The following is a 72,089-nucleotide window of genomic DNA, read 5'->3' as shown; positions in this document are numbered from 1 at the left end:
GAATTTTATTTCCTTTGCGAACAGAATCCAGACTGTCACCGTGTTTTTTAATTGTCTATTGTTTTCCCTGTCTACTTCGTATGTATTTTTATTAGCGTCATCATCCCTGTGTTGTTGTTTTAAGTTCCACGATTTCTATTCGCCTTGTTACTCTCTAAGTCTCCGATTTTATCGCCTGTTGTTTTTCTTATTTGTTCTCTTGCTCTTTGTCACAAAATCTGTCGGCTGAAGAGCGGCGTACTAAGCTGCTGCCAGCCCGCCACCTTCGAGGGGAATTGAAATTCAATAAATGAAAAAAAAACTGGAGCGTCAGTCACCTCGGCTCACTCTGAAGATGACTGAACGGTATTCAGCCGAAATATTAGATGAAGAAGTCGAATTTATGCGGCTGCACCCCAGAAATTTTGCTTTCAGTCTACCTCCTGACGACTTACTGGAAGATGTCTGATGTGCTACGATACTAGTGTCCCGTCCCGCGTAAGTTTTGTGAAGTATTCCTGCAGCTGTCAGTCAGTGGTGAATGCAGACATACAGAAAGATCGTCACTGCTCTAGGGGCTACTCTCCTTTCCTACAAGTTCCCCATACCGTAGTTTGTAACATAACTTAAGACTGATTCTGCTACACATTTGTTGATAGCAAGTCAGTCAATAAGAATCTGTGAGTGGCTGTAATCCATGAGAGGAAAGAGATTGTTAATTTTTGTGCCACCTCCGATCGGGACTATGGTAAGTACCTGGTGTCATATTACGCTTCATAATCCTAAAATATTTATTTTCTCACTTCATATTAAAACAAGTGATATGATATGAGAGGAAGAAATGAATTATATGCTTATCATAGAAAGTATTTCCTTGTGTAATACTATCAAACGCAGGAAAGCTGCTTACTTCTTTTTGTGTACTGCGTAAATCTTGATGTCACTTTATCTTATGTGAAGGTTCTCTTTTTATCGGGGCCAAAAGGGAGAGGACACTATCACTAGCAAATTTTCTGATGACAAATAGCGAAGAGAGTTTCACTTCGCATACTCGAAGAACGTGCGGATCGTGATGTCGACACGCTACACTGAGAGGCACGATGATGTCTTTCTGTTAATATCTTAGCTTCTACTGCCTTGTACGTGGGACAGATAACTTCAACACATTATGCATTTTTGCTGCTGGACTTGTCGTGAGTCACTACCTTAACAGGGCACTATGTATGCTAAATATATTATTGATGTAATACATCCTCCAAGAATTTAATTAACGTTATAGGCAGGAATCAGGGTGAGTAAAAATTAATTTTAACACTTAATCCAATTTTCATTGTGCTTCTCTTATAAACACAAAACACACACAAACACAAACACACACACACACACACACACACACACACACACACACACACAGAGCCATTATAACCACTGATAGAGACGACTAATGTCTGTTCGACAATCTATGAACCAATCCTTTCCTCAGTTGCCGTCAATGGGACAGAATTCAGTTACCTAGGCAGTGCATGAACTCTGAGAAGGAGACTGGAAGATAATGGACATTTATTCCGAAGAGATGGTAAAATGCAACGCTTGACTTTTTATGAGAACATCACGAGTATGGGTTTTGTTGAAGAATATGCTTCTAGTAACGAACCCACCCAGCATCACAGTTTAGGATTTGCCGAAATCGTCGTGGCATTTATTCCGCTAAGTGCCTCGATGGTGTAGCGTTTTCTATATTCGTCCACAGGTCACTTGCGCTTCGGAGTCCACATGGCAATGACCTCGACACTTCCTCCTATATATTCTCTGTCGGTTTGAGGTCCGGTGATCGTGGAACAAACGCCAATAGTTTTATTCTGTCTTGGCCCTGAAATAAATCCTGACCAGCTCCGCTCTGGTGGATGGGGTTGTGATCTGTAAATAAATTCTTATTTAGTCATTTCATCTATTTATATTTAAATAACGTATTTGTAATTGGTATACTGTATTACGTTTTTTACAGCGTTTAAGAATTCATGTAAAGTAAAACTTGATAGGTTTAAACACGCTGGTCAGGAACGTGGTTTACTGGTTCATCATATGACGATAGTCGTTGCTGAGAACCACATTAAGACCGAGTGGCTGAATCAGATACAACGATGTAGTAATGAACTGAGATACAGAAAACGGTCAATCTGAACTTCTAACTGGCAACAATGTTGCCCGAATAAATATCCTCGATGAAGTAACAGTCAGCAGCCCCACAAGGAAATATGAAATATGAGAAAATGAAACTCTTTTCGCATATCGAGCGGAGCAAGTGGAGCCAGTATCATGCCACTAATCAGACAATTTACCAGTGATACTGTCCACTCCCTTCTGACCCCAAGGAAAAGGAACCTTCTCAATAAGTAAGACGAGGTGATATCAAAATTTACGCAGTACACAAAAAGAACTACAGAGCTTTTCTGCACTTGATAGTGGTACACACGGAAATACTTTTTATGAGAAGCATATAATTCATTTCTTCCTCTCATTTAATAGCACTAGTTTTAATATGAAATTAGAAAATAAACATCTTTGGCTAGTCCCGATCACAAGTCTCAATAAAAAAACATTTTATTTTTTTTCGCGCATTACCACCGCTTGAAGATTCTTATTGACTGACTTGGAGACACCAAGTTTGCAGCAGAATCAGCATTATGTTATGTTACTAATTACGGTATGAAGAAGATGTAGGAAAGGAGATTATCCCCCGTAGCAGTGAATGGTTCAGATGGCTCTGAGTACTATGGGACTTAACTTCTGTGGTCATCAGTCCCCTAGAGCTTAGAACTACTTAAACCTAACTAACCTAAGGACATCACACACATCCATGCCCGAAGCAGGATTCGAACCTGCGACCGTAGCGGTCACGCGGTTCCAGACTGAAGCGCCTTTAACCGCACGGCCACACCGGCCGGCGTAGCAGTGAATATCTTTGTGCATGTCAGTACTGTCACTGACTGACACTTGCCACAATCCTGTACAAAACTGACGCGGAAAGAAACACCATCATCAAAGCATTCCAGACATGTGTCAGTAAGCCGTTAGGAGAGGGACTGAAAGTTAAATTGACGTCGTTCTCCGAGTCACATTCAACAAATAATGGAGTATTACATAAGGTAAAAGCATGTTTTAGAAATTTCGCTGATAATTGCCACACGAATATTCCAATGGTCAAAAGAACCGGTTAGTGTGTGAAACAATCAGTCGTTAATTAAGATCAAGCTGCAAGATCTCGAGGGATACTGCAAATGTAAATTCTCATTTAAAGGGCGCTTGTTGAGTTTCTTGGCAGAGCATCAACAGCAGTTATATTTTAATCATAACGAGTAGATCACAGTAACAACTGTATGATGAGAATGATATGGACGCTCAGGGAATGTAATGCAGTATACAGTCCAGCTGATCTGAATGACAGTAGTGGTTGTGCACTTTGCCTAACTTTGCCTGCCTAAGTACAGATGGCATCATCGCTTATTATGACCAACAACACTCATTATGCTTCACCTATATTATCCTGCTCCACGAGTTAGCATATACTAAGCACTGACGTGTGACTACGAATATCTGATCTGATATGCTGCCCCATGTTATCCTAAAGAAGGAGCAATTAATGGAATCAAGAGCTCGTGACATGCAACTGAAATGACAGCCGCTACACAGGTTCTCTTTGTTACCGTTTCTTAAGTTATCATTGTTGCTGCAGTGTTGCTTCTACCTTTCTGAAATAAACTGGCCATTGGTTATTTGAATAAATAGGCGCTACATTCTGCGTCATATGTGTTTGACATGTTTTAGTGCCATCGCAAAACAATGACTAAGGAAAGGATGCCATTATAGCCTCATTACACAGATAGAAAAACAAATCGTGGCAAATCACTTGCATTTTCACAGGAATCAGTCACAGATAAAATTCCATCCGAAGAATGTTAACCACGCAGTGACATTCGACGGACTTCCAGGTCTGGAACTAAATTATCTTACTCAGTTCACTAGATATTTACTTGTAGTTTTGGTGACATTTTCTGCCCAATTCATGTGTCATATGTAACACTGGTTGGAAATTTTAAGTTTAGCACTGCAAGAAGGTATTTAACGGGAAAATTAGAATGCCTCTCGTCACTTACTTTGCGGGAAACCTGCTTGTTTCTTCCTTAATTGTTGCCACCAGGTATCAGTGGAGAACTTATCTGCAAATCAGTGTCAGATTAAGCAGTGCAGCAGTGTAATGTTACAACACAGCTCCTCCAGAATGCCCAAAAAGCAAATGAAGTTTGTTAAGCCTAATTCGTAAGTAAACAATTGACATATGAAAAGTGGTTCACATGATTTTCCAGCACGATAACCACTCCAAAACTATTCGATCCCATACAGTCTATCGTATCAACTACAACGCGACCCAGCTCCACACCAGCAGAAGGTACGACTTGACGTTGATTTCTGGCCATAACCCGACACTCCCTCACTGAAATACTCGAATAGCCACTCCAGCAGGGAACAATGAACATAACAGTTCTATAGTAAGTTAGAATAAGATAATTTATCTTTATGTAACAGTTTTCTGTGTACCTAAGCACTAGATGAAGAGCAAAAGGTGCTTGAAGTGCTTTGCAATATGTTAAATTAAACATAAAGTAATAATTAAATTGCTTCTTTCTGCGTTAGTCTGTACTACACAAAGCAGAGGATGTTCACATTCTTGATTTCTCAGCAGCTGAGTGCTACAAAACTATTGCCATAGCTCAAATCTCACTGGAATGATAGATTTCGAGTCCGAATTTTTCCTCCCTCTCTATCTTGATTTAAGTAACAGTTTCCTACGAAACGCTTCAGTTTGTACTGAAATGTTGTGTAGGTGAAAAAGTAGTTTTCCGCAATCATGAGATGACTGAGAGGTTTGCCAGGTTTCACTGATTATTATTTAATAATTCACAGGTGCTTCTTTGTCGCTCTCTTTGACAATTTTTTGATAATGGGCCTAGAAAAATGGAAAAATTGGATGATTCCCATATAGAAAATTCGTATTGGCGTTGCGTATTTCTCTTCAGAACAACGACAGAATACCCAGTCATAAAAACTGATAACAAACTTTTCATTAAGGTATAAATCTGCGTTCGGTGTCATAATTTAGGTGACATCCCTAGTGGGTGTCTCTGGTTGGGGTAGTGAGTAGGTGTGAAATATGGTGTGGTAGACCACAACAGTTGTTTGTTTGCTAGGTAAGATGCGAGCATAGAGCATTCTACAGTGATAAACTGGCATATACTGGAATTTTTTGTGTGTAGTGTGAGGGCTAATTGGTGTTCACGCTCTTCATTCACTATTGAGCAATTCTTTCATAGACAGAAATCAAGTATGGCCTCTAAATAGATGCATTGGTAGTTTGGCGTTATGATTTAACAGTTTATCGATAGCCTCTACAAATTCTAGAATCATCTGTCCATCTGTGCCGCCACAGTAGAATTTAATAATTCTCATATGACTACTGTGGTAGCCTACGGACATTGTTAATATTAAGACGTTAGGGGCTACATTAATAATAAATACTCTCTGTCTTAAGGATAATGCATGCTTAAAAGCTCTTCAGCATGGGCCATTTTCGCTTTTATTGACAAAGCATCAGCAACCGGTACATTTTAACCTAAGGGGAACAGATGATATACACATTTCTTTTAATACTTATGGACTGAATGACAGTTTTACTCGAGGGTGACTTATGCTAAATATTTCTTTCAGTGTTTCGTGTTCCTTGTTCCACTTTCTGATAACAACTGCTTCTTCTTTCGAGTTAGCCAATGCTGGAATCCAAGTTGCAGTGCTTTCATTAGTTAGTTTAATTTTCAGTGGATACAGAGCCTGCATTTTCTGTCATTTCTTATGGTTTCCTGCAAAGTAGCCTCTCTTGATATGAAACTTGGTGTTATCCGTAGTTTCTGAAGACTCCCTATGAATGTTGAGTTTTGCAGTAGATGCTATCTTCTTGTCTCTTCAGTTGTGTGCCTCTCTTTCGTGGATAGTGCCATTGACATCGATCTCAAGAAATATATTTTCCACGTCTGTTACTATAAAAAATATGTGTTACCTACTCATGAGGTTACTGTATAGCTACTGGAGATGCTCTAAAAATGTGAAAAATGTCAGACCATGAGCTTCTTGTTTCAGTAAAATTAAGACAGGAAACATATAAAATTTGACAGTTAATCATTTGTATTGTTTACTTATCAGTTGGGGAACATGAGTTATTAGTGATGTTGCTCTAGTCCTTACATCTAGTTACAGAAACACAAATAAATCTCATTGACACGTACATATCGTATTTCGGCGCTGAACTGTAATGTCTTTGATACACAAACTGTTGTCACTCCCTAGACCGCCCAAGGCTGGTATTCTTCTTGCTAGAAGTATAACTGAATCTTGGCAAGAACGCAGGACGTGTCTGGCTAACCTGTGACCGACTAGTTACTTCGTAGATGACAGAATCAGACTACAAAATTCACTTGATATATTTGTATCATTTCCATAAGTAAACTTTGTGACTTTCTTATAAGTTTTAAAAGAAAATTATCAAACTATATTTTTGAGTCCAGGAAAGTAATTCGATTTGGAAATTGCAATTAACCTCGTCTTTTATGTTGCGAGCTTATCTGTTCTAGCCAGCACAGGTGCAATAAAGGAGAATACAATGCTGCAGTATTATGATAGCTGTGATGTAACATAGTCGCCTGTAAAGCATCCGTTCCCAGTTCCACTTCCGCTGAAGGAAACATTTCTAACCGTTTCGTGACAGAGTTGCAAACAGGTCGAAGATCAATGTGGAATTTTTTTAATTTTATTTATGAGTTTCCACATTTCCATACTACTCCACTGTGATACAGGACAGCAAGTAAACACAGACCGTTGTGAAGTCCAGAATGAGTAATGTCTTACTAATATGTGCTGATGCATGTATGCTCCTGTTACAGATATTTTACGTTTCATTACAATAGACCTTCGTCATAAGAATATCGTGGTAATCCTAATTTCATTTGAATTAGTTCAGTGCCTATTTTTCAGTAGCGTTGTCCTTAATGTTATTGAACACAACAGTAGACATCAGAGATAAATTATTCATGAACAGTATATTCACTCGCATTATGTAAAACAGTCTGACAAGGCACAAGTAATTTACCGATGCTACCCCAGCAGAGGTCTACTAGATCTGAATTAAAGACGTCGTTTAAACCAGGTTGACGTCCTTTTTCGTCCACAGAGGAATTTTATTGGCTGTTTTTTGGTAAGGAGCTTGGATGATAAAACACTGAGGCCATGACATCAGAACAATAGGTGCGTGAGGGATGATCTTCCATATTCCTGGGTAGTTTTTTTAGCCAAACCAGCAGAGCAGTATCAGCACATGTTGAAGTTTTGTAAGTTGTTTTTCTTACACTATAACCGATTTGTGTCTTAGTTATTCGCAAAAACTAAGAGCTGCAGTATACTCTCTACTGGATAGGTCTTCGTAATGCACGACACCCTTTTTGAGCCACCAATGGCAAAATATAACATTCACTCTGCCCCCTGCCCCACTATATGTCTTTTTTAGGACACTGCCATCAATTCTTCTTTAGAAGTTAATATTTTCCTCATAACTTGTCACCAGAAAAAGTACTGCACTGGAATTCTCAATGAGTCATCTTATGACGATTAAGAAACAATTAATTAATATTCATGCCTTTTATCTTAGTTTTTTTATAGTAGAGCATGCAGTACTACTGCTCCAGATATCCGAATCTTGCCTATTGAATGCTCACGTCACGACATATTTAAATGGTCGCTCTCCATCACATATTTTATTTATTGAGGCATATTATTTATTGAGGCTTCAAAATCATTTGTACCAGAAAGATCTTTCTCGACGCAAACAAATTATTTTCTGACGTGTTTTGCCCACAACCTCTCGCCCCACACCCAATACAATGGTTCAGAACTGCGGCTGATTCTTTCCCCCTTTTTCTAAACCCATAGCAAACTCCAGATCGCAAACGTTATGACTTTTTCCACGTGTACGCCCGTCACGTGGCCTACATCATTTCAGAGTGTAGTGTGGTTTGTGTCAGTGTGAGTGGAGCAGTGGTACTCAAAGTGGAGCAGCGGGTGTTCGTTGTGGAAAGTTACGTGACAACAACATCATGGAAACGTTGTGGTCAGTTGCTTGCTGAGAAGCTTAATGGTGTCAAAGTGCGCCATGCAACGCTTAATCTGAAAATGGCGTCAGGCAGGATATGTTTTGACCAAGTCAAAAAACATTCCGAAAAGTTCCCACACACCAGAAAATATGGCGGCAATTCATCAGAAAATGCTCCAGAGTCCTACCAAATCAACCTGATGCCTGTCGTAAGAGACTGGCTTATCATGTCGATCATGTAGACGAGTACTCCACATGGACCTGCATGCCTACTGAGTGTCTGTTGTTCGTGCATTAAAACCATAAGATGCTCCTCAGCGTCTCCACTTATTTGAGTGGCTGTTCACTGAGATAACAGTGAATGGCTTAGAAATGGATCTGTTTTTATGTCTGATGAAATGTGGTTTCACCTGACTGGTTATGTCAGATCACAGAATCACATGTTCTGGGCTGCAGTGACTCTGCATGACCTCCACACAAGCCATCGCATGATCAGAGGATTGGGGTTTGGTGTTTTTGATCCCATCTTCTTTCATCAGACGCTGACTTTGGCGCGTGACATTGCCAACATTTTTCAACCATTTGTGGCATCATAACCTAAGGATGGAAAGACCTACAGTTACTTCAAACAGGATGGAGCAACTGCCCATACAGCTGGCTGAAGCTTGGTGCACATTTAGACAGTAGTTGACAGCAAAGGTCAGTCTGATCGCAGCTCTAGCTGGCCACCAAGGTCACCTGATCTGACAGTGTGCAATTAATTTGTGTGGAGAGCCCTCAAGTCTTACGTGTATCGCAACAGCCACCATAGTCTTATGTGACTGATACAATACAAATCGCTCCGGACCAAAACCCCAGTGATAGTCCACCGTTGCCAGACGTCCCAGTGACTGACTGCCGTCGTATAGTCTACTGATAATGTATCTTTTCGTCATTTAACTGCATTAAATTATTTTTATTTATGTTGATAGTGATATGCCAGTATGTAATCCAAGCACCTGACCACGTGCAAATTTCCTAGAACTTCGTAACAAATTTCCAGCCGTTTAATGTCCCCATTAACCATTACGTCGTCTGCAAACTACCTCAGACAATAACACATTCAATTTGCCAGGTCCTTTAAACAAGTTGTCTCAAATTTTTTGGGTCATATTGTATAGGTGGTAGAGAATTCTAGACGGATTATTTTAAGACAAGCAACCAATGGTCGGAATGATTATCCCAGCGGTGGGAGGTTTTGAATGAGTGTGAGTCTAATGGTTCCTAAATTGTTAAATGTTTCATAACAAACAACTGCTTGCCCCAGCGACATGATAGCGCAACGTTGAAAAACAGTAGATCATCAATGTGCTGTGCTCATCGGTCAGCTTATTATTCTTTATAAATCATGTCCGGTTGTACAATGTGTAATATTACTTGTTACAGTAATTTGCAGACGCAATTTAATGTATGACAGCCGGATGTAGTACTCGGAAAGTTGAACGAATGTTAAGACAAAAGTTTCGCAGCAGACGTGACTCTTATTGGAAGACGCTAATCCCACTGAACAGAAATTTATGAGAAACTTAGTCGATCACACACACTAAACTTGTTGACAACGAATTTCAAAAGGTGATATTACATCCTACGGGAGAAGATTCACCAATGAGAAATTTTCAACTTTGTCGTGAAGTTCGTATTTCGAAAAGAGAGTGTCGATGGCGCAGAAGTTACTGCCCTGCATTGTAATGCTGCAGTCAACATCACAATCGTCAAATCCAGTTAATTGGAAGTGTACCAAATAAGACTGAGTCTTCAAGTACTTACATGAGAACCAAGTATGAGGCACATAAAGATCACGGAAGATGCCTAATTGAAAGAGGAAACATGTTTCGCTAAAAATAATGCCAAAAATTTCGTTGTAAGAAACGAGTAATAATTATTAATTGCTGCAAGATAAACCACATTCATGTAGCACCTGAGGAAGAATGGCTGCGAATATTAACAATACAATTAACCTACTACACTTCGTTTCTACCTTCACATCCTATCACAGGCGATTTACTCACACAGCACACGTAGCACCGCAATCCCAGTGGCCCCGCAGTCACGCTATGAAGTTTAACCGTTAGCAGATTTGGAATGAAAATAATGACCGTGAAAGATTATGTGTGTGACTGTGAACCATTTTAAAGACACTGGAAATAATAGAACATTCTACTTTACAAAACTACACTTTGCATTTTGTAAAACGAAACAAAAGTTTTATTTAGCCTACATGTTCTGTTCCGCGCCGACCTATTGTGTGTATTTACGAATTTCACTCACAGTGATGTCGACAGATATTGTTTACTTCATGCTGTCAACAAAGCTGTACTGAAAATTTAGGCTTTCGAGCGGACTGTCACAGTATTCAAGAAGTCAGACAGATGGTCGTTTGAAATAAGATTAATAATAACGTATCACAGTTAGTAGAGATTTTGCGGACCTGCTTTTGTTCCTGTTACTTATTGTAATTTGAGCCATCGTGTTCGTTTACAGTATTATATTTACCAATATGTTCTTGTTTTCCAACATATCCCTGTGACGTTTCCATACAGGCTTTAGTGTTGAACAGTCTGCCGTTGAGGCCGTCGTCTTCATCTTCCACATAACGTAACTTGTCACAGTAATTGCATGGATGCTTGTTGAACATTAGTATTTAAAATTTTAAACGATTATTTCAGAATTCGACGGAGAGGTGGCAGAATACAGTACTGCATGGGTAAGGGGCCAGTTCCTTATTTGAGCGCTGAGATATATGACATTAGCTGCGGAACTGCACAATCCGACTTACTCATGTCTATTTTTTTGTCTGTTTCAATATGCTTTTCTGTGTGCTTTCTCGAAACAGGATAACTAATACGTAAATCTGCAGGTGAGCATACCATTGTTTAAATATGTCTACGTGTTAGTGTTCTAATGTAGTATTTTTTCGTATTATTGCTGTTTGTGTAAAGCGTAACTAAGGTGGTAAAGCTTATCCCGCCCACCACTGCCTAGATAATCACATTGACGCAGCCCACAAAACCGACTCGAAAAGACCTAGTGTCATAGTGGTATAACACCCGCCTTTATAATCTGACAGTCTTGACAGGCTATTGCGTAGCCACCCCAGTGCGTTACCAATTTTTTAATGGGAAGCGACACGTCTGAACGGTACTAATAACTGAACTGTGACGGGCAATTGTAGTTTTTTTACTATTGTATACGATGTTGATAGAAAAACAATTCAAAAATCAAGTTGTATAGCATCTGTAAGTGCTTAAATTAGTGAAACGAAGTTTTAAGCGACGCCTCTTCGTATATTATGTGGAAATAAAATAGTAAATAAAAAATATGAATACATAATTTTACGATGTCCCCACAATTAATTATTTTAAACTCTGTTTCTCATCAATGACATACTGAGTTGCATTTCTTACCGATATATTTGTGAGAATGCTGTGATGTTTCACGGCTAAGTGCAGGTAGTCTTTCCTTCGTACCTAAACCACTTTCGCTTCTGTTACCTCATTCATTTAATAGGACTACTGTAGAAGCAACCATTTTGTGCTGACACATAGTCAGTTGAAGGTACTACCGTTTGTCTGACAGCTTATCTCGTTACTACGGACGGCCTGTAGCGAATTTCTTAGTACACACGATGGCGACTATTTTAATCTAGGCTAGGCGAGTGCAAATGTCCTCGAATGTAGATCCGCTAATTAACGTGATGGCTGCAGAGGCTGTCTCTTTGTTCTAGGCTGCTTTGTGTGCTAGCACTCACACACACACACGGCCGTAAGTCTGCGCTGTGGGTCATTAAAGAATCCTTAATGTTTCTCCCCTGTCTCGCAACCAGCGAAGCCCTGTGTTCGCTGAATCACAGCCTCGCGCGCATTATTAATGAAGACTGTGTTTTTAGTTGTGTAGCGGCTGGGTCTACATCCCCCCGGATATAGCCGTTTATTACGATGATGAAACGGCGGCCTCCTTCTGTTCTCGTGACTGCATTTGCCGTTCGGCTCGGCCGCTTGCGCAAGGCGGCTGCACGCCGATATTTATGGCCGCTGTCCGGCCGGGCTCTCCGTACAACAGAGACACTACGTAAAGAGAGTACGTACTCCGACTTTGTTCTCTGCGTGTGATCACAGATGGTGATGGCGAGAATTCGGTGAGTAATTGTACCCTGCTGTGCTGTGAACAAGAATCGTACGCGTCTTCCGTCAGAATCTAATTGCGTTGAGGGAATGTGCCGCGAGATAAGCTCAGCTGTGAACGGCGCTTCGTCACGTAAGCTATACGCTTGTGTCGACAAGAAAGCGTTGCGTTAATGGATTAATCCCGCTGTTGTTGATAAATTATTGAGTAAATTACTAAACAGAGTAGTTACGTCTTAGTAATACGTCACGTGAACAGCTCAAGTTATGTTAATGCACGATGCATACAAATGTTCCGAAGACAGGATAAAATATTTTGTATGTAAAAAAAAAGTAGAATGTCAACGGACATGTAGTTGATGGTGGCTGTAGCAGAGGTAGCACACTGGCTTACAGTCTTTCGAGTTCCAGTTTATGCGCACTTATATCAATTCCGTGTAAGATTTTTAAAATCACATTTACTGAACGCCGAGCTGATTTATTTCACACATTCACGATATCATTTCGTTGCCACTCATTTCCAAGTACATACGCACTTATCATGAACATGGAGAGTCATAAATGGATAGTCAACTAACGCAATGCAAGAGGGAGAATGTAAAATATACCGGTCTCCAAAATTAAAGCAACAAACCGAAATTTTGCAGTGTCACTTTTATTTTGCCACAAAACAGCGTAATAAGGTGTCAGTAAAGTAGAAACAATATAAAGAAAACAGAACGTAAACAACTGCAACATACATAACGGCAGACAAAAATGTTTTTCGTTTTTTCCAACTTAACAGATTTACACACACATTCCGACAAGTGCTTAACGCGCTCAGTATGGGGTATGACGACCTGTGGCGACAATATAGGCCTGACAAACGACGGGGCATGCCGTGAATGATGTCATCAATCTCATGCTGAGGCAATAACGCCCATTCTTCCGGTAGCGCTGCTCGCAAGTCTTGGAGAGTGGCTGGTGGATGCTGACGTGATGCAACCCGTGTCCCGAATGCATCCCAGACGTGTTCTATGGGATTTAAATCGTGAGAGCGAGCAGACCACGACATGCTTTCAATAACTTCCGTTTCCAAGAAAATATCAACCACACGTGCTCTATGAATCGAGCATAATTGTCCAACAGTACGACGTCTGGGCCCACAGCACCTCTCAACAGCCGTGCATGAGGATCCAAGAACTCGTCACGATACCTGACAGCAATTAAACCTTGCCGATTTTACCGTACAATTTCATGAAGAGGTATTCGAGTGGTCAACACAATCCCTGTTCACACCATTAGGGAACATACTCGATATCAGTCTGTTTCCAGAATGGTGTTCGACGTTCCCTTCAGATGTGAATCCGTCGAGAATCACTCTCCAGGCAAAATCGGGACTCATCTGTGGAAAGAATATTGGCCCACTGTTCGACCGTCCAGGTGGCATGTTGAAGGCTCCGCTTTAGACCTTCCCTTCAGTGAAGAAACGTCATATTTACACATGCAGTAGGTCTCCGACAATAAAGGCAACCCTGCGGGAACCTTCTGCACACGTCACAACACGTCCAGTGGATGCTGTGAGGTTAGATGCCAGTTGCCGTGCAGTACTATAGCGGTACCGTGATGCCCTTACAGCCAAATAACGATTCTCTCTTTCCGATGTTAAACACGTGGTGAGTCCCGCCCAGGTCTTCGGGATAAAGTTTCGTTCTCTATAAACTGTCGTCTTATCCGAAAAACAACAGAATGATTCACATTAAGCCATCGGAACTGCACTGACAACCAAAAAACACGGATTGTCCAAAATACATATTATTACCGGAAATTTTTATTTACTTTATTTACAAAGCGTGCTAAATGTAAAATTCAGAAGCACACTGACTTACTTACCTGTTAATCGTCACAAGTTGACATCTTATTTACAAAAATACTCTTAAAACACAACATACTTCCCACCGCTTTCTTTTAGTTCACTGTCGGACAATAATCTTCCATTTTTTGCTATTCCTGTTTTTTTTCTTTGTTCCTGATGACGATCTTAATTCTACGGAGATTCAAAACATCAGTACAGTCAAACAAATTTTGTTCACTACCTTCGTATTACTTATCTGCTCAACTGCTGCTTAATAGTTGTCTCTATTTAACCACTCAGAAATTTGTATCATAAATGAAAACATTCCCTCCAACTTAAACGGAATACCCCAGGTCTTATCGTTTTTTTTCCTAAATGTCGCTGGGCTGTACACGGATAACCCACATCACGGATAATTTGTATCTTCCGTGGTTAAAACTGAGTATCAGAATAAGTTACATCAGCACCTGGTGCGTATCAAAAGCACTGCTCTGATTTGAATAGTCTCTATCCGCTTAAAAAATCCAATCCGCTAGGGGACACAGACTAACGAACAGTACTAAAGAATCGACCAAATAAATTCCTTGTCTAAAATTCTTCCATTGTGAAAGAATTATTTTTCATTGAGATTTTTAAAATTTATATGTCTGCCATTCCTGCAAATTGTTTTATGTGATTGGGACATTTTCAGTCATCCCGGGCTTAGTTCCATAGATATTTTAGTGTCATAATTGCCTTTACAGACAGATCACTACTGGTATAAGAAAGTAATAGTAAGTATTTACGAGAGCATCTTAAACATCCAGCGTTTAGTGTCACTTGCAAGTCGCTGCCTCAATCGTCGATCTTGTGCAAGCATTTCTGCATTTTGCTACACTATTCTAACGTTGCGTCTTCTCTATACACAAAGGTGTTTTGTAGGAGAATCCTCATGGCGCTTACGACCTATCCCAGATTTCCAACATACATCATTGTATTTGCTGAGACTCCTTCAACTGAGACTTCCCTAAGTTGGTCCAATGTTTTCTAAGCCCGTAGTTTATTCTCCAGGTGACAATGCGAAACGTTATGGAATGCCTTTCGAAAGTGAAATACCAAAACATCAACCTCGACGCTGCTTTCTGCTGCCTACACAAGCGTATGGACGGATGGAGAGCCTAGTTTCAGACGATCACCGCTTATCAAATAAACGTAGGTTCATCCAGTGTAGATTTGCGATTACCTAAAAGATTTCTCCATTGTTATACAGACTGACACCAGCGATATACACTATGTGATCAAAAGTGTCCAGACCCTCCACCCCCCCACCCCAAAAAAACATACGTCTTTCATATTAGGTGCATTGTGATGGCACCTACTGCCAGGTACTCCACGTCAGTGACCTCAGTAGTCATTAGACATCGCGAGAGAGCAGAATGGGGCGCTCCGCGGAACTTACGGACTTCGAACGTGGACAGGTGATTGAGTGTCACTTGTGTCATACGCCTGTACGCAAGATTTCCACACTCCTAAACATCCATAGGTCCACTGTTTCCGATGTGATAGTGAAGAGGAAACGTGAAGGGACATGAATAGCACAAAAGCGTACAGGCCGACCTCTTCTGTTGACTGAGAGAGACCGCTGACAGTTGAAGAGGGTCGTAATGTGTAATAGGCAGACATCTATCAAGATCATCACACAGGAATTCCAAACTGCATCAGGATCCACTGCAAGTACTATGACAGTTAAACGGGAGATGAGAAAACTTGGATTTTATGTTCGAGCGGTTGCTCGTAAGCCACACATCACGCCGGTAAATGCCAAAAGGCGCCTCGCTTGGTGTAAGGGTGTAAGGAGCGTAAACATTGGACGATTGAACAGAGGAAAAACGTTGAAAAACGTTGTGTAGAGTGACAAATCACGTCACACAATGTGGTGATCCTATGCCAGGGTGTACTATGGTGAATGCCCGGTGAACGTCATTTGCCAGCGTGTGTAGTGCCAACAGCAAAATTCGGAGGCGATGGTGTTCTGGTGTGGTCGTGTTTTCCATTGGGAGGGGAGGGGTTCTAGCACCCGTTGTTGATTTACGTGGCACTATCACAGCACAGGCCTACATTGATGTTTTAAGCACCTTCTTGCTTGTCACTATTGAAGAGCAATTCGTGGATGGTGACTGCATCTTTCAACAGGATCGAGCACCTATTCATGATGCACGGCCTGTGGTGGTATGGTTACACGACAATACCATCCCTGCAATGGACTGGCCTGCACAGAGTCCCTACCGGAATCCAATAGGACACCTCTGGGATGTTATGGAACGTTGGAACGCCGACTTCGTGCCAGGCCTCACAGACCGACATCGATACCTCTCCTCAGTGCAGCACGCCGTGAAGAATGGGCTGCCATTCCCCAAGAATCCTTCCAGCACCTGATTGAATGTATACCTGCGAGAGTGAAAGCTGTTATCAAGGCTAAGGGTGGGCCAACACCATATTGAATTCCAGCATTGGCGATGGAGGGCGCCGCGAACTTCTAGGTCCTTTTCAGCCAGGTGTCCAGATACTTTTGATTACATAGTGTAGATTTATTGTCAACGTGATGACTTACGTCTGTTTTCTAACGCCTGTAACTCTTTGCCGCTTAAACAATGAACGTTGAGCTGCTGCTAGGCGGTGAGCAAAATCTATATAGAGTAACACTGGTATAGCACCATATACTACGTATTTACAACTATTCAGCGATTTTAAATGATTTGCGAGTGCATTAAAATGATCTCTATACCGGTCATATCAGCGGTTGTGCAGTGAGTGCTTGGCAGGTGGAACTGCAGTACAATATTCCTCACTGTTTTTATTTCTAATTGCATATTTCAGTATTATGCCTTTTCTCTGCTTTATTTCAGTTTCGGGGTGATCAACAGGTTACTTGGTAAATGACTTTGACCCGTTGAGTGACTTTACGGACGACGAAAATTTCTTTGGTTTTTTCGACAGATGAGGTATTGCTGTCGAATTTATTGAACGATTCTTGTTGCTCTTCTACCGTTCATAGTGACACCTTATAGGGCGTGATGCGTATGTAGTGCAAAAATATATATGTATATATTCCGAGGGAAAACTTGTGATTAATCTAGTATGGCGGAACGGAGCATGAGGGATATAGCCTTAGACCACCTGAATGAATTCCCCACACATCACTGCATTACCGATCCAATTTATAAAACTCCCCTTCTCAAGCCCTAAAGGGTACCAGCATGTAAGAGGAACCCATATGCAGGGACGAACAGTTTTCCTGCTACAGGAGAAAACTTCTAAAACAATGTGTCCAAGTCCTCCACATCTGCTTGATGAAAAAACGGTAACAGTTTGTTGTGACTCTCGTAATTACTATTTCCGTCACCAACTAAGTCATTCGAAGGTGGTTCCCCGTACCACGAAACCTACAGAACATCATGTAACGTTAGGTATTCCGTGTGTGTTCTCAATTGGCGGTCTGTACCCCGTCCCAGTACAACAATTGTTAGCGTTGTTGGTTGTTGTTCGTCACTGTGGCGTAGAACGTACCGCAGGTGCAGCATGTTAACTGACCGTCTCTAGAGACAAATTTCTATTCAGACCCATAAATACCAAGCCCCTCTACACCTCATATGACTTGGTGAGGTGATTTTAGGAACAACTTTATGCAGCGAACAATATTTCCATCGGAATTCATTTTTATACCCCCGCTGCTTTAAAATCAAACAGAAAGGGAGTGATCTCAGGAGATTTATCAGTAGAGTCCTCTCGGTTCAAAATAACGCTCGTTATGGGAAGCCTCTTCCCGTATAAGGCAGTTTGTGAAGAGGTGTACGGATCATACTGAACAGTTGTAGTCGCCTAGATGCCTTAAGGAACAGTTTCTGATAGGCAGTCCATATACAATGCCGAAAAAAAATTGTGCACCTGGAAATACGACGTCGATTTTAGTCCGATGATGGCATTTTCCGTAACTTACTGATTATGATGTTTTACCCCGGTAGCTGAGTGGTCAGCGCGACAGAATGTCAGCTCTAAAGGCCCGGGTTCGATTCCCAGCTGCGTCGGAGATTTTTCTCCACTCAGGAACTGGGTGTTGAGTTGTCCTAATTATGATCATTTCATCCCCATCATCGCGCAAGTCGCCGAAGTGGTGTCAAATCGAAAGAATTGCACCCGGCGAACGGTCTACCCGACGGGAGGCCCTAGTCACACGACATTTAATGATTATGATTCCAACGCCGTCCGCCATTAGATACTGTGGTGACACAGCTACCAGAGCACCACCCGTGTCTACACTTTAATAGGGAATGCTCACAGCCATAAAGCTCGGTGTGGTGTAAACGTGCGAAGCAAGCAGGCAACCATGCCACGATGAAGCACTCGCGATTCCTACAGCCAACTGAATGACTTTGAAAGTGGTCACATTGTGGCGGTATGATTGTTTTGGAGAATTATTACACAATCTAGACTTGCTGCATTAGTTGTGTGACGATACCGGTATCAGTGGTCAAATGAACATTCACACAGCCGTAGGCGTGGTTATGGTTTTAAAGCGCAAAACTCATAGGCGTGGTTCTGGACGTCCACGCAGTGCAGACGCCCTCCAGGATTGTCGTATTGTGAAGGCGGCAGTGGCAGATCGTTCCGGTTATTAGCAGTGTGTCCACGAGCATGCACACCTCTAGCCAATGTTCCACTCTCCCCACAGCATCGTCCTGCACCGCTCGACTGGTGACGTTAGATATTCTCTTCAAAGTTGGAATTGTGATGTGTGGTCTTCAGTGATGAAAGTAGATTTTGCCTGCACGCAAGTGACGGTAGCTTACACGTACGACGTAGACCTCGTGAGCGTCTCCTCGTAGAGTGCATTCGTCCAAGACACACTGGCTCCGAAGTTGGTTCAAATGTATCTGAGCACTATGGGACTTAACATCCGAGGTCATCAGTCCCCTAGAACGTAGAACTACTTAAACCTAACTTAACCTAAGGACATCACACACATCCATGCCCGAGGCAGGATTCGAACCTGCGACCGTAGTGGTCGTGCGGTTCCAGACTGAAGCGCCTAGAACCGCTCAGCCACTGGCCCCACTCCAGGCCTTATGGTCTGGGGTGCGATAAGCAACAATTATCGTTCACATTTGGTATTTCTGGAGAGGGCGCTAACCATACTGCGGTACATGCAGAATGATGTCAGACCTGTTCTTTTGTCGTCATTGCAACAGGAAGGTGATGTGTTTTTCAATCAGGATAGCGCTCACCCACGCATTGCCATGAAACTCAACTTGCTGTCGTAGACGTGCAAGCAACTTCCCTGGCCACCACGATCTCCGGACATGTCTCCAATCGAGCATGTGTGGGATGTGATGGGGGGAGAAGTGACTCGTGCAATTCGTCAACCGACATTTCCTACAGAACTACGTCACTGATCGAGCAGGGGTTGCATAACGAATCCATGGACAGTATTCGCATCTGCACGATCGACTGCATGCCTAAGTCAGCACCTGCATTTCCGCCCGTGGAGGCTACACCCCATACAGATATACAGTACAGGGACACCGTCATCGGACGCTGCAATCATGGAAAAATATCTGCTGCACTTACCAATCACGGTGGACTTTGATTTAACAGACCTCAGTCCCATTAAGCAAATATGGGACTCAACGAACGTAATGTCTCCCTCTTACGTCCATCTCCCAGTCACTAAGTATGTATACATTTATTGAGTGGTCATGGTCAATATGACTCTCCAACGCGGTCGGTGAGTCGTGGAGCTCGTATTTACGACGTGTCACAACATGAAATGGGGCGCCGCACGCTTAAAGGTAGGTTCTTCTTACTGAATCGGTTGTAGAAATGTTGCAGCCTATTCTGCATCTCAAGTAAAAGTACGACGTTTAATTATAATTATTACTCATATTACTAGTATTATTGTATAAAAGATGACAATAAATAACTACGGTATACGTTAATCAAACAAAATCAAATTATCGTTGTAAGGTTTCGGGTCTGAACAACAACTGTATAAGCTGTAAATAGCTTTGGTTTAATCGTAACACGCATTTACACAATTTACAATGTGACAGTGTTACGACAGTGAAATAATCATAAACACAACAGTGGCAAAATTTAACTACAAGCTTCTTTACAAAATTATTCTTACGACTATGTCATGATGTTGGTCAGTACTACGATAAATCATCCGAATCCAGTTCAAAGATCGGTACTATTTAGCATGACAATCAAGTCTACAGAGGATGATTAGTTTTGTGACAAGTTGAGCAGAAGATTACCCAAGGTCGCTCGAGTTTACAGTGGACCCAACCTGGTGAACCAACAAGTTTACGCCTCTGCTTGCGGTATTTCCTTAGCTGCGATGAGCTGTCATCTGCATGGCTACTCACGTCATCTGAAATTCCTATAAAAACTAATTAAGCCTTTGTTGATTTTTCTAGCAGAAACTCTTCCTATGTTTCTCATTACATGAGGAATCACGCACTCATCCCTAGTCTTGGAATATGGCGATATGCACGTGCATGGCTGGAGCAACGTGCATGCTAAAATGCCCTCTCAGTCCTCGCAAGGACAATTAACTAACTGGCTGGTTCGTTTCTCCACAGTGGGAGCTCAACAACGCTTCAGCTAAATGTCAGCCGCAGTGGACGCAGTGTTCACTCAAATTTCTCCTCTGCGTCGTACAGAGCGTTATGCCACCCGTTCTGCACTTGACGCCACTTCAGAGAAGAGTCCCCCAAAATTTCGATATCGTCTTTCTCGTAGCCGAACTTGTAACACTACGCTACGGCGCACGATACTTATTAAAGCCTGTACTATGGTAAGTTGACGGGCTTCACCTTATAGGAAAGGATTTTGGTATATACACTCCTGGAAATTGAAATAAGAACACCGTGAATTCATTGTCCCAGGAAGGGGAAACTTTATTGACACATTCCTGGGGTCAGATACATCACGTGATCACACTGACAGAACCACAGGCACATAGACACAGGCAACAGAGCATGCACAATTTCGGCACTAGTACAGTGTATATCCACCTTTCGCAGCAATGCAGGCTGCCATTCTCCCATGGAGACGATCGTAGAGATGCTGGATGTAGTCATGTGGAACGGCTTGCCATGCCATTTCCACCTGGCGCCTCAGTTGGACCAGCGTTCGTGCTGGACGTGCAGACCGCGTGAGACGACGCTTCATCCAGTCCCAAACATGCTCAATGGGGGACAGTTCCGGAGATCTTGCTGGCCAGGGTAGTTGACTTACACCTTCTAGAGCACGTTGGGTGGCACGGGATACATGCGGACGTGCATTGTCCTGTTGGAACAGCAAGTTCCCTTGCCGGTCTAGGAATGGTAGAACGATGGGTTCGATGACGGTTTGGATGTACCGTGCACTATTCAGTGTCCCCTCGACGATCACCAGTGGTGTACGGCCAGTGTAGGAGATCGCTCCCCACACCATGATGCCGGGTGTTGGCCCTGTGTGCCTCGGTCGTATGCAGTCCTGATTGTGGCGCTCACCTGCACGGCGCCAAACACGCATACGACCATCATTGGCACCAAGGCAGAAGCGACTCTCATCGCTGAAGACGACACGTCTCCATTCGTCCCTCCATTCACGCCTGTCGCGACACCACTGGAGGCGGGCTGCACGATGTTGGGGCGTGAGCGGAAGACGGCCTAACGGTGTGCGGGACCGTAGCCCAGCTTCATGGAGACCGTTGCGAATGGTCCTCGCCGATACCCCAGGAGCAACAGTGTCCCTAATTTGCTGGGAAGTGGCGGTGCGGTCCCCTACGGCACTGCGTAGGATCCTACGGTCTTGGCGTGCATCCGTGCGTCGCTGCGGTCCGGTCCCAGGTCGACGGGCACGTGCACCTTCCGCCGACCACTGGCGACAACATCGATGTACTGTGGAGACCTCACGCCCCACGTGTTGAGCAATTCGGCGGTACGTCCACCCGGCCTCCCGCACGCCCACTATACGCCCTCGCTCAAAGTCCGTCAACTGCACATACGGTTCACGTCCACGCTGTCGCGGCATGCTACCAGTGTTAAAGACTGCGATGGAGCTCCGTATGCCACGGCAAACTGGCTGACACTGACGGCGGCGGTGCACAAATGCTGCGCAGCTTGCGCCATTCGACGGCCAACACCGCGGTTCCTGGTGTGTCCGCTGTGCCGTGCGTGTGATCATTGCTTGTACAGCCCTCTCGCAGTGTCCGGAGCAAGTATGGTGGGTCTGACACACCGGTGTCAATGTGTTCTTTTTTCCATTTCCAGGAGTGTATGTTGACCGCGTGTACCTGAATGGAGGCAAAATCAGACTTCCACCCACTCAGTAACAACAGTGATACGTCAAGCAAGTCTGATGTGCAACTACACGTTGGAACGGACAAGAAACGACACAGCAGATGCTACCAAATTGTTAATAATACGGTCGCCAGCCTAATTAGGCATTAACCGAGTTTCTTCCTAGTACAAATTGATGTACGTTCATACAAAACAACACGTAATAGCACTGCATAATATGGTAAATTTTAGAACCAGAAAATCTACTGAACTAATAATTTCACTTTCTGTACTAATATGGACAAGCCAAAAATACACAACAATACACTATAATGTTTACTACGAACTTCGTACTATCTATTGATCTGATTAAAATCGGGCATAGGTTACCCTAGAAATAGCACTTTCGAGACACACATACAATGTCAATTTTGAAAAAGATAAAACACTAATAAATTTTGGTTTTATATTGACTTTAACTTTGCTGGTCAAATCAGTTCAGTACACTTCAGAATACACTTCAGAATTTAAATGAATAGAAAAGAAAAAGGGGGGGGGGGACCCTGAAACTGTTATGATCACTGTACTGAGAATTTTGATTATTGAAATCGTTAAGCACTCAAGATTTCCAATATATGAGTTACTACTCTTTTTGTCTTATTTCTTGCTCCGTTAACTACCATTATTTTTGTCTCAAATTAAATAAACTTCATTACTAAACCAATTTCAACATTATCTTCCAACTTCGTCAGACCTATATTATCTACCTATATATTCATTAAAACACAGTTCTTTAAACATCATTCTAACATAGATAGGTCTACTGGTAATTATTATTAACATAAACTTTAAATCTTCATTTCGTGACACTCGGGTTGCACAACATGTGGAAAGGACCCTGTCTAGGTTAGTGATGAGGATAATTAAATGATAGTACAGTTCTGGTAAAAGTCAAGTTGTTATTGAACAGTAAGGAACAAAAGTAACACTGGTCCACACGACTATGGCTCTTGATGTATTGGCACTTTACTTCTTCATAGCGTCGCAATATTTTTCCATTTAGTGCCTATGGAATTTTGCCATGCTGTCTAGTCGTCGGAAACGGCACAACCGAGGCTCAATGAAACTACGTTTTCCAGGAGAGCCTCCTCGGTCCAGAACGTGTTGCTCAGATCAAAGCCCAGTTCCGACTACTACTGCTGAGCCCGTTATGCCGTGCCGTGCCCGTGTGAATTTTCCCGCGCTCGCCTGCCATCCACCTTTTACCGCTCCCCTACAGACAGGGTATTCACCAAAGGTTTTGCATTCTACATATCCTAATACATTGCCTACGTATGGACCAGACGCACAATTACAACTTTGACATCTTACAACAGTTTCAACATTTCTTACATTTCCATTTTGTTATAATATTGCTTGCAATTTGACATAAACATTAATATTCACATCGAAAATTGTTTACAGTTTCTTTAACATAATAACATGAAAAGAAAAAAGACATGAAATCAGAACATCGCTTACACTAATTTATCGAAAATCAGAAGAAAAAATTTATTATCTGTAAAATAGTATAGCGTTGGTGTTGTTACAAACTCTCTCCTGACCTTGGTTCTTTCGTTTTCCACATCACGGCTTTTTTCGACCAGTAGGAGCGTTCCTCTTATTTTGTAGGAACTCTCTCTGCCAATCGCAAGGTCCCTACCAGTGGACCGAGCGAGGTGGCGCAGTGGTTAGACACTGGACTCGCATTCGGGAGGACGACGGTTCAATCCCGCGTCCGGCCATCCTGATTTAGGTTTTCCGTGATTTCCCTAAATCGCTCCAGGCAAATGCCGGGATGGTTCCTTTGAAAGAGCACGGCCGACTTCCTTCCCCGTCCTTCCCTAATCCGATGAGACCGATGACCTCGATGTCTGGTCTCCTTCCCCAAAGAACCCAACCCAACCTACCAGTGGACTGCGTTGAAATCTCGGCACTTTACTCTTTCCTAGTTCGTTTCCGCCAATCTGACATTTCGTGCCTGCTCACATGTGTACCATTCGCTGTTCACGTGATCAACTGTGTTGCTGGTTTTGTTCGTACCCATTTGGAATTCCGAAATGTAGTTTTCTAAAGCTTGTTTCTGTCCTACTTCTGGTGGCCCATTACTTGCAATGTGTCACCTGTCCGGTCGCTGAATCCCGCCGCAGGACGCCCCCATAAAAGCTTTTCGTGGTGCCTTCTGCGGTGCAGCCTCTGCACACACAACGTTTCCTCTCGCTGCTTGTTTCACCTTCTGCTCATTGACATGCATTACATGGGAGCGGTTTGTTAATACCATCGATTGATTGTCATCCCTTTTGTATTACAGATGTATAGGCAAATCTGCTCATTACCGCTCAAGCAAGTACAATAAAACTCTTATGTAAGGTGTCAAATTGACCTTCACTTTTTGTGCCACCTTACACCGTATGCAGCACTATTCTATCGTTATTCTTCAGGACTGAAACAGAAGATGGATATTTACGAAAACAGTGCTGCTGCTCACACATTCAATTCATTGTGCAAAGATCAATGCAAAGACTGCCTAGGACACACCTGAGCAATTCATTAGATGATGTGTGCTATTAACTTTAAATCATTGCTATAAAGGTTCCATTATGACGGTTTTCGAGAAAGTGAATGCCCTCCATAAAAATCAACATGGCTTGCGCAAACCGAGTTCTTGAGAAATTCAGCTCGCTTTGAACCTCCATGAGAACCACAGCGCTGTAAATACAGGCGCTCAGGTTGATGCCATGTTCCTTGACTTCTAGAAGGCATCCGACACTATCCCGCACTGCTGTTTAGCGAGAAAAAAATGAGGTTACCGAGTATCAGATCATATTTGTACTGGGTTTCATACTTCCTTGCAGATGGGATTCAACACCTCGCCCTTAATGTAACACAATCGACAGATGTAAAGATAATTGCGGGAGTATCCCAAGAAAGTATGATGGGGCTGTTAAGGAAATGCTGTCTGGGTAAGAACCACTTACCTAGCAAAGGGGTGGGGGTGAGGATGAGAAATTAGTGTAGTCCATGACGCGCGTTTACTCAGACTTTATTCATTCAGTATTTGAGAATAAGAGCACTCAGTGACTTCTAACAAATTTTACTTATAGTTTCAAACCTTTTCAAAATGATGAAAGCAAAAAAAAAAAGTTTATCTCTTATTACAGTTTCACTGGTCATACAGTAAACTCCCACACCAGACATAACGTTTATTTTATTATTTCAACACTACTAACTGTATTCACGATAAAAATTGCAGACAGTATTCACATATACCGCTAAATGTACTTGCAAGATTTTGTCATTTTACGACAAGTAGTTCAGGACCTATGACGTCATAAACACTGTGATGTGTGGAAAACTGCCACATCATACATGACGATTTAATATGTTACTCCTTTACTACTAACTCTATTCGCAAGACGTTTCGCAGACAGTATCTACATGTACCACTGGATGTGTCTTCACTATTATATTATTATACGCCACATAGTTCAGATATATGACGTAATAAACGTAGAACCACGTGAAAAAAATACTGTAGGTGAAATTCGCTACATGTGAAATATGTCTATCGACATGCGTGAAATATGTTAAATATATGTGAGAAGTGCGTACATGGACAGACTCGTGGGTGAGAAGCTCCTCCAAAACACCTGGATCGAGTTCAACCCAATTTGATATACCTATTACTTACTATCGGGAAAGAAATACTGTAAGGTAAGAACCAGCGACCTCCTATTGGGATGGGGGTCATAATGTGGAGAGAAGGGGGATGATGAGATGGATGGACAAAGAGGGGCTAGCAGAAGATGGACACAGATAGGGGAGAAGGATAAATATATGGAGGAAGGAAATTGTGATGGACACAAGGAGGGGAGACAGGAGGTAGAAATATAGAAGGGGGAAGAGAAAATGGACAAGAAGAAGGAAGAGGAGCAGATGGAGTGAGAGAAGGGAAGGTGGAGGTGAACAGGGAGAGAGGGAGAAGGAGATGGACTAAGAGAGGAGGAAAAGATGGTCAGGTAAATGGGGATGAGGAAACGGACGTAGATACAGGAGAGGGGGAATGGACTAAGAGAGGGCGAGAAGGAGAAAGAGGGGCTGAGCAGAAGATAGAGTGGGTGGAGGAGATAAGAGGAGGAGAGGATATAAGAGGGGGAGGACGAGATAAGAGGAGGAACATGAGATGGACAGAAGATCAAGGAGCAGATGGACAGGTACAAGAAGGAGCAGATGGACAGAGAAATTCGGAGGCAGAGTTGAACAAAGGGAGGGGGAAGTAGTAGAAGTACTAACAAAAGACTCGGATAAATGCATAGCCGGATAACGCCAGGTACCGAGCTACTAAATACATAAATGTAGCTCTGCAAGGCAGTTCACATGTGACGCAGTTGTCTACAAAAAGTCGCAACGCCAAAAGACTGTAGCGATATGGAAAAGGACCTGCAGAGGATTGGTGAGTGGTAGAGAGACGGGGAGTTGACCCTGAACATAAATAAATGAAACAAATTGCACATTCACTGCAGAAGAAATACACTAACCTACATCTACACTATCGATGACAAATTGCTGCAAACAGTATCTACTGTAAAATATCTAGGAGTAAGTATCCGCCGGCCCGTGTGGCCGAGCGGTTCTAGGCGCTTCAGTCTGGAACCGCGCGACCGCTACGGTCGCAGGTTCGAATCCTGCCTCGGGCATGGATGTGTGTGGTGTCCTTAGGTTAGTTAGGTTTAAGTAGTTCTAAGTTCTAGGGGACTGATGACCTCAGAAGTTTAGTCCCATAGTGCTCAGAGCCATTTCAACCATTTGAGTAAGTGTCCAGAGCAACCGTAAACGGATAACCGCATAAAACAAGTAGCAGGAAAAGCAGACGCCAGACAGATTCATAGGAAGGATCTTAAGGAAATGTAAATCATCCACGAAATAAGTGGCTTACAAAACGCTTTTTCGACCGATTCTCAAATACTGCGTAATGCTTTGGGAGCCTTAGCAGGTGGGACTAATAGAAAATATAGAGAAGATCCAACGAAGAGCAGCGCGCATGTCACGACGTTTAGTAAACGCGAGAGTGTTACACAGATGCTCAACAAATTCCATAGACACACAATACGAGAAAAATGTTATGCTTCACAGAGAGGTTTTCTATTGTAATTTCAATGGAGTACGTTTCGGGAATAGTCGGACAACACATTACTTTATCCTCTATACGTCTCGCGAAATAACCACAACGGAAAAATTCGATAAATTATAGCTAATATAGTTTACGGACTATAATTCTTCCCACAGGCCATACGTGATTGGAACAGGTTTGGCGTAATTAGTCAGTGATACCAAAAGAACCCTCCTCGACATACTGTCAGGTGGCTTGCAGAGTATTGATGTGGATGTAGACGTACTGCTGGTGCTAGAGTTGAGTCGCCCGTAGCGTGTTCGACCCTCAATAGCTGCGGGTGTATGCTGAGAGGCAGTGAGGCAGAGAACAAATAACTTCTCCTTACGCTCGTGTGGTAAGATATTATCGACACAGGACTCGGTTACTTAAACACAAGGAAATGCTCGATTCAGTTAGTAGCGCATTCCTACATGCTATTCATTCCTAGCTTACGTTTATTGTGTTAAAACAGCTTGCTACATACTTGTACAGTTGCCATTCACACACGGTGCAAAAATGCGTTAGCTGATCGTCAGAAAACAGCTGTCTGTTCGCTTGCGTACGGTAATAGCAGCATTTGTGTATAGCAGGAGCAAATAAATGCTTAGTGGCAGTGTTCGTTGTTGGACATTCCGTTCATTTCTAACACTTTATTTTAAAATGTTACGTAACACAGTGAATAAATATGCTTGTAGAGCGCGCCGTGCTGATTTCACTCTTCATCTTGTCTATAATCAACTTCATATTACAGTTCTTCTTGGTTTTACAATCTTTGTAATAGGGCCTGACTCTGAGATTTCACTTTGCCTCAAGGTAAAGAATGAACATAAGCAACTGAGCACGCGAGACAAAACATTAGTGGCCCCTAGCATAAATGATGCTGATACCGACTAACACTGCTTCCAGCCGTGACAAAGGCCTCAATTCAGCGAGGAAGAGAGTCCACAAGTAGTTTTTCTGGCATGTCACATACATCTGAGGCCACTTATGATGATTAGATATCACAGAGAAAGCAAATTGTGAGGATGTTTTAGTTTGCTATGATTTTCCGTTGTTTCAAAGAGTTCCTTCCATTATCTGTGGAAATAGGAGTGCACGATTTAGCATGCCAGTTGCGTTCAGCCATGTGAATACTGCTGTTCTTATGCAGGAAGACAGGATTGTCCACAGCATACTTATCAGGAAATGTAGGAGAAAGGACAACGCTTAGTCGCAGAGAGTATTAAAATAAACATCCTCGTGCATGTTTATGGTAACCTGTACAAGTGAGCCGAACTCATAGGACGACAAAAAAACCAAAATATCAAAGAACTGTCTCTGACCTGAACTAGAACTTCCATGTAGTGTGGATTAAACGTCTCACTGGGAGGTTAGTGCACCCAGTGCTTCGGATTATTTGGAAAGAGACATAACCGTGTGAAGAAGAATGAGATTTTCACTCTGCAGCGGAGTGTGCGCTGATATGAAACTTCCTGGCAGATTAAAACTGTGTGCCGGACCGAGAGTCGAACTCGGGACCTTTGCCTTTCGCGGGCAAGTGCTCTACCAACTGAGCTACCCAAGCACGACTCACGCCCCATCCTCACAGCTTTACTTCCGCCAGTACCTCGCCTCCTACCTTCCAAACTTTACAGAAGCTTTCATAACTGTGTGACATCAGAAAAGGCTACAAACCTGCAGTCACCTACTGTCCACTAACTTTGTAGTTTTGACCCCTTGAAGACCTGCACGTTAATGTGATCTCTTGCGTGTTACCCAACCCCAAATGTCAATCGCATGAAGTTTTCATCCTAATCAAATATTATCCATTAAAGATGTGAGGTAACGGTTTTACGTTTTTGGAGTAACACTTGGTAACATTCGACCGTATTTCTGTCCCACGTACATCTACCAACGAGTTTCGAGAGCCAACGCTCTCATCATCAGGTTGCAAAATTATAAGGAACAGGATGGTGCAACCGGATTAAGTAATTTTGATAAATCAGTTGCTGCTAAACATGTGTAAGATGTAGGCCACGCCCTCATGTGGTTAAAGGAAGACTTCGACACCTTATACACAGAAAAAAAAAGAGAGAAAACTCGAACTGCTGAAAGAATAGGAGACAGTCATTCATGAAAAGAAATATTCAAGATTGTGAACACGCGAGCGAAAGACAACGGAACGACATTTCTTAGCGACTTTATAGAATTATTTTAAGATACATACATAACTATAAATAATCAATACCTCTTTCAAGAAGTACCTAGATGCTGACGGTCGTAATCTTAGAAAATGAGGAAAAGTAGGCGACTGATGAAACAGCATTATGGTTGAGCCAATAGCTGCGCTTGCACAGTAATAGCACTGACATGTCAGTACACAACAAGCCCCGGACCTATGTAGGAGCGAAAACTTGACATTCTTGGAGTCCACAGCAGATCAGTAGGACTCGACCTGCTGAAGTGTGCGGCGTGAGACTGGACAGCCACTGACGGAAGATGACGATTTAAATGTAAGACCAGGACTAAAAACCTAATGCATTTACATTCTGTTGTTTTTATTTTAGGAATACTGCAATTAAATTGGTAGATGTTTTAGTGTTTTAGCCCTAGAACACTAAAAGGGGGGAAAATAACACGTTGTTAGTAAATGATCGTACAAGAGACATTCAGTAAGTAATGTGGCATATTTTTATCTGAAAGCAGGCTGTTTTTATTCATAATTCCTCTACATCAGATTATTACCCACTCTTTTGGCTACACAACCCCATTTTTCAACGTAATCTCCGTTCAACGCGACAGCCCTACGCCAAGTTATTGGGAAGTTCTGTATGCCTGGAGGGGAGCACTCTACTAGTCGACGTCGGAGCCAATGTCTTGCTGCATCAACAACGTCTCCGTCATCCACGTACTGATCACGGAGTCTCGGGTTCGATTCCCGGCCGGGTTGGGGATTTTCTCTGCCAGGAGACTGGGTGTATTTGTTGTCCTCATCGTTTCATCTTCATTCGTGAAAGTGGCTAGATTGGACTGTGTTCAGTTTGGGACTTTGTACGGGCCCTGATTACCGTGCAATTGAGCGCCCCACAAACCAAACACCATCATCATCTTCCACGTACTGCTCCCCGCTGAATGCATCCTTCATTGAGCCAAAAAGACTGAAGTGGGAAGGGGCGAGAACCGGGCTGTAGGGTGGATGAGGAAGAACAGTCCAATAAAGTTTTGTAGTCCCCTCGCTGGTGCCTGGACTTGTGCGAGGCCTTGTGTTGTCGTGGAGAAGGAGAAATTAGTTTGCGTTTTTGTTGAAACGAACATGCTGAAGTCATTTCTTCAATTTCCTGAGGGTAACGCAATACACTTCAAAGTTTATAGTTCCACCACGAGGGAGGACGTCAGACTGAATAACCCCCTCATAGGTCAAGAACACACGACTTTATCGGCTAAAGGTGCGGCTTGAAACGTTTTCTTCGGAGGAGAGGTCGTGTGATCTTTTTGTTTCCGATTCAAAGTAATGAACCCATGTTTCATCACCTATGAAAATGGTCGCCAGTAAATTGTCACTATCATTCTCCTAGCTTGCAAGTAATTTCAGACAGATGGTTGATCTTCATGGTCCTGTGTTAGGTGGCGAGGCCCCAGGGCTCCACACTTTTGAGTACCGCAACAGGTGGAAGTGTGTATCAGCACTACCAAAAGAGACGTCGAATTGTGCAGCAAGGTGTTTGATTGTGATACGGTGATCACCTCGAATGACTGTGTCCATACGTTGCAACATTACAGGAGTCACATCAATCTGCGGTCGGTCGGCTCGCAGGAGAATGGACGGGTTTGTGCGACCTTCGGCGTTGATAAGACACCGCGCCAAACGACACAACGTGCTTTTGTTCACTGTAAGAGTCCGCCGACATTCTGCAAGCGCCTATGAATATCTGAGATGCTCTGGTTTTCCGTCAAAAGAAACTTAATGACAGCTCTCTGCTTTTAACGCACCTTTGTTGCAGAAACCATTCTGAAGATTATATATAGCACCGCCAATTATCGGAACTTCATGAAACTCTAGGTGAAGAAGCGGGAGTATTCCACGATATTCCACAACAAATTCGGCATTTTTTTCAACCGAAATTGACCGAAGAAAAACTGTTGCATTACTTAATGAACGCCCCTCGTAAATTTTAGTACTTCATATTTTATTGAAAGAAGTAATAATTTATAGTTTACGCTCTAGTTTATTACAATTATAAGATCTCCAACGGTACGCCACATACAAATAAGCAGTAAGTGTCCTGTTTTACACCACATACTCACCATATCATATTGGCGGGAACCACAAATTGGTACAAACTGCAGTATTAAATTTTACTAGGGTTTAGCAATCTAGGATTAATCTCACGGGATAACTTTTTAAAACCTGATGATGAGAGCACTGTCTCTCGAAACGCGTTTTTGAGCTGTGTGTATGACAGAAATTCGGTTGAATGCTGTTAATTATTACTGCTCCTTTGTAATGTTTGCTCGGAAACTGGTTGAGATAGACTTGTACTCGCCGACAGCAGTAATTCTAGGACATTTTGAAACGGATTGTCAGTGGCCAGATGTAACACTCGTGGTTCATGCCTGACGGTTCGGATCTTTTTATGACTACTGTTCATAAGCTGAGTTACATGGCTGCTATTGATACAACATTCCATGTAGACACAGTGGACATTTAGAACTGATGCATCAACAAATCGGGCAGTTCAAATGGTTCAAATGGCTCTAAGCACTATGGGACTTATCATCTGAGGTCATCAGTCCCCTAGACTTAGAGCTACTTAATCCTAACTAACCTAAGGACATCACACACATCCATACCCAAGGCAGGATTCGAACCTGTGACCGAATCGGGCAGTTTCAACCATGGAGTGGTCTTGGGGTGGCGGAAGTATGATAGCTCCTTTCTGCCATTCTGCCGCTTCCCAACGTCCGCTTATGTTAGTCTGCTAATTCCATGCAACCGGCTAACACAAAAACACCACTTCATTGCTGTGACTTACGTGTACGATGGAAAGGCACATGACAGTTTGGTAGCAGTTCTGCACAATCTGCAGCGCTCCGAAGCGCCTTATGCGCTCATTTAACGGGGTGATTTATGTTTTTTTCCCGGTGAGCCTTTCTTAAGCTTTACGGTCCAACAACTGCAGCGCTGTGGAAATACGATGTAGGTATAATTTTGAGTGCTTTTCTACGAAGAAAAGTTACAAGAAAAATCTTTAAATTATTTTCATTAAGTATTCCTCTGTCTTTTAGGTTGTATTCGAGCATGGGGCTAGTATTATTGTGAAAGGCCATTACTGCCAAACACTCTTATCGGTAAATATGTCCATTAGTTCTTCCTATTAACATTGAGTAGCCTACATCTGAACCTGTAACAAATACAGATCTTGGTCGTTTCTGGATGTGCTAAGATACTATTTCCCTAGGTACCGATATGTAAACACTTCGTCTCGTGCATAGGCACTAATTCCATTGTGTTCTTGAACCACTCTATCACACTCCTTTCCTTGTGACATCGCGCATTATCTTGCTGAAAAATGTCACTGGCTTCGGGAATCATGATCGTCATAAATAGGTGTATGCGGTCTGCAACAAGGGTACGATACTCCTTCACCATCATAGTGCCTAACACAAGCTCCACTCGACCCAAATTTTTAATGACGTGATTATTACGAATAATAGCCAGATACACTGCTATGTAAATTGTATGTATTTCATCTCATTCACGATGAGCGCATTTAGGCAAATTGCCATCGTCAGGTGCTCTTACATGTAACATCGTAGCTGTCATGTCCTCTCTGTTTTAGAACTATTACTTTCTTCCAGGTGTACACTGTAGATGTATACCGGATATTACAAGTTCAACGTATATACTACTTTTCTGACAAGTATTATCCGATAAGATATAGTCAAGGAGTCTAAATTTTTTTCCAGCATGACAAGGTAAACACATCAGCTGGCCACAGGCTACAGTTTTTACGACGTGTAACTTCAGCTCTCTTCTTGAGAAAATCAAGTTACGAGCATGAAAGCTAGCAGTGTTTGTAGTCTTTCTCTAGATACTCACCATTCAATACGACACGTTTTCCCAAAGATATGTGACTTGGCGAAGACACTGTTTGTAGAAGTCTTCGTTCTGTCGGTTTGAGAAGCATTCCACCTCAAAAATCACCTCGTTGTCGATCTGGAAATACCTATCACGTAATGTTTTCCTTATCCGTACAAAGAGGAAGAAGTCACTGAAAGCTATGTTAAGAAAGTACAGCGAATGAAACCAAATATGGTACTGCAAAGAAGCATAACGTGTAACCATGTTCTGTGCAGAGAGATCTTTGGTGTTGTTATGTGACAAAACACAATCGAGGACATCCTCCGCATTGATTCGTCTTAACAGACTCCCGTAGCCTTGTCAGCAGAGTTGAGTGGCATATTCCTGGGATGGTTTTCTCCTTCCGGGCATAATCTGTTAGCACCACACCATGGTAGTCCCACAGAACCCTCGGCATTAACTTCCCCAGAGATTGTTGGGTCTTCGCCTCTTTCGGCACGTGTAGGGGAATGTTGGGTAACATTGGGTGGCTAATACTCCAAGACCCTTTAGAACTAAATTGTTTAACGTAGAGATTGTCAGATTTCGTAAAAATATTCATTCTTTAATTAGGTACAATATATTATTCCTTGGAAATCATAGTTTCATTACTTTTTTAATGAGAAGTTCTTTTATAGAAAAAGTCAAATAACCCGATCTCATCCACATCGTGGGCTAAGGGCGGGTGCACATACTAACTTTACGAAAATATAGAAAAACAAGATATTCAGTGGAAAACAAGCACAGCTGAAGTACCCACAAAATTCTCATATAAGGTAACAGTCCTTATCATCTGCTTCACAGCATCTTCCGTGGGCCCATCAAAGATATTTTCAACATTGAATTCAAGTGTCTTTTTTGTGCTTGAAAATACGCCATCGAAATACAAACAGTTGACGTCTGATTTGTTTTTACCGTCTCCATCCGTAGAAACATTGTCGAAAGACTGAGAATTTTTTGATGATACTCCTTTTTATTTTGGTTCTTCACATGCGTCTCTTTTTGGAAGATTTTCTTGGACTATATCTTTTACTGATTTCTGAGTATCCTAGAAAACGTCTTTCTCTTCCAAGATACCATTCTCTCATATATTTTTTTTTATTTGAAATTCCATTTCAGTTTTATATAGTGAGGATATTAAAATGACAGTTTCCCCCATCTTTTACCGTTTTTTCTGTTTTCTTGCAACTCAAGGTAGTGGCGTTATATCTTTGAGTAATGTGGCCAACAGCGAGGACTTAGCCAAAGTGTCACTATCATGAGCTTGTGGTTCCCAACTTTTAGAGCAGCACAGCTCATTCGTAAACGATTCAGCAGTCTTGGTTTGTTAATGACACCGAGGCATACCTACAGTTTCAGATTCATACTTTGTTTGTCGTGCAGGATTTCTTGTTGCGGCTGGATCCTCTTCTGGAATGAGACTGGCCTATGGTGGTGGGTTCTCTTCCAGAACACGGTTTTCTTCTGGAAATAGCCTCTCGTCTGAAATGATAGTCACGTTTGGAGGATGTCTATTTGTGGTGATTGAAGGGGCAAACAAGTGATCAGGAAACATATTTCTGTTGAGTGGATAAATTCCTGTTTTCTTGAGGCCATATACTGCTTATTTCTTTCATATTGCTTTACGGAAAGAAGCATCATGCAATTTGGGTACCTGATGAATGGGCTCAGCCATTCCAGAATGTTTCGAGCCACTGACGAACCTCCTTTTTGTGATAGGTGCTCAAAGGAGTCAATACGACGAATTCAGCAGTTGCATTCTGTGGGTACAATGCGGTAGCAAGCACAACAAAGTAACATCGTTTTCACGGGACAAGTTGATCTGATTGAGGGTTCTTGTTTCTCTGGTATAGCCATCCAAAATCAAGAGAACTGGTTACCTGCAGAAGGCTCAGAAAACTCAGTAAACTTTCGAAATTAATGCACAAAAAGTTCAGCTTGGATCCACTCAGAAGGGTGATATTCAGCATAGGTACCTAGCGCCGCTTCATCGAGGAATTTTCTCTCTTGTTGGGAAAAATAAACGTCATTTGCACAAACTTGGCGGCTGTGATCAAACAAATATCAGTGACAACTAAAACACCAGCCTCAAATGATACCAGTGATCCAACCTGTTGTTTCCCTCGTAAAACAATAAATGCTGATGGTCTGTTAGGAACAGTGGTTCTCTCTGGTACAGTATTATATGGTGAGGCGAGATCGCGTACTGCTCACACTTAGTGTACCCGGTTTTATCCTGACTACAGAGGCTATAAAAGCTAAATAAAAGCACGATATTATTCGAAAGTGTATCAATATTTACTAATCATCTTAATATTTCTTACCAAATAGAGTTTTTATAAGTGTAATCACTACAAAATAATCAAGGTTGACAAACAGAAGAACATGAGTCAGTTGAATCTGTAAAACAAACTTACCTTCACAGGCGCAGCGACGTGAACAGTAGAAACGCGCCATATGGCCGATCTTTCTTCTTCATTAATGAAGCGTAATTCTGTATCTCTCCACCAGAAGGCATCAGAAACGCGGTAGCCAGTTTCACTCCATTATCCGGTCTTACATGACTCTCCCCTATCCACTGTTGTCTTTGCTCGTTTGCTAAAGCTGTCATCTTCAATCACCTGCATTGCTGGCTCGCTTTGGTGGCTTTCCGAATGAGTGAATGAGTGTGAGCAGTCGTGGAAAACAGTGAGCGGCGACATTTGATGTGTTCCAGAGGCCGTATAATACGTTGGAAATTGACCATGACGGATTTTCACTTTTTGCTCAATGTCCTGGATTGTGATACTCAATTTTAGAGCATCAGAACCTCAAGCTGAGGCGATTCTCTTCTTGACAGAGAGGTGGCCTGTCACTTCGTTGCCGGCCGGTGTGGCCGTGCGGTTCTAGGTGCTTCAGACTGAAACCGCGCGACCACTACGGTCGCAGGTTCGAATCCTGCCTCGGGAATGGATGCGTGTGATGTCCTTGGTTAGTTAGGTTTAAGTAGTTCTTAAGTTCTAGGGGACTGATGATCTTAGATGTTAAGTCCCATAGTGCTCAGAGCCATTTGAACCATTTGTCACTTCGTTCTTCGTTATTCCGGCTTGTTTGACCAAATTGGAACTTAAATGCTGTGTCATATGATGGTCCATTGTTGCCGTAGTTCACCAGATCAGCATGAATAATTGCAACGTTGTTCCCCTACAAATGCAGAATCGAACTATAGTACGATACACCACTTTATTAATGCTCTGCGTCATATTATTTTGGTTGCTGTATCGGCTTTCTACGATAATGTGTTGCGGAGAATTCAGAGTGTTCCAGAACTGCAGGCATGTGCAGCATATGTAATTATTAATTATTTAACTTTATTTCAGAGAAGTGATAGTTACAATTTTATCTATATTATTTTTCGAAGATAATGACATTTTTACAGATCTGTCGGTTTCTAGCTCAAAATGTTTCTATGGAGTTTATTGGAAGTATCGGTAAACCTGAAAAGTCTAGTAAATTTAAATATTTGTAGCAAAACGTCGAAGTTGACCTACCTCGAGGCGACGGCCCTTCGCCAACACAAAAGGGAAATTTAGCAGCAAAAGTGTGGCTACGTCCCGCGAGCAACCACAGTAGACTCGCCCCCCACGCTCCCAGCAGCCCGCCGTTCTGCGATGGTGAACAATTGTATTTCATGCTAAAGCATCTATGACAAGAATCTATTAAAACAGGAAAAACACAGTTGCTATGATTATAAATGTCCTCTTCCCAGGAAAATAGGTGCAGTCGATTTTCTTGTAGTTTATGAGCAAAATCTGTGCTTTTACGTTCAACTGCAGGATGTAATTCGCATCTCATTATTTTGCGACATCCAGCGAAGTGTAGAGCTGCTGATCACAGACGATCAGCAGAGACATGTCCACCTTGCATAAAATCAGGAAAGAAAACTCCGACTATGTTGCTGCGAAAACTACCAATTACCGTAGAATGTCATCATTATTTCGAAACCATCATCGGAGTAAAGAAAAAGCGAGAATTTAAACACTGAATAAAAAATCATCTACATTAAGCATTTTCTTTCAGCGTGATGAACAAATTACACGACTTGAAAGCGTTTCTTGCGTTCAATGTCTGTAAATATACTGTCATGCACATTTGTTTACAAAGATTTCAGACGTGTGAAATAACATGATAGAATGAAACCTATCACCTCATTGGCTCACATGTTGGAAAAAAATACTATCATTTTTGTTGGACAACAACAATCTATAATTCCAGAGAACGCAGCTGTTCTGCACACTATAGCAGGTCCCTTTTTAAAAATGGTGTGTTATATCATACTACCATTTACGAAACAAATCGTGACAGCTTGTCTCGCCCTGTGTAGGTGGGACATTGAAATGTCGTTAAAAGATATCGCTGCGACGAAAAAAATAAAAAAACCATTTGTCTAGAATCATTCCGTGGCGCCTTAGCCCTCGCCAAGCGTCATGTCATTGTTACCTCATTGATAAGCAAAGTAATGATGTAGATCATGTGAGTCACTTTGCATGGCGAATAATTTATATTGTTCTTCAGTCGGATTACACTCACCTGGTAGGACAAATGGGAATCCATGGAAGGAACACGATGTTGTTTTTGAGGAACACTATTGGGAAATGACATATGAAGCTGACCACAGTGGGGTTCTACAGCCGACAACATACGTTTCGCAAAGGACTGCGCTGTTATAAACATGATCAAAATGACTATGTTACCGTCACCCTGCATAAAAAGCGGTCTTGAGTCTACAGACACGCATGGATCGCTGACAGCGTTATGATTTCTGGAAGAACTTCTGTTCGCGATTTAGAATCAAGTCTATATTTGTATTGGATCCTGTAGAGATGTCTTTCAATGATTTCAGCCACTGGTGAATCATATTCGTGTCACTCTCATATGTCGAAATGAATCAAATATTTCGAACCTATCTTCTAAGGATCCCATACAGCAAAAACTCCAGCGCTGTTTTTTAGACAGTCCCCCTGCATCTAGTAACTTCACTTTTAAAAAGGTAAATACACTCCTGGAAATTGAAATAAGAACACCGTGAATTCATTGTCCCAGGAAGGGGAAACTTTATTGACACATTCCTGGGGTCAGATACATCACATGATCACACTGACAGAACCACAGGCACATAGACACAGGCAACAGAGCATGCACAATGTCGGCACTAGTACAGTGTATATCCACCTTTCGCAGCAATGCAGGCTGCTATTCTCCCATGGAGACGATCATAGAGATGCTGGATGTAGTCCTGTGGAACGGCTTGCCATGCCATTTCCACCTGGCGCCTCAGTTGGACCAGCGTTCGTGCTGGACGTGCAGACCGCGTGAGACGACGCTTCATCCAGTCCCAAACATGCTCAATGGGGGACAGATCCGGAGATCTTGCTGGCCAGGGTAGTTGACTTACACCTTCTAGAGCACGTTGGGTGGCACGGGATACATGCGGACGTGCATTGTCCTGTTGGAACAGCAAGTTCCCTTGCCGGTCTAGGAATGGTAGAACGATGGGTTCGATGACGGTTTGGATGTATCGTGCACTATTCAGTGTCCCCTCGACGATCACCAGTGGTGTACGGCCAGTGTAGGAGATCGCTCCCCACACCATGATGCCGGGTGTTGGCCCTGTGTGCCTCGGTCGTATGCAGTCCTGATTGTGGCGCTCACCTGCACGGCGCCAAACACGCATACGACCATCATTGGCACCAAGGCAGAAGCGACTCTCATCGCTGAAGACGACACGTCTCCATTCGTCCCTCCATTCACGCCTGTCGCGACACCACTGGAGGCGGGCTGCACGATGTTGGGGCGTGAGCGGAAGACGGCCTAACGGTGTGCGGGACCGTAGCCCAGCTTCATGGAGACGGTTGCGAATGGTCCTCGCCGATACCCCAGGAGCAACAGTGTCCCTAATTTGCTGGGAAGTGGCGGTGCGGTCCCCTACGGCACTGCGTAGGATCCTACGGTCTTGGCGTGCATCCGTGCGTCGCTGCGGTCCGGTCCCAGGTCGACGGGCACGTGCACCTTCCGCCGACCACTGGCGACAACACCGATGTACTGTGGAGACCTCACGCCCCACGTGTTGAGCAATTCGGCGGTACGTCCACCCGGCCTCCCGCATGCCCACTATACGCCCTCGCTCAAAGTCCGTCAACTGCACATACGGTTCACGTCCACGCTGTCGCGGCATGCTACCAGTGTTAAAGACTGCGATGGAGCTCCGTATGCCAGGGCAAACTGGCTGACACTGACGGCGGCGGTGCACAAATGCTGCGCAGCTAGCGCCATTCGACGGCCAACACCGCGGTTCCTGGTGTGTCCGCTGTGCCGTGCGTGTGATCATTGCTTGTACAGCCCTCTCGCAGTGTCCGGAGCAAGTATGGTGGGTCTGACACACCGGTGTCAATGTGTTCTTTTTTCCATTTCCAGGAGTGTAGATAGGTTAAAGTTATATGTGGTGGGAATTAGTGAAGTTCGGTGGCAGGAGGAACAAGATTTCTGGTCAGATGAACACAGGGTTATCAATACAAAATCAAATAGGGGTAATGCAGGAGTAGGTTTAATAATGAGTAAAAAAAGTAGGAACGTTGATAAGCTGCAATGAATAGCATAGTGAATGCATTATTGTAGCCAAGATAGACACGAAGCCCACACCCACCACATTAGTACAAGTTTATATGTCAACGAGCTCCGCAGATGAGGAGGAGATTTAGGAAATATATGATGAGATAAAAGAAATTATTCACATAGTTGAGGAGGACGAAAATTTAATAGTCTTGGGGGACTGGAATTCGATGGTAGGAATAGGAAGAGAAGGAAAAGTAGTAGTTGAATAGGGTCTGGGGGGAAAGGCATGACAGAGGAAGGTGCCTGGTAGAATTTTGCACAGAGCACAACTTAATCGTAGCTAACACTTGGTTTAAGAATCGTGAGATAAGGGTTTATACGTGGAAGAAATCTGGAGACACCGTACATTCAATCCGGTTACTGAACATCTCACACAGCTCTCAGCAATAACCAAACCACCACAATAACGACGGTGTTACCAGTGACAAATTCATTATCCGTAACGCCCCTGGCCTGATACGTAGAACAGCCGGCGTCAACAGGGGAAGACCGTACATGCTGGGCACGCTGCCTACATAAGTAACTGATGGCATTATTTATTGATGGTAGTTTGAGAGAACACCTGGCTTAGTGAACCTTATTTTCCTAAGAGACAGGTAATGGTAAAGAAGTGTACCTTGAAATACTGCATTTGACTGATCTACATTAGATAGCAAAAAGCAAGAGCAACAAGAAATATAAAACCACTACAAAACCAATACTCGATAGTGAAAACAACAACAGCAGCTGTGGTTATGGTATTGACATTGAGCATAAAGCAGTGAACAATTAAATCCCGCACTATAAACGTAATGACGATCCCAACGAGCTAACAGATCGGCTACGTCTGCTCAGCTGCTCCAGATAACGCAGGTACCATCGAATCAGTTCGAGAACCGCAGAAAACAGCACGCAAAACATACCCTTGTAGGTGGCTTATGGTTTGAGGTTTGGAATACTCATGGTAGGCTGATCTTGTAGATATGAGGGAATATTTGCGTGAGAATATTGGATTCAAAGATATTTTAATGCTTACTGATACAAATTCCAAATTAACCATTAAAATAAAAATGGGGAGAAATGTCTCGCTTGTCTTTGGGCGTTTGCTGCAGACAGGGGCACACCAATGTCTGGATAACCTCCAAACAGATCACGGTGGAGAGTTTGACAATACGTATTTCAAGAACGTGATGCAGTGGTGTGGAATAAATCACTACGCAACATTCAACCACCCGAAGTCGAGTATCCTGGAACGTCTGAACAGATCAATGAAGAGTCAAATGTGGATGCGTTTTAATCTTCACGGTTCATACAAATGGACAGATATACTCCCAGAAATAATTGCACAGTGTAATCGAACGAAAAATAGCAAACTAAAAATGAGAACAATCGATGTTCGTGATAATGAACTCCTGAATACGGTGTACTATCGAATTAAAATGAAGGATCCACGAAAGCAGAAACTAACGTAGGTGATCTGGTGCGTTTCTCAAAATATAAGGCAGCATTTGAGAAATTATACTTGTCAAACTGGACAACAGAGATATTTACATTTTCCAAAGAGCAGACAGCAAATTCTAGAGCTTATATCTTGAAGGATAATAAAAGGAATAAATTGCAGGTTGCTTCTACACCAAAGAGCAGCAGGAAAGCTCAGAACCGGGTGCGTTTCTCGTGGAGACAGCCATAAGACATCAAGAAAACAGAGCGTTAGTCGAATGGCTTAGTTTTCCTGCAGCACAAAACAGTTGTGTCGATGCTAACGATTTTCTGTATAGTGGGGTGTGCAGTCCACAACCACCGCAGTAGCATAACATTTATGCTAGGAGACGCGTAAGAGGAGTTGTCGGTATTATAGACAAACTCCCAGCGGAATTACACATTCCCGCATACGACTACTATGGACCTGGGACAAAGTTTCAAAAACGCTTGGCACAAGGTGATAAGAGGTTTAACCTGCGCGACGAAGCGTGTAAGGGGCACAACATTGCATACGCTGCAAATAAATATCTCCCAAGTTGTCACATTGCAGATCGATTTTAGTTGTTAAGGCTAGGGCGATAGGCAGCAGAAAGGATATCGGTATAGGTCAACGCATTGCAGCATTTGCAATAGATAAAACCATGCGTGGAAAAATTAAGTTGGCTTTAGGAGTGATGAATTTGAAGCGAGTTATGAACGCCACAAGTAGTAAACTGAAGAGGAATGGGAAGCACAGGTTTTCGAAGAACTGCATCCTGAAAGCGATGTATGCAGCCAAAAACGCTCTGAAGCAGAAAAGAGTGGGGAGAAGAGGAGGATTGGTGAAAGCACCTCGAGTTCTACCAATACCCATGACGTCTGGTGGCTTTCTCCATTCATCATCCCAGCTCTCTCCGCTCCCTCGGCGGTGGTGTTCTCGCTGGTGGTGCTGCAACTGTTTCTCGAACTGTCAAGAACGAACAGACTCCTAATCGCACTTAGAAGAAAAAAGCAGACATAAACGCATGATGGAAACCGCTGCCATCAGAAAAGGACTATATTTGAAACCGCACAGAAAGGTCTAGGTCAGTTCATAAACAAAGGAAAAATGGCAGTTAGAAGTCCCGCCATCTCAAGAACACTTAAGTTTGTTAGAAAAAAAAATTCAACATTGCAAGATTCCGTGGTGTTACCGAAGACTATGTGGAAAACTGGTGAACGTGATGCTGTGAATTTAGATCTTGCTGGAAGTTCCGGCACCTAGTGGGTGCCATATGTTATGAAAACTGCAAATACCGTCTACTGTTGCGACTCATTTCGTTGCCTGCAACTGCCAGAAGAATTATAACGATATTTTATTCGTCGAAGACGTGTGTTCTATGATTTTCAGCATTATCAGGATTTTAATACAGACCTCAGCGGGCATCGTGCAACATTGCAACGCACCCCTATATCAACGACAGTCTGATTCATACTATTTACGGATTCTTCCTCTCAGTTGCTACAGATGTAAGATCTTTAGGGACTCCCACAAATGGCCTCAGACATTGGGATATTTGAAGTTGCGTATTGTGGATTAGAATAATCAACTTGTTGACTTCCGCTCTGAGGAAATCATTGTACAATTACATCCAAGGTAGGATGGGCGTGAGGCATAAAATCAGTGCACACAATCCACAACACACCATTTCTTTGCCGGACCGCAAAGTGATGTGCGACCTACGAGTTTCTTAAATCAGTTGGCTTCAAACCTCACAATGAGGTCCTCGCTCAATATAACCAGACCAGTAGAGTACGACGATTGAATTATACGTCAGGAATACTTCTCGCATAAACTTTCTATTTCAAACACATTTAGCAATAAAGATGAAATTATGATAGTCATGCAGCACAAAAATGCGATAACCCTTCCACGCAAGAGTTTCACGCATTTTGATGGCTCATTCAAAGAAACTGGTGTCAGTGCTACAGTGGGATTCAAGCTTAACGTTATGCTTTAGCATTCTTGTTTCAAGAGATACACTAGGGTCTCAGCGTATCTGAGATTGATTGTACACGCGATGTTGGCATAATATCATCACTTAAAACATGCATCTCTAACCCACGGATCTGAATGATTTAGAAAATTCAGGATAGTTCATCCGCGACTGGTGGATAGAACAGTTGCAGAGTATAAATGGTTTACTGCATACATACCTCTACAAATGATTGTGGTCTACTTTGAGGACATGAAGCTCAGTATTATGAATGCTAAACAGGAACTCATTCTGGTACGAAGTGCAACACATAACAACACACTCATGCAAGGAGCTCAAGAGGAGAACATGATCACAATCAGCAAGATAACACGGAAAATGTCTCGCATCAGTGTATCAGACGTGGAGCGTTTGAAGCTTTTAAAAGGTCTGAATGCTGGTTTATATCTATAACTAACATTCTGCTGTTGGTAGAGTTTTGAATACCCTGTCATCCAGAGAAATGTGGGCTATTAAAACCTCTGTTCAAGTGGAGACATCAAGACTCACCTTACTTGCATTTCAGACTCATAGAAGGGGTAATATAGCAGTTGATTCTACTGTATTCGACAACTGCAAGTTAACTAATACCAAAGTCTATGCGAATTCAGAATTCTACCTATACGACAATTTACTTCTGCAATTGGATAAAAATGTATACAGCCTAGCATCTGACACGTATGCGATGTTCCATGCCTCTTACTATGAAAGTGTTAAAGAAGGAGGAGTAGAATTTCTACTCGTCTCCATGTAAATTCAGGGAGCTATCATCGAATATCACAATATACTGCTGAAAGCAGAACGAGATAATTAAATCTGGGTGTATATATATATGAACTGAATTTAAATCTTCGACAAACTTCCTGGACAACATTGCAGAGTATGCTCTAGTTTTACATGGTTCTGTGATTAGCTACTACCCGCTCACTGGTATTGTGCAATGAGCTGTGTAAATAAACCGGTGCTGCGCCATACCCAGAGCATTCCGTAGTGGTATCTCAAGGTATGAACACCATTGCAGAAGCTCAGGTTTTCCATGATGATGAGCATAGACAGTTCATATTTAAAGAGATTGCATTTGTAGGATACATAGAAGATGCCAGAATAACAGAATCATTCTCAACAAACATTGCATCATCGAGGTCTTTCAAGGTTTTGAAGTGTTCTAAAACACCGTAAAGTCAAAAGTGGTTAACACATTTCTACTATGGAATTCACTGGGATGATCCCAGCATACCTTGTAATTATATGGTGACATGGCTTCAGTTATTCGACCACATGCATACCATCATGTACGTGCAGGGGGATAAGAAGACCTCATGGATGTGTGGAATCTTCAAGTTTGCTGCTATTCAAGACCTGAAACTCTACATATGTCCAGCTCTTCATCGACTCAAGAAGAAGATGTGTGAAAATAGTATCGACATGTCTTGTTATGAAAATGTAAAATTTCTTTTAAGTTGGATGCGAAATAAATGAATTTTAACCTAATTATATGTGTCTACTTTTTTTACTGATTTCGCCGTAATTCATGTAGTTTAGCCCACATATTGCCACTGTGATTTTCCTCAAGCATTGGCAATACAGTTTTATGTCTTTGGAAGTGGAGACAGTCATGTGCTGTCTGCTCCCATAACCCGATATGGGCAGCATGAAAGAGAAAGTCCCATATTAAAATTTCAAATATTTCGTTTCTCTCCATTTTAAATGTCACCTTCCTCATGCTTGAGACTAATACCTGTTGCGTCTTGCACAGCCCTTACATACATTTGTGAAGGTAGGGATTTGTGAAATAACAACAAAGACATATGGTGGCGAATAACTATTATTTTCTTCAGACATAAATACTGCTTCACATTCACAAATCTCGTTGTTTATGCAATAAACAAATTAAATCGCTTTTAAATTAATAGTTCTTGTTAGTGTTCAAACTTTTTACATGCACATTCACAGTTCTTGCTTTTACAGATAATAGTATAGGGTGAAAATAATTCATATTTTACATTGCAGTACTGGTTGACTATTCTTACATCACTAACAGTTCTGGGTGAAAATTTCTACATTACATTGCGGTACTGGTTAAAGCTATTGCAGAGATACACTTTTTCTTACACTAACACTATTACTATTACTATTACTAGTGAAATTCCATCCAAACAGAAAAATTAATTTATATGTTGAAGTGCACACCTCTAAACATTTTCCACCTCAAGCCCCTGAATTAATTTAATAATACAATGAAGTGAATAGCTCTCAAATATCCATACTAAACAGCTGCACTAAAATGAAGTGGGTGTAGCTCACACTTAAAAATAGTACGACTTGACAGCTAGCAGTAAGGGAAGCTTACAAACTATTCTATTTACACATTCACTCATACAATCATACACACATGAAGTGCAAAAGAGAGAAATACTATAAGACTATATTTTTTCTCCATCTGCAGTTTTTTTAACTTTTTGATGATTTTTCTACAATTTGTAACCTTTTTTATATATACTTTGTACAATTTTTTACCTTTTTTATAATTTTCTAAGCTTTTCCTGAACATGATGCTATATATTAAGTATGATAAAAGAGCCAGACTATTCAGCAGAAGCTCTCACTCAGCTCTCTCTCTCTCTCATTCACACTACTGGAATACTCCACCCCCCTTCGTGCTTCAACTAAGGGGTTTTATCAACATAAGGTGACAATCTGACTTTAGATTGCATTACAGTGTACACCTCACGATGGAATACTAGCTTGCTGCATCATGTGCGGAGGTTGCAGTGGAGCACCTCAAACACCACCATACAGGCACTGCAAGTAGTCTTCGACCATGAGGACACACGGTGCTGCATGTCACACACCCTTAGCCAGCCTGTGGGTGGCGTCAACTATTGTATGATATTCATACGTTTTGGATCTTACCTGCACAAATTCCACACTCGGCAGTCCATTCGCCTAATCTTTCATTAAGCTGATACCATAGGGGTTATCGACTGCATATGCAGATGTATCGAATTTATTACTGTGACACCTCATTATTCCATATGGGCTGCACTTCTTAACCCAATAGATGAAGCTATCACTATCCATACAAAGTAACTATGATTCCTCGAAATGACTTTTACCAAACCCATAGTGGTACTGATACACGTGGAGTTTGGATACAACCAGTATACACGTCCCCAAATAGATATGTTCCGAAACTCTACTGAAACTTTCGACAGCTCATCAGCAATAAAGTTCTCGTTGAAAATTGCTTTCTACTTAAAATTTGCTCTGGCAATGCAATTTCTTACTCCCATCGCCCCTCCCTTTCAGTCCTAATAAAACTACAATGTTCATTTCTTATATTCTGCATGGTTTTACCTAAAATGAAATTATTTGTTGATTTATAAATAACTTTTTTGAAATCACTAATCGCGTCCATCGTCTTTTCGCTAATTAATTCAATACACTCTTTTAACCATGGGAACTGGTTGGAGTGGATGGTCTGGGTGATTCTACCTAGCTCCATTCCTAAGCTGAGGCACTGCTGGAGATAACCATAATGAATTGTATACCTCTGCTTGTGCCCAACAGTGGTCATCAGTTTAGGGACAATGCTTCCTCATGGAACATGTTGCTCTGGACATAATGGCAAGTTGCTTGTCATTCCATGCATACCAACAGGGTATATGAGATTTCCCTCTTCCACATACTCTACATCAGAATCAGCCATCAGACTCATTATTTTTTCACTTAATCCCTCTTATCCATTTTCGGGCACCCACTAAAACCCACAAATAGGCAGTGGCTGCATCATGGCGTGCCCGTGTAAGTTATTCATATCTAAATATAGAATATAACTTGAACCGAGGACTGCACTGAACATCCCTCCGACACATGGGTTACTTGCCTTGGTGTGCCTATGGACACACTGGCGATGTCCCCCACAGATCCTGCACTCAAAAAAAAAAAAAAAAAAAAAAAAAGCATATGGGTATTGGTCAAAAGTTCGATGCTGCGCCTTGTTTTCTTGAGCATTTCGTCCCAAGACAACCGTGGTGCTATGTACTGAAAGGCATAATCTAGAGGGTATGTGGCCATGCATACACTCCGGAACTTTTCAAAATCTTCCGTAAGCAAGCTTACGTCAGTGTCCGCGTACGGTCTTGCATAGTCATCGAAACTGGGATTGCTGAATTCCCACCAGACATTTACGGGATGCTCATAATCTGCACTAGTTAGGCCGGCCGGGGTGGCCGAGCGGTTCTAGGTGCTACAGTCTGGAACTGCACGACTGCTACGGTCGCAGGTTCGAATCCTGCCTCAGGCGTGGATGTGTGTGATGTCCTTAGGTTAGTTAGGTTTAAGTAGTTCTGAGTTATAGGGGACTGCTTTTAACGGATCATAGACATGAATATGGATCTTGAAGTGTGGAATTTGGCTTATTGCTTTATCTGACCCTCTAACCTCCATCTCGGAAAATCGGATCACTATAGCACTGAAGGTAGATTCACAATACCACTTAGCGATTGATAAGCTCAGAAATATAAAGCCTTTATTACCCCAAATGTAGTGCATACTTTTCTCCTACACAGCACCCTGATGTTTGGGACGGTGAGTCATCTCACAGCAGAGTACTGTGTTACATTTAATGGCATTAAATTTCAGATCTACTAGGCTTTGAGTGGCTCTGTCTCCAGCACCAGGAGGCATGCTTCTAGAAACATGAGTGTGTCGCGGTACCGCCTGGCCAGCTTCTCAATCCTTGTGAATGAGATACACCCCTCGACGATCCTAGTATCCGCCGAGTATTTTAGAGTGTATTGACGCTGATAATCTGATGTCCTTCACAATAAGGACGGAGGAGTGCACTACAGCTAGCCACAGGTTCATTATCATTAACACTATCATTAATACTATGTATAGCAGAATCCGACGACTGCGTCCACCTAGTGGACGACGGCATAGGAGAGGAGGCGCCTTGTGGGGTGAGGGATGTACGCTGAGGCAGGCATACCTTTTGTTGACGGCGAGGGCGAACAGCTGGAGCCAGAGTAGAAGGAGGCGGAGGCGGTGAGACCAAGTGGGAGCACCCAGGTTACGGTGACGGTGTCCATCTCTGCTGCTGCTGCTGCTGCTGCTGCATACTGAAGTCTTCACAACCACCAGCCTAGGGGGTGGGAGGACGTTGCTGTTCTTCTTCTTGCTCCTACTGAACCTCCACGGACGCCAGAGGGTATGCGATGGCGCAGGGGGCTGGAGCTGCTCCAGCCGCAGTTGATTATGCCACCTCTCGTGCAGCCACGATTGGTGCTTTGCACAACAGTGCATGCTGCTCAGGCTTGTGTTTCATTGCTGGCCCAGAAACCAGTGTTCTAGGCACATGTGCCACAGGTAGTTGTTGTGGTGCTGTGGGTGACTGTGGTGCCTCTGTAACATATGAATAAGGAAAAAAAAGAAGTACAACATTCAAGATATAAAAAAATATATCTTTAGACAAATAACTACATTCCAGGATAACAATAATTACATGCTGTAACGGCGACGGTTGCATAATAATTACCTCCTCTACTCTATGTCAAAGGATCGAGCAGTTCAGTCGGGCTTTCTGGTGATTCTCCCACCCAGTTCAGTATTTCCTCATCCTCCTCCAAAAGGGCGAGATGACGCTACCTTTCAGCATCCCCAGCAGCCACCATCTTATGCCCCCATTCCAGTATTTCTCCCTCGCCTTGAGGCTGTTTATCTTTCTCACTGATACTGTCTACAACAATAAGATACTGAATACAATTATTTCTTTAAAATGTTAGAGTAATACGCACAGAAAGTCGTACCGAAAATCGTATTCCTTATGTCACTGAAATACACACATCAAAAAAATTTTGCATCACCTCGGTTCCGAGAGTCCAGAACCTGTACAGAAGATTGGAGTAGAGATCAACATAAAAATCATTTCCGCCACTTTTACAGTTCATGAAAACCACACATTGAATGTTATACCACCATACAGCGAGACCCTCAGAGGTGGTGGCCCAGATTGCTGTACACAACGGTACTTCTAATAGCCAGTAGAATGTCCTCTTGCATTGATGTATGCCTGTATTCGTCGTAGTATACTATCCACAAGTTTATCAAGGCACTGTTGTTGCAGATTGTCCCACTCCTAAACGGCGACTCGGTGTAGATCCCTCAGAGTGTTTGGTGGGCCGCGTCGTACATAAACAGCCCTTTCCAATCTATCCCAAGCATGGTCGATAGGGTTCATGTCTGGACAACATGATGGCCACTCTAGTCGAGCGATGTTGTTATTCTGAAGGAAGTCATTCACAAGACGTGCACGATTGGGGCGCGAATTGTCGTCCATGAAGACGAATACCTCGTCAATGTGCTGCCAATATGGTTGCACTATCGGTTGGAGGATTACATTCACGTATCGTACAGCCATAACGGCGCCTTCCATGACAATCCGCGGCGTACGTCGGCCCCACATAATGCCTCCCCAAAACAGCAGGGAACCTCCACCTTGCTGCACTCGATGGACAGTGTGTCTAAGGCGTTCAGCCTGACCGGGTTGCCTCCAAACACGTCTCCAATGATTGTCTGGTTGAAGGCATATGCGACAATCATCGGTGAAGAGAACGTAATGCCGATCGTGAGCGGTGCATTCGGCATGTTGTTGGACCCATCTGTACCGCGCTACATGGGGTCGTGGTTGCAAAGATGGACCTCGCCATGGACACCGGGGGTGAAGCTGCGCATGATGCAGCCTATTGCGCACAGCCTGAGTCGTAACATGACGTCCTGAGGCTGCACGAAAAACATTATTCAACATGATGGCGTTCCTGTCAGGGTTCTTTCGAATTATAATCCGTAGGTAGCGGGCATCCACAGCAGTAGTAGCCCTTGGGTGGCCTGAGAGATGCATGTCATCCACAGTTCCTGTCTCTCTCTGTATCTCCTCCATATCCTAACACAATCGGTTTGGTTCACTCCGCGACGACTGGACACTTCCCTTGTTGACAGCCCTTCGTGGCACAATGTGACAATGCGGACGAGATCGAACTGCGGTATTGACCATATAGGCAATGGTTGAAGTACAGACAACACGAGGCCGGCCAGAGTGGCAGAGCGGTTCTAGGCGCTACAGTCTGGAACCGCGCGAGCGCTACCGTCGCAGGTTCGAATCCTGCCTCGGGCATGGATTTGTGTGATACCCTTAGGTTAGTTAGGTTTAAGTAGTTCTAAGTTCTAGGGGACTGAAGACCTTAGAAGTTAAGCCCCATAGTGCTCAGAGCCATTTGAACCATTTGAACAGACAACACGCGCTATGTACCTCCTTCCTGGTGGAATGACTGGAACTGATCGGCTGTCGGACCCACTCCGTCTAATAGGCGCTGCTCATGCAAGGTTGTTTACATCTTTGGGCAGGATTAGTGACATCTCTGAACAGTAAAATGGAGTGTTCCTGTGATACAATATACAGAGTCAACGTCTATCTTCAGGAGTTCTGGAAACCGGGGTGATGCAAAACATTTTTTGGTGTGTGTATAAACAGAAAAGCGTAGTATTTACCTCACTGAAATATAAACAGAAAATCGAAGTCTGTAGTTAACTGGAATTACCTATATGAGAAACACACACACATACACACACACACACACACACACACACACACACACACACACACGCGCGCGCGCGCACACACATTGAATTTGTATATCGTGGTCTGATACTTACAAGACTGAATCGATGGCCACTGACTTTCGGCCTCGACACAGAACTCTATTTCATCGTTCATAGATATACCTAGAAAAACAGAGAATAAGTCTCAGACAACTGAATGCAACACGTAACGAAAAATAAAAAGCCCTCATCATTAGAACCACAGTATATTACATGAAAAAAAAAATATTTTCTCTAACAGCTACATGTTACAATATGCTGCAATAGTCCCTCAGCCTCGAGCAGCCGATCTAGATCGGCCAACATCTCAGGGATGAATGCTGCAAAGACAAGAAAAAGAGAAGACTGTAATACTCGTTATGGAATAAAAATTCGACACCCTCTGTTAAATACCCGTCGAAAACCCACGACCTACACAATTGCTGGGAGGGGTGAGGTACTAAAGAAATTACGTCAGCAAACTGTTCAAAGCTCGATACTACAGAGGAGTCCCTCTGCCACCTGCGACCTAAACATTTGCTGTGGGAGGATACTAAAATTAAAGAAGACACACGTACATTGAATGAATAGAACAATTAACTTTAAAAGTAGAGTGTCTGGACGAGAGCATTAAGTGCTGCCACTATCTTCTGCTGACGAAGGTGATATTGCTCACTTCAAATGGCTCTGAGCACTATGGGACTCAACTGCTGTGGTCATAAGTCCCCTAGAACTAAGAACTACTTAAACCTAACTAACCTAAGGACAGCACACAACACCCAGCCATCACGAGGCAGAGAAAATCCCTTACCCCGCCGGGAATCGAACCCGGGAACCCGGGCGTGGGAAGCGAGAACGCTACCGCACGACCACGAGATGCGGGCTTGCTCACTTCATCTTAGCGCAAAACCGAACAGGAGCACACTAAACTAAACAGCAATGGACCAAACAAACGAAAGTAGTCTGACACGCAAAACTGGCTGCTAGCACTGACTAGATCAGACTGCGGTCGATGGGGGTGGGGTTTGGGTTTGTGTACCATCTGTGACGTCTGATCACATGATCAAGGGTTTCGCCCACCAGGAACCAATAGGAACACAGCATTCTAGGAGAAACCTGTGAAGATGGTTGCTTTCCGGCGCTACCTAGAGGGGAAAATCGTGAACTAACCAGTTGACCACAACACCTCGATGAGGATCGCTACATTAACACACCTCCATGACTACCGTACTTGAATTTTCACACACAGTTAATAATACCGAGAAATAATACAGAGAAATATGCTAGTTGAATCGAAAATGCGTGTATGGTCCGATTTATTTTGTCTTCGAAAATAACTCATATAAAAAAGAGGAATCTATATTTCAAGTGAGAAATTCGAGGTGTGTGGTCGACAACATCCCTATCTCCGATTTTTTTTTAAACTAGGGAGTCTATGTCAAAGATGGAAATACTGTATACAACTCAACCACTGATGTGTGGGCAGCAGTTAGTGGCCGGTGTGCTCGGGCAGTGACAGGAACTTGCGGATTAGCCTGGCCTCCGGCGAACGGCGGTTTCTCAGCTGGCCGGCTCACCGGTACACAATACACTCGGTAGATGCCACTGCATTAGACTGGAGGTGTCTGGATATGACTGGTCAGTTTTCTTTTTCGCCTTGAGACACTTTGTTAAGATATGACAATCAGCACTACATTCCTAAAAAATATCGTTTGACACATTTCCCATGTTTCTGTTGGCTAGGATTCGACATGTGACTCGCAAATAGGCATAATTTTGTTTCGTTCTCAAATGATGTATGATGTTGTCACATGAGTTCTATACGAAGGACAGTCTGCGACAGGTGCACTGGGGACTGGTGTTTCACCACCCGGAACAGGAATTTGACCTGGAGGTCTGGGGAACTCTTCAGCCATCTCACACTCCCTCCCCCAGCCAATAACGTCCAGATGTCCTTGATGTTGTTATCCCTAAGGACTTGGGATTGTCTCCTGTCTTGTTACTATGAATGACTTTTCGTCGAACCATGATCTTGTTCTGTTGACGCTACCAAGGACGAGTCACCTACGGAATCAACAAGTTCAACAGGAAAATATCTGGTCCCAATTCAAGAGGTACTTAAATAATCCCATTGTACCTACGCTAAACGTTCAGACGATGGCCCAAAACGATTATACCATGGATTACTTAACGCAGAAACTACGGAAGGTCCACAAAATGTCGTCTATAACGATTGTTGATGACTTCCGGACACGCGATCCGTTGCCTCCCTTACTTGAAGAACTACGGCTACATAATAACCGGTTCCGGAAGCTATGGCAACGGGCTCGCAACCCAGCTTACTGGGGTACATCACCTGGAAAGACAGCTTGGATGATGGTTACTTGACTGGTGAGTAGAAACGTGGGAGGATAAGAAGTCATCCTTCCTCCTGCAAACTAGAAAAGAATGGTGGTTAGTCTAAAGATTGAGGGCTGACCCAACGCCCAAACGGCAGCTTCAGACTCCTCAGGGATTAACAGAAGACACACTCACTAAAGAAGACACATTCACGACGGCGTTTAACCGACAAATGACGCTTATGGGGGTAGGGGGGGAGGGCTCCAAACAGAGCCCAGAGAGAACATGAGTATTTCACTGTCCAACTAGTCGATCGGATAATCCCTGCTCCTTACTGGTTATGCCCTGTCTAACTACATCCAGTGAAATTAGAACCATACTCGGGAAGCTATATGGGCACAAGGCATATGGTGTTGACAAGATCAATAACGTACACCTTAGAACTTACCACGTAAACATTGGTGCTCTTGACATGAATTTACAATGGCTGTCTCTTGATGACGCATTTCCCCACTGCATGGAAGATCGCCAAGATAGTTCCTATTCCCAGACCACAGAAGGATGTTACCCTAGCCACAAATTACCAACCCATTAGTATTCTTAGTGGATTGGGCTAAACCTTCGAGAGAGTCATCCAGGCCCACATTTTGGAATCACTGGTGACAGATGGTACGATCAGGGCAGAACAGTATGGCTTCCAACATAAACTAGCCACATGGCTGCAACTGCTTCGTCTGGTGGAACATGATATGTGAAACTTACAGCTAGTTCTTTGAAAGAGAGAAAGATGATTGTTACAGCAGAGCGCCAAGCATTTAATACCTGACTGGCGCAGATGGGGCTACCTCAACGATCCGTTTTATACCTACCACTATTTAATCTCTATGTAAATCACATGCCAACTGTCACAGGAGTACAAATTGCACAGTTTGCGGATGATACGACTTTTTTCACCAGCGGAAGACAAATAAATGGCTCTGAGCACTATGGGACTTAACATCTATGGTCATCAGTCCCCTAGAACTTAGAACTACTTAAACCTAACTAACCTAAGGACATCACACACATCCATGCCCGAGGCAGGATTCGAACCTGCGACCGTAGCAGTCGCGCGGCTCCCGATTGAGCGCCTAGAACCGCTAGACCACCGCGGCCGGCGCGGAAGACATATCATGCCAACATTCGACACCTTCAATATCAAACAAATGTCACAGCCATCTGGTGTAAGACCAATAAAGTGCAAATAAAATCCACAAAGATGAAAGCCATCTCTTTCGTCAACAAATGCCCCTTGGTGCCAACCAACTTCAGACTGCATGGGTGGGATATCCCCTGGGGGGAGGGGGGGGCAACGGTGACTTACCTGGGGGTCACTTTGGATAAACACCTCTTTCTCCATAAACATGTTGACTCGCTGAGGAACAAAGCTATTGGTATGGCCAGGAAACTCCCTCAGTACCACATCAAAGGCAACAGTTATCTCTAAGATGCTGTATGGCAGCTTGGTCTGGGGTCTTGCCAGTCCAACACAAACTGGCCATCTACAAGTTTTACAAGATATCATCGTACTAAGATGGATACTTCGTGCAAGCTCGTATATTCGCATCACTGACATGCACGCTGCCCTCCATATGAATAAAGTACTTGAAGTAGTTCGAAAATGGATGACTACTCTCCAGAACAGAGTAGATACTCTGCGTAACTCAGTGCACCACATAAGAACTCTGGGCAAGACAATACCCCTCCATGGCAGGCATCGGTATAATGTACCACTTTCTTTGGTATTATGACATCCTAACCCATTCCACCAACTGGCCGTATCTTACAGATCGATATACAGGTCCTCGGAAATTGCCCCCAAAAGTTTTTTCATAATAAATTGGACCTAAGTACTTTCTTACCTTCTACCATTAAGTTTGGATCGCTGTCGACGATGGCACATCGATTAACAGCATGTAAAAATAAATAAATAATAATAATAAAATAAAACAAAAAATAAAGGCGCAGGTTCTAATGTTATTACTCATCCCTATGTTCCTCCCATCAGCAGCTATTCACTTTTAGATTGGCAGGAGGCTGCTCCCCTGAACTTCAGTGATAGCTTCCTGTCCTATTATTATTTCCCATATAGGGTTATTGGCTGCACTGGCTGGAGAAATTCTCCAGTGCTAGAGAAATAGCGTAAATATCCACTCCACATTTAGTAGTTATTGACAAGATTGAACAGAGTTACTGTCTAGTGATCGATCAATGGCTACTCAAATTGTTTAAATAAACAATACACAGCACTGCACACAAAATAAAGACTTACGTCAGACCTGTCCAATACGTCAGCCCAGTCTAAGTCCTTTCCCCGCCAATTCCCAGATTGGGGGGGGGGGGGAATGGGAGGGGAGGGGAGGGGAGGGATCCACATGCCAGCTGGGGAAAACCAATGAAGTCATCAGGAGTGGAGTAATTAATTGATTCAGTAATTAGAGTTAATAATTTGATATCAATTTGAAATCAAAAGAGGGCTCATTCTCTCTTTATCCCACTACTAATGTAAGTTATTAATGTACACTTTCAGCTTATTTATTGTTGCTTTTCTTATTACATTTACCTAGAATCAATGTACATTTTCAAACTCTTCGCAGCTCATTCTTGCATCCGTGCTATTGTGATATATTGCTTTTACCCTGAACGGGCATTCACCGTAGCAGCGCGTGGTTTGTCTCTATAATCTGTTACCTGAGTGATTACAGTGTCGTAAATCACTTGCTTTTGCTTCTTTCCTATCCACCATTCTATTAATGTTATGTATATAGTGACTCGTTCCATGTCCGTGTATTATAGGCTCTAGGCTCACATGGTATCACGCAGCAAACTCGTGCTTGTATTCAAGAAAGTGTGCACACCATCTCCGCATCCCTCCCTGGAACCTCTCTCCTTTTCTCTCTCTCTCTGTTTTACACACAAACACACACACACACACACACACACACACACATACAGACACACACAGACACACACACATACACACACACGCACATACAACCAAACCTCTATCCAAACATTACATACCGACAGATCAGCCTCTTGTCAGCAAGAATTATCTACAGTGAAAACATTGTTAACAACACTTAGATGAGTAACGCACAGAACGAAGGTTAAACATACTTTTCCACTCTGTCACTTGAATAATCCTCTGTATACACAGAATTTTGCTTCAGAACCCGGCATACAGTCTGTGTTGTATACTCTGAATCCTAGAGAAGCACTTTGATTGTCGAATTAGAAAATAAGTGTCGTGCAGCATAAAAGGGTGTAACTGTAACTTAATCACCAGATACTACCATAGACGCGAATGCAACTGCACACATTATGCTGACTACTTTGTTTCCTAACAAAGTGCTGCTGGCTGGCGTTAAGACAAATGGAACCCTCAGGATCGCCGTCGTGACGAAAAGTGCTCGTCCGTAACTTGCAGTCTCGAACTAGTTTCTGCCGAATTCGGAACCTGTGACGAGCTGCGTACCCTCGAAGAAGTCAGCCACACGGTTCCGGTGCAACACGTGCACGTTTTTTTATAATTTGTATGTAAATACGAATTATGCATGCGCTACGTGTCATAAATATCTTTATAACTCTCGGTACGTTTTAACGACCTAGTGTGGCGCAGCTGGGTCGACCCATTATAGATGACGCTACGAGATAGCGATGATAGGAAGTCACGGCGAGGTGGGGACATTTTGAGGAAGGCCACGCTCCGTCGACCACCTTTTTTCCTCCCGGACCAGCCTCGCTTTTTCCACTTTCTTTTCTTTTTCCGCGGCGGCTTCCCAAAACCGGCAGCGACGAGTTCTGCGCTAGGCTTCGGAAATTGGACACTTTTTTCCCGACCCGCTGATGGAGAGGCTGTCGACTGGGCAACCTCGGATGTACGCGGGCTAATAGTGGACCATAAATATCTGCGGCAGTTAGCGCCGCTCTCATTACGCTGCCCGTTATTACGGCTCAAGGTCGCGAAATCGCGCCATTTCCCGCATCTTAATATCATCCGCAGCTCCTACGTTCTGCCCGCCGCCGCTACCTAAAAACTATTAAGGCTCCCAACATATTTTATAGAAATATTCGAGAGCAGGCAGAGTCCAGTTGACTTGAAAGGGGCCGCCTATCTGTCCAGCTCATCTGAAGAAGCGTAACATGGACTAGAAATGCGTGCGTTTCGGAAATTTACTGTCTCGAAATTGTTATTACGACATATCAAAAATTTCTTTTTAAAATAAGACTACGTGTTACACTAGGTATAAAACGTCAAAGCTAACCCTAATTCCCACAGACTGTTCAGCTAAACAGAATATACGAACAAATTTATTTCTGCGCAGTTCTTGTTTTCCTGCAGACGTTAACTGTAACCTAGAGTAGAGATATATAGCGGCATTTAACAATTGCTCTCTCTCTCTCTCTCTCTTTCACACACACGTGGCCATAACAAAGGGGAAATCATTAGAAATTTCTGTCTTATTGGTTTGTTTGTTTGTTTTTTTTGGGGGGGGGGGGGGGAGACCAAACAGCGAGGTCATCGGTCTCATCGGAATACGGAAGGATAGGAAAGGAAGTCGGCCGTGCCCTTTGAAAGGAACCATCCCGGCATTTGCCTCGGGCGATTTAGGGAAAGCACGGAAAACCCAAATCAGGATGGCCGGACGCGGGATTGAACCGTCGTCCTCTCTGTCTTATACAAACCTACGCCCACAGAGAGTGGAAGGAAAGAATGTCGGTAAGTCTCTGATTAAATTCGAATTTCTATAATCTTACTTTAAAGATCTTTCGTTAGAAGTATGCAACACTCAGAATTAAAATGGAGCAAGTCCGTTACAGACGATTTGTAGAGAACAAAACCAGAAAACTAAAACTATTTCGATGTTTCTACGCTGCTAGCATTAAAATTGGAACACGATGGTGAAGCCATGCAACAAATGAGAAATAGCCATAAAGTGTACTACGAACTGGGATACGCATATAATAAGCAAATCAGCACAACAGCAGTAACGAGGGAACCGCACGTACTCGTCATCACGGATATCGTCCAAATTTGAGGTAGATGAAGGGCTGTGCTAGAAATGAAGATGACAGAAGTGCGAGCTTCAAATGGCCAGGCGTTTCGGCGAAAAACCATTTTTTGCGTGGGGCGAGGTTTGGATCATTTATGCTACTGTAGTTCTCAGGTAGCAGTTGGTGCCATGGAGAAGAGTACTGCACTGTAATCAGAGGGTTGTAGAATCGAGTCTCTATGCGGAAGCCTTTTCCTTTTCTTTCCAGTTTTTACTTTAGTTACACAGCAAACAAAACGAAATAATACTCAATATATTGTATTTTTTAACGTTTTCATAGAAGACATGAAACGGAAAGGCAAAGGAAAATTATGGATTGGAAATAATTTTTTATGAGTGGACTGTAAGGACTACCAGAGGCCTTCGTGTATAAAATTGCATTGTTTTAATATTATGCAGTTGATGATGTACAAGTGCTGGGGTGTAATTCATTGCAAAAATAGGGAAAACAGAAATTTTCTCCTCGTCTTGCACACATTATAAATTCCACATCTTTACAATTACATGGGTGTTTTAAAGCTTCTATGGAAAAATAAATTTGGTTTACATTATTGAAAGGTTTCTCTCATCCACAGTATGGCAGCAAACCACGCTTAATCCATCATGCCGCCTAATATTGGTGAGCATAATTGGTGACGTATAATTTACAGCAGTGTTCTCGGTATGGTATTTTTCTTCTCTCTATGAGACAGTACAAGTTTTGAAACTTCTTCATCAACTTCTTTACCTGACGATAAAAACAGACACCGCGGAGTTGCTATAGCGGAGTGTATGTGGGGAGAATCACATTAATACTGCACGATCGCAGTCCTCCTTCACCCTGAAAAATTTATCCTCATAATTGTTGGTTTGTGTAACGCTGCTGTAAATTTTCCAGATTTTAATGAAGTAGTGATACCATTCGTACATTTTGCCGCATACTCAAGCACCGGTTTTCAGCGCGGGATTAGCCGAGCGGTCTCAGGCGCTGCAATCATTGACTGTGCGGCTGGTCCCGGCGGAGGTTCGAGTCCTCCTTCGGGCATGGGTGTGTGTTTATCCTTAGGATAATTTAGGTTAATTAGTGTGTAAGCTTAGGGATTGATGACCTTACCAGTTAAGTCCCATAAGATTTCACACACGTTTGAACATTTGAACATTAACGGGAAATTTAACCGAATCTTTCAGTCCGATACACGAGGAAAGGTACGGTTTAGATAACTGCACGCCTCTATGTAGATAAAATGCTAGATGGGACGTAAATCTGTCATCTCAGGACCTAAATATGGTAGAACGAACACGAGAAAACGTGACACAGTTGAAGGGAACGGATAAGGCTAAGAAAACACAAATTCCGTATGGTGGAACAGAAAGATTTGACAATGATCACTTTTTGACACTCAGAAAACTACAAAATTACAAAGAAACCGGGAAAGGCTTACACCCACGCAGGTTTATGAATCAATTCCTGGTCGGTTTACCAGAGCATTGGCCACTTAGATATAAACTTGAGGGCATATGGACGGCACAACTGCGGAAACCATGCAACGAGCAGCTGCAAACTGTCAATCGTATGAGGAATTTAAATCTGCATTCTTGGAGCGATATTGGTCCACGGAAACACAAAATAGAATAAAGTATGAATTGTTACAGAAAGAGTTATTCGAAAATTCAGGAGAAAAGAAACCAGTTACATTTTTCGAAGAAATGAAAAAAAAGAATCAGTGTTTAGATAATCCATACAGTGATGGGGAACTGATACGTATGTGCACAATGAAGTTACCGTTATTAGTTGGTAGAGACGGAGATAATATACAGTCATTTAAAGGGATATTAAGAGAACTTCAATTCATCTTCAGTGAAGATGACGCGAAGAAACAACGTACAGTGAGAGAAAACAATGGTAGAGGGAATAATAGCTACTCAATCGACTTTAACAATAGTTACAATGGCATTAATAACGTAGGAAGATTTCACACACATTTGAATTTGAACAAGCACCGATTTTTTAATCCTGTGTCCTAAGGAGCCCATATAATTCTCCAAGCATTTGGAAATAGGTTTTCAGAAAACTATTCTTGTCCCTCGATCGTCCGCGGGGGGGGGGGGGGGGGGGGCGGTTATAAGTATGAATGAAAATGTTTTATTACCAGTTACGTTAAAAACAGTATTACGATTGATGTCACTTAATGAGAATTCTGGACTTATCTGTTTGATCAGAGGCTTTAACTGGAATCCTTGTAATTACAATCTCTTCTTGGAAATTTGTTTGGAAACACAAATTTTCCTTTGCCTTTTAGTATATGATTTTTATGAGAATATTAATAAATACTATTTCGGAGCCGCGTGAGGTAGCCAAGCGGCCTAATGGGCGACTTGCCACGGTTCGCGCGGCTCCCCCCGTCGGTGGTTTGAGTCCTCCCTCGGGCATAGTGTGTGTGTAGTCCTTAGTGTAAGTTAGTTTGAGTTAGATTAAGTAGTGTGTAAGCCTTGGGACTGATTACCTTAGCAGCTTGGTCCCGTAGGAACTTACCATCACCCTTATTTCGGTTTATATACAGTGTAAGTACCGTACAAATCGGAAACAAAAAATGAAAAAAAAAGTATATTTTCCAAATGGACTCGAACCCCCCCCCCCCCCAACCCCCGGATAACCGCACAGTACTCTTCTCCGACGCCTGTAGGTGCCTGAAAACTACCTTAACATAAAGGGATCCTGCCTCAACCACCCGCACCAAAAGTGATTTTTTCCCATAAGCGCTTGGCCATCTGAAGCTTCTAGTTTTGTTACTTTCATTTGTGACCATGTCCTGCCTATACCGCAATTTTGGACGAAAATTGTGATGACGAATTGATGATGTGGACCCCTGTAAGTAGGTAGGAGTAAAGCAATCTACATTTCTTATAACAGGACTGAATACGTGATGGGTTTCTCATGCATTTATCACATTTGAATATTGATAGTTTGCGAGAAGACCGTGCTATGCCTCGTTTTAAAGACAAATATCCTCTAGCACATGTCTAAATTTGCCAGCGGCAGGTCCGTGGTCTATGTGGCAGTTCGTCGGTCCGTGACATTGCTGCATGCAATGATCGGGATTCCGTGACAGTCATGCGAGTACGAAATAGATTAGCTCAAGGGTGGCGGGGAGCGTAATTACCACCATACAGTATCTCAGCTACCCTAGACGACTAATTCTCGAGAGCAAAACGAAGGATATTTAGGCTATAACGTCCATTCAACAACGAGGTCATTAGAGACGGAGCGCAATCTGGGATTGTTTCAAGGATGGGAATGTAAATCGGCAGTGCCCTTTCAACAGAACCATCCCAGCCCTTTCCTGTAACAATTTTGAGAAATCACGGAAGACCTAAATCAGGATGGTCGGAGGTGTATTTGAACTGTTGTTCTCCCGAATACGATTCCAGTGCGCTATCCACTGCGCCATCTCGCTCGGTCTGGGAGTATGCAGGGTGTTTGGAAATTCCCATTACAAACGTCTAGGACTTGTAAAGGAGAGGGAGTACTTCATATTTTTAATAGGAACTCATGTTGAGAAGCATATAGTTTCGGTGTTAGAGCCGTTTGAAAACATGTCATGGTTCGAGCCTCTTTCACGTGTCTCTGAGTATTAGAGCCACGTTGTTGCCTACATGTTTTCAGCTCACATCGACATAATCCGTCTGAATGGTGAAGCTCGCTGTCATGGAAGAGCTGCGTGTCGGCTTTATCAAGATCGTTGTCCACAACGCCTGACTCCATCGCATACCCTTTTCACCACAGTCACGCAACGGCTTCGAGAAAGGGTACCTTCATTTTCAACAGGTCTGACTGTGGTGCTCCAAGGAGACGCCACACACACGAAATGGAAGAGGATGTGCTGCATCACGTTGAAGGGAACAAATCAACGAATACGCGAGCAGTTTCTTTGGCTGTAAGTGAGTGGAACTGTATAACTAGTGATGCACTGGGACACCTAATCAACTACTTGTAAAAGTGATCGCGTTACCAAAATGTTTTGAAATGTTTGTAGCACGAAAACGCCACCTTTCCGGACATGAGATTCAGTTCAAAATAGTATCAACTCATTCTCCTCTACAAGACCTAGAAGTTTGTAACGGGGAATTCCCGAACAGCCTGTACACATTGATCACGCGGCCCTACACGGTATGATACAGCCCCGTCACCTACCTTGAGTCAGGAAATGGATTTGCTTGCAGCAAGACAAGTGCTGCTGGATCTCGAGCGGAAAGGAGTCAGTACGCCAATCATTGTTGTTGCTTCGCTTGACTTGGCAGTAGACAGAGGAGCGACAACAGTGGACGCATGAATGCCGCCATGTGGTCTGAGGAGTCGCTGACCATGGTAGAAGTGTCCGTGTGCGGAGGCTTCAAGGGGAAAGTACATTACCTGACTACATTCGTCATCGTCGCACAGGCACCGCACCATGCATGATGCTATGCGGTGCCAGTGGGTACACTACACGACCAGCTCTGGGTCGCATAGCCACACTGTAGTGCTTATATTTTCGACGAATGAAGGCCGACGGCTGTACCTAGTCTTTGAGATCTCCATGACTCATTCTTTCAACAACGTAACGCAACTGACGACATGAAGTATGAGTAAGAGCCCGCTATAACTATTTTAGATTTTTCATTACGACGATCGTTGATGATCGCAATTTCAGTTTCTTTAATAACTGGCTTCGTCTGTAGTTATTATGAGAATCTGTTAAAACATGAATTGAAAACAGAACATTAGAAACGAACTAAAAAAGTTTTAAAAAACTACTGGATATGTGCAGTGCAACATACCACCTCTACGCGTGATCCTTCGGAGAGGTTGTATCCAAATAGACGTACACAAAATACAGAAGTGCCGTGTACACAGGTATTTTAAAATTCAAGTGTCTCTCAGTCCTTGGAGGCGTTAGTGGTAAGATCACATGACTGTCGTAAAAATGTAGTTAAAACAAGTGTGTGGTTGTTGTAAAATCCTTACATAATAGGCGACAAAAGTCATGGGATACCTCCTAATATCGTGTCTGACCTCCTTTTGCTCGTCGTAGTGCAGCAGCTCCACGTGGCATGGACTCAACAAGTAGTTAGAAATCCCCAGCAGAAATATTGAGCCATGCTGCCTCTACAGCCGTCCATGTCTGCGAAAATGTTGCTGGTGCAGGGTTTTGTGCACGAACTCATCTCTCGATTATGTCCCATAAATGTTCGATGGCATTCATCTCGGGCGGTCTGGGTGGCCAAACCATTCCCTCGAATTGTCCAGAATGTTCTTCAAACTAATTGCGAACAATTGTGGCCCGATGAGATGGCATATTATCATCCACAAAAATTCAATCATTGTTTGGGATCATTAAGTCCATTAACGGCTGTAAAAGGTCTCCAAGTAAACAAACATAACCATTTCCAGTCAATGATCGGTTCTGTTGGACCATGTAAACACACCCCATAGCATTACGGAGCCAACAGCAGCTTGCTCAGTGCCTTGTAGACAATTTTTTTTTTTTTTAAAAATTCTTTATTAACAACAATATTAATTATACATATTTAGCCCACCTCCTGATATGATTAGTGGGCCATTATTGTTACATGAATCTGAGGAAAATTTTTTGCAGCTAATGTTACAATTTGTGTTAGTGAGCTACATTTAAGTTCCTAAGCTAGTGTTAATTCCTACAGTAACTATGGACACTTTAATTTACCTACAATTTGTATTAGTGAACTACTACTTGTTAAGTTCCTGATCTAGTGTTAATTTCCTACGGTAGCAATGGGCAGCTAATTTTACCTACTTCTAAACTAAGAATGACTACTAACTGCAGCATCACAGGTGTGCCAGTAAGTACAAACCTACTTGGAATGGCCTGGTTCCCCGAGCTGATCCCGAGGAGCGTGCCCCTGGCACTGGGCCGGCCGAGGTTAGTAATCGCTGCAGTTTCCTATGTTAGTATTCTAATCTACGTCCTACTCTACTAACTTAACCTACGTCATACTTGGTGCTTTGTCATAGTCGGTGTGATTGATCCCATCCCCCTAATCCCGTACGTGGCGGTTTCCAACTGATGGAAGTCGGCCATTCCACGCACAGGCGGTATGGGATTGGGATCAGGTCTTAATCGGTTGGTTGGTTGAAAATTTGGTATTTACTCTTGATCCCTCAGGTACTCTATTAGAACTTTTCGTGATACCTCTTCTGCCAGAGCATTCAAGGTATGAAAAGTGTCTTCCTGTCTCAGAAGGTCGTATGTCTCGTTGTGTGGAAGTCTATCTCTATATGTTGTCGCCACGTCGTTGAAGAGAGGACACTCGAAAACCACATGTTCGGGAGTTCCTTCTGCTGCGCCACAGTCACACTCGGGGGTTGCCCTTTTCCCAAACCGACATAAGTATGTCGGATAGGGTCCATGACCAGTGAGAAAGTGGATGAGTCCTCGTGTGGGTTCGAAATAATTCATGGTCCCGCGTTCTTTAACATTGGGTAGGAACTGGAATGTTCTTCTCCCCGTTTCATCTTCCTCCCAATTCCTCTGCCACAGTTCCTCCCCTCTGTTTCTTATCTCCCTCTTATCCTCTACTCTCACACCCATGATATCTGTTATTTTTCCCCCATCTCCCTTTTTCGCCCAATACCATGCTGCTTGTTCTCTTATTTTGATATCTAACGGGCAGAGCCCCATTATAACTAACAGAGCTCCCCCTGGTGATGTCCTGTAGGCCCCTACTGATCTTAATATCATATTTCTCTGGACTCTTCTCACTATCATGGCGGGCACGACCCGCGTGAGCCTATGCGCCCAGACTCCCGAGCCGTAACCCACTACTGATGTCAGGATGCTATTATGATAAAGTTTGATGAGGTGAGGGGGGAGATGAAATCGTTTATGTCCGATGGAAATGAGATTATTTAATAACTGTAAGGCTTTCTGTGTTACGGTTTCTATGTGCTTTCCAAAGTTCCATCTCTCGTCAATTATGACCCACATATCGCGCCTCACGTCGCCGAAGAACTGGTGAGCCATCAATTCTCACAGTGGGATTTCTAATAAGCTGACCTTTTAGTAGTAGATAAGTAGACTTAGTCGGGGAAACTTTCATTTTTGTTTTGAGGCACCATTGGTGCAGTCTGTCAATGGCCCTTTCGATTTTCGGTTCTATGTCCTCTCGGCTACGACCACCGACCAGCAGGAGGAGGTCATCTGCGTAGGCTATCACCTCTAGCACTTCTTCACTTTGTTGCAGTTCGTCTAATAAGGGTTCCATATGCATGTCCCAGAACAGGGGCCCCAATACAGAACCTTGGGGACACCCCTTAGTGATTATTTTTCCAATTCTCCCGCTAGGGGATGATAGCCAAACCTCCCTATCCTTACAATAGCTCCTCAGACACCCATATAGCGGCCCTGGACACTCTTTCTCCCGTAAACAGGAGAAGAGCGAAGGCCACCACAGGTTGTCAAAGGCGCCACTGATGTCCACCATGATGCCGACGACATACTTATGCGGGGTCGAACCGCAGACCTCGGCCGCCAGAGCGATGGCATCAGATGCCGACCGCCCCGGCCTGAAGCCGAACTGCCTGCTGCTCATCCCCCACAGTATCCGGTGAGCCGTCAATCTGTCAGCCAGCAGTTTCTCCAAGAGCTTCCCAAATAGGTCTAATAGACAGATTGGTCTGTAAGATTTGACTTCAGTTGGATCTTTCTCTGGTGCCTTTTTAATTATAATTACGTTAGCGGTTTTCCACTTCTTGGGAAACCTTCTTTGTCGGAGACATTCATTGAAGAGGTGAGTTAGCGGCGCGACCAACTGGGGTGCCAGAAATTGCACCACCTCAGCCACAATGCCGTCTGGTCCTGGAGCTTTCCCTCTTTTGAGGGATTTTATTTGCACAGCCACCTCCTCTTCCGAGAATGGGTAGACTGCCGTGTTGTTGTTGTAATCCATTAAATATGCATCACGCAGTTGCTTCTGGTTTTCAGTTTTCCCATCCGTATTATCGTCAGGCAACAGGGACTGGAGAAGGACCTCAGCAGTTTCCTGCCAAGACTCCGTCATCCCATCCCCTCGCCTGACAGTTGATAGCTCCAGGGGAGAGCGGATTTTTTCCCGTACCAATTTATAAGGGAGACCCCACGGATCTAAGGCCAACTGGTTCAGCACATAGCTTTCCCAGCTACGTAGTCTCACCTCGCGTAATTCCTTCTGAATACTTTGCTTTGCCTCCCTGTATCGTAACTGCCATCTTTGTCTCTCCAGCCAGACGACACTGCGCTGGTAGTTTCTTCTTAGCCTTCTAACAGATTGACGTAACTCCTCTAATTCGGGCGACCATGGTGCTGGCGAGGCCGCCACGGCCTTCCTCCTGGTTGGTACGGCAGCCCTCACCGCTCTATGTACTGCAGCCACCAGTTCCTCGGCTCTTCTGTCTACGTCTAGGTCTTCGTGTCCATCACCTTCTGGTAATGCAGGAATGTCGCACTCCCTCGCTAAAAGTTCCCAGTTTGCTTTATTATAATTATACTGCACCTCCCAACCCATGGTCCAGCGGCACTCTCTTTCACTTAAGGTAAAGGTTATTAAGTTGTGGTCGCTCGTGGTGGCATTGCTTATAACTGTCCAATTCTTTATTAGATTGGCTGCGTTGTGTGACGTAAGGGTAACGTCTATATTCGTGCCTTGTCCTCCTCCTGCTGTGTAGGTAGGAGGATTGCCCGGCTTGTTGGCCACCACAAGCTGTGAAGCCATTAGAAAGTCCTCTACTTTGTCACCATTCGCGTCTCTGGTGCCGCTGTACCATAGGGGGGATTTTGCATTGATGTCAGCTGTTATTATTATTTTTCGTCCCCGCAACGCCGTGGTGACTCTTGCCAGATGTTCCAGGTGTTCTTCTATTTCATCTCCGTATTGAAAATACATGTTTATGAGTATTATTACTCCCATTGGTGATTGGAGCTCCACGACGTTGCAGTGACGAGTTGCGAATTGTGCGAGTGTAGTTATCCTCAGGAGTTTATTTGTTATTACTATTGCTGCTCTAGGATCCTCATCTCCGCTGACAATCTGCCAAGTTGTAGCAGCAAAAGCTATTTTTCCAGCTTGGGAGTACGGCTCCTGTAGGCAGAGCACGTCTAGTCTCCTCTCCTCCACCTCTTTACGGAGCTCCTGCATAACAAGTCGACTGTTGTGCGTGTTCAGTTGTCCAATTGTTATTTCTGTCGTCATGGAAAATATGTGTGCATATGGTCGTCTGGCCAGGTCTTACTCCAGTCGAAAACAATTCGTCCATTTGCCAGTACGGCCTGTACGTAAATGTCCTGAAGGTCAAACTTTTCACCGCGTCTCTCAAAAACTTTTTTCAGTAAGTCCCGCAGGGCTCCGAAATCAGTGGGGAGATTCACTGACTTGAGCTGTATTCTATCTACAGCCTCCATCACCGAGAAGGTTACCTTTCGTCCCTCTTCGTGTCCTACACGGACCACATGCCGTAAGGCAGTGGCCAGGATAATCGGCTCTTCCAGTCCGGCCAGTTGCTTCGTGTACTCGATGTTGGGATATACCCTTACCGGGTCCACGGGTGGCAATCTGACCACAGGAGTATTTTGCATTGTGGGCTTCGAGCTTGTGCTTGTGACAGCACTGTCTTGGACGGGTTTTTCTCTAGGTTTTATCTGAGATATTTCTGTCCTAGGATGCTCTTGCCGCTTTGGATGGATTGTCGGCTTTGTTTCCCATCGTCGAGGGGCGGGATCTATGTTCATTACTGGGGGATCTGTTTGTATATTTTTATCTATCATATAAGGCTTCGTTTGTATGGCCTTGTCTATTATTTCTATCTTATTGGCACTTGAAAGCGCCACTAGGAAGTTCTTGAAATTAGTTGCTCTCATAGCGTCCCGCCTCCTCTTACTTGGGGATTTATGTTTTGGCATCCTATTTGGTGGGCTGTGATCAGCCATAATCGATTTTTGAGATAAGTCGTTGTTCCAACATTCTGTATGTTGGGCAACTGCGTCCCGAGGCTCCGCACGACTTCTTCCCTCGGTTTTTGCAAGGGATGCAAACCGCTGCTGCTTTGCAGTCTTTGCGGTTGTGTCCACTTGTGCCACACTTCGTGCAAGCCGACTCCCTGGTACACAGCCTTAGGATGTGATCCAGGTCACCACAGTTGTGGCATCGAGGTACCACGATGTAGTCTTTGACGTTGATGGAGTGGAAACCTATGTATAATCTGCCCATTGCCGTGACTTTTCTCCACATCGGTGCCGTGACCTCAGCTACGTGATGCACCACATCACGCCCCCGAGGCCCCGTCTTAAATCTCAGTTTAAAACTCTTTCGGAATTCCTCCTCATTTATGTCATCAAAATTCTGCTCTTTTATAGTATTCGTCAGTTCGTCATCTGTCATGATAGTTGGTACGTCATAGAGAATTACAAGGGGATTCCTTTTCTTGGGTGGTTCGCACTTGTCTAGTGAGTTTAATTTTTGATTATTCAATATTTTATCTTTGTCCTCTTCTGAGGCTACTTCTACTATTACTGAGTTTCTACTGGGTTTGATTCGTTTTATTTTTATTTTATCTTTGGCCGGGTTTATAGTTTTAGTGAACAGCTCTTGTATTTTTTTAACACTGGTGTGTTGCCCAGGCAGAGTCCTGAGAAAGACCGCAGTGTCTGTTCTTTTGGTTGCTTTGTCAATGCTTTCTTTTGTTGTGTGCGGCTTAGTTGGCGCCCGCGCAGCCACCGCCGCCCAAGTCTTGGTTGGTTGGTTTCTCAATCTACTATTTTCTTTTTCTAGTTCTTCCACTCTGCCTTCTAATTTTGCGTGGGCGATGGCCCATGCAGTAAGTTCGTTTTTAATGATTGTTAAGGCCGCTTGGCTTATTTTCCCATTTTTCACGTTCTGCTCTAAGAGCAGTGAGATTCTACCATGTCTCTGTGTAACTGATTCACCTTCTACCTGTCCCATCTCGTCCTGGGGAGAGGGATCAGGCACAGTTGAAGCGCGTTTGGTCGCACAAGAATCACTCGCTCGCCCCAAGGCCAAGGGAACTCTTCGAGCTGCAGGGTTCAGCGCGCCGTCGCCAGCGCACTGGTCCCCATCGATGGCCTCGTCGTCGACGATTTCACACGACGCTCCTCGGCAACTGCACCCCGCACTCCGCAGAGGCGGATGCACCCCTCGCCCTTCGCCGCCTACTTGCCCGAGCTTCCACCTGAAGGCCAAGGACCCACTCCTACTCAGGTGGTGGGTCGGTCCCCCAGTCGTTCGGCGGTCTGGGCCCATCTAACCTAGCCCAGGCGATGTTACCACCTCCTGGGTTTGGCAGAACACGCCCCGGTTACCCAGGGGCGCGGCGAAGCACCCTTGCCGACTCGCGCCGTGATCCCACGCCGACAAACGAGGTCGCCGGCATGCAGAGCACCTGCTGGTCTGTGCCCTGCGAACAGAAAGGGACTGGTGTTCGGTCCCTTGACACAGCTCCCCCTGTGCCACGCACCCTTCGCTTTCGCATCGGGTTGGGTCGCAGCTCTCCCTTTTGTCGCAAGGCAGAACGCCAAGCTTAACATCTGGCACCACGGGAAGGCGGAAAGAGCCACTTGGGAAGGAGAGGCTATAAGAGATGCTTCACTTCCCCTGTGAGGACTGCCGCGGCACACCCGACTGGAAAGCGATACGCCCCAGTGCGAGCTTCCGTGCCCTACGGCGCGCCGGCAACGGGCGGGCCCGCCCCGAAACGCGCCGTCAAACGACTGACCTCACGCCAGACCAATTTGGGTTCTTGGCTTCGTGGGGTCTGCGCCACATTCGAACCTTAACATCAGCTCTTACCAAATGATATGGTCATGAGCCCAGCAGAGGCGGGGCAGGCGATGTCGTGCTGTTAGCATAGACACTCTAGTCGGTCGTGTGCCGCAATAGCTCATTAACGTCAGATTTCGCCGCACTGTCCTAACGGATACGTTCCTCATAGTTTCACGTTGATTTCTGCGGTAATTTCACTCAGTGTTGCTTGTCTGTTAGCATTGAAAATTCTACGCAAACGCGGCTGCTCTTTGTCTTGAAGCAAAGGCCGTTATCCACTGCGTTGTCCTTGGTGAGAGGTAATGGCTGATATGTGGTATTGAAGGCACATTTATGACACTGAGGACCTCGGAAGATTGAATTCCGTAAGTATTTCCGAAGTGGAATTCCCCATGCGTCTAGCTTCACCTACCACTCCGCGTACAAAGTCTGTTAAAATCGGTCGTGTGACCTTAATCGCGTCGGAAACCTTTTAACATAAATCACCTGAGTACAAATGACAGCTCCGCCAATGCACTGCCCCTTTACACTTCGTGTATGTGATACTACTGCCATCTGTATATGTGCATATCAGTATCCCAAAACTTTTGTCACCTGAGTGTACCCTATCGTACTTAGACCGTATATACACAGTAATGAGTTTCATATGACAAAAACCGTGCGGGGTGGCCCAGTGGTTAGACACTGGACTCGCTTTCGGGAGGACGACCGTTCAATGCCGCGTCCGGCCATCCTGATTTAGGTTTTCCGTGATTTCCCTAAATCACTCCAGGCTAATGCCGGGATGGTTCCTCTGAAAGGGCACGGCCGCCTTCCTTCCCCATCCTTTCCTAATCCGATGAGACCGATGACCACGCTGTCTGGTCTCCTTCCCCAAACAACCAACCAACCATATGACAAAACATTCCACACGTGTGCAGGAAGCGGATAAAGTTGTACATAAAATCATAAAATTTTACTAGATGGAGAATTATAAAGAGGAAGAAAAGTTAGGAGCCTTATATAACACTATTAAGAATCACTAGCTATTGGCGAATGCTCATCCTGGAGGCCGGCAGATTCGTGCTGTCGTCTCTAAAGCTGTTTACTTGTGAGACTGCGAGAGGGACACCACACATTTCGGACCTCGCCCGCATCTCAATCACTTGGCAAATAAGGAAATGACGTTATTAAACTGTTTAGTCAAAATAGAGGGATGTACTAAAACTGATAAAAATGTTGAAAGCTTGGTGACACCATACAGTTCTGTAGCATGTTAGAAATATTGTATCATATTTTCAGATGTCAATTCGAGCTACAAATGACGTAAAAGCCATCTTGTTTCTACCAATGCGCCGTGACACAAC

The sequence above is a fragment of the Schistocerca piceifrons genome, chromosome X, assembly GCF_021461385.2.
Source record: "Schistocerca piceifrons isolate TAMUIC-IGC-003096 chromosome X, iqSchPice1.1, whole genome shotgun sequence".
NCBI lineage: Eukaryota > Metazoa > Arthropoda > Insecta > Orthoptera > Acrididae > Schistocerca > Schistocerca piceifrons.
The sequence above is the reverse complement of the archived record's forward strand: the minus strand, read 5'-3'. Positions refer to the sequence as shown.